The following is a 72,089-nucleotide window of genomic DNA, read 5'->3' on the forward strand; positions in this document are numbered from 1 at the left end:
GGTCTCTTCATGCTACCTCCAGACTCTGTCATTGGGCCACTCTGTGGTCTCCTTGTGCTGCCGACAACCTCCACACTCTGTCATTGGGCCACTCTGTGGCCTCCTGATACTGTTGCTGCCACCTCCACACTGTCATTGGGCCACTCTGTGGTCTCCTCCTGATGCTTCTGCTGCCACCAACTCCACACTTTGTCATTGTGACTCCATGTGGCTTTCTGATGCTGCTGTCACCTCCACACTCTGTCATTGGGCCACTCTGTCATCTCCTCATGCTGCCGCCACCTCCAGACTAGGTCCTTGTGCCACTCTGTGGCCTCCTGATGCTGCTGCCACCTTCAGACTCTGTCAAAGGGACACTCTGTGGTCTCCTGATGCTGCTTCCACCTCACCACTATGTCATAGGGCCACTCTGTGGACTTCTCATGCTGTTCCCACCCTCCACACTTCATGACTGGGACACTATTTAGTCTTTTTGGCTTGGCTAACATCATTATTTATTTACCCTGTCTTCTGATCTGTCATAAGGAAGGAAAAATGAGACGCACAACAAATCCTGTCTGTGTAGCAGCTGTAAGGCCTGTATGGTCCCATCAGAATTGGCTTATGATTTGGTAGCAAAAAGCAGGAGTGGTTACAAAACACAGAAGATATGCAAATATTCTGTTCACGTGTTATCTTTGTTTTGGATCCACTCCTGTTTTATTTGGCATTAGCAATACTGATGGATTACTGACCAAATACTGACAGAGTGAAGGCGTATGCTCAACAGACAGGATCTGTTTTTTGTGGGTTATTGTGGAATCAGCTGATGACGGTGTAAAAGGAGTGTTCTTCTTTTACTTGGCGCTAACATTGACCTGTAAGGCTGAGTTTATACTTGAGTTATTTGGTCAGTTTTGGTCCCATGACTGCCCAAATAAGTGAAGTGTGCAGTGATTCTAAGTGCGACGCCTGTCATCTGCATGTCATACGGACTCACAGTATTATTTCACTACCAAAGCAGACTCCCTATGTGTGTTACTGCAAGGCACAGTGTTCTACACCACTATAAAGGCTCTCTGCAGGCAGGAAATAGCCCTTTTTTAACGTAATTCACTGCAAATTTATTTGGATCGAAACAAATTTTTCCCCAAAAGTTTGGCGAACCAGCAAATCGAATTTTTAAAAAATTCACTCATCTCTAACTACAAGCATAGATTTAAAAAAATAAAAAATAAAACTGTGAAGGGAATTGATAGAAAGTATAAATGAAAACTGCATCAAACTGTATTATACAAAGAAAACATTTGTTGTCTAAAATCTCAATCTCCTTTAAAGGGAATCTGTCACATGGTTTGAGCATATTAAAGTGTTACTACTGCCATGTATAATAAAATACATTTTTTCTTGCTGTAGTCTTCATTGTTTGTTTCATTGTTTCATTAGCATTAAAATCCACTTTTTATGTTATGCAAATGAGTGTCCAAGGTGCCCAGAGGGGCGTTATTATCTATATTAGGAGCTTCTACATCGCGCAACTGCGTGAGATTTCACCGAGCAGACGCAAGGAATCTGTGGGCATAGTTCCATTTTATTTAATGCACCTATATAGCGCTACTATATTCTGCAGTGCTTTACAGACATTAGCACCCAACTGTCCCCAATGGGGCTCACAATCTAAGGTCCTTATCAGTATGTTTTTGGAGTGTGGGAGGAAACCCACGCAAACACGGGGAGAACATACAAACTAAATGCAGATGTTGCCCTTCGTCGGATTCGAACCTAGGACCCCTGTGCTGCTAGGCACCAGTGCTAACCACTGAGCCATCGTGCTGCCCATCCAAATAATCACATAGTGGAGGGGGGGTGGCAGTGGCAAAGAGTTCAGGTGTGGGCAGTTACTTATGCTGGAAGAGGCGTGTTTGGCTCTTGGCACCAGTACTAACCACTGAGCCACCGTGCTGCCCATCCAAATAATCACATAGTGGAGGGGGGGTAGCAGTGGCAAAGAGTTCAGGTGTGGGCAGTTACTTATGCTGGAAGAGGCGTGCTTGGCTCTAAAGAAAGGTGGGCTGGGCACTGTAGGGGGGAGTTACTGGGCTCCAGAGAAGGATAATAATGCCCCTCTGGGCACCTTGAACACTCATTTGCATAACATAAAAAGTGGATTTTATCGCTAATGAAACCATAAAATGAAAAATGAAGACTACAGCAAGAAATAAGGTATTTTATTGTACATGGCAGTAGTAACACTTTAATATGATCAAACCAGGTGACAGATTCCCTTTATTTTTTTTAATTTTTTTTTTAATAAGTCTTTTATTATTTTCTGAACCAAATATATAAATTTCCATATCAAACAATTCAGGTCTACAAAAATAATTTTGCACAGATTAATACATTTGATCCTTTTAACCCCCCCCCCCCCTTTTAATTCACTGCTGCGGGGTCCGCCCGTATTTTAATTTCTACCTTAGTTTCTGTTTCCAAAATTTCCACTAGGGATTTTGGAGCGAAAAAACCTGCCCTCTCTAACTAACGTAACTCCGGTTTCAATGCTATTCTTCTATAGGCATCAATAGTGTCTACCATGGCCCTCCATTCGTAAAAGCTAGGGCTATTCTTTGTACCCCAATATTTAACAATCAAGGCCTTTGCGACCATGAAGCCTTCCATACAGACTCGTAGCTGGTGGGGCGTCAACTCAGAAGGGGAAAGGAGACCCAGTATTGCCTGCGTAAGGCAGCGGTTCAGTTTAATCTTATATCTTTTATATAATTCCTCATAAATACTGGTCCAAAATCCACTCACTTCTGGACAGTTCCATAGTAAGTGACTTAAATCCGCATTTTCTGATGAACATTTCCAACAAAGGTCCTTCCTTTCCTTATATATTTTGGCGAGGAAGGCGGGTGAGTAGTATAGGCGATGTACAATCTTGAACTGAATCAATCTATATTTCTGAGAGATCGATACTTTTTTTATATTTTGATATACTGTATCCCATTCCAAGATGCTCCCATCGCCCAATTCAGCTTCCCAGCCTCCCTCACTTTTAAATGTAGTTATTTCCCTTAGACAGTCCCGAAATCTATGATATATTTGAGAGAGTGTAAGTTGTGTGTCCTTAAATCTAAAGCAATAATCCAAAAAAGGCTTTTATCCTGAGTGCTCATATATGCGTGACTGATTTGTGCATATCTATATCTATCTAAAGAAGTTAACGGTGTACCTTTTATTAATTTGTCTAAAGAGATTATATTACCGTGTGATATTATATGAGTTAAGCGGTTAATAGAGATGTCGCGAACATAAAATTTTCCGTTCGCGAACGCAAATTTTTGCAAATGTTCGCGAACGGGTGAACCGGGCGAACCGCCATTGACTTCAATGGGCAGGCAAATTTTAAAACCCACAGGGACTCTTTCTGGCCACAATAGTGATGGAAAAGTTGTTTCAAGGGGACTAACACCTGGACTGTGGAGGGGGATCCATGGCAAAACTCCCATGGAAAATTACGCAGTTGACGCAGAGTCGGGTTTTAATCCTTAAAGGGCATAAATCACCTAACATTCCTAAATTGTTTGGAATAACGTGCTTTAAAACATCAGGTATGATGTTGTATCGATCAGGTAGTGTAACTGTTACGCCCGCTTCACAGTGACAGACCAAACTCCCTGTTTAACGCACCGCAAACAACCGCAAACAGTCCATTTGCACAACCTCAAACTCCCCATTTGCACAAGGTTGGATACCAAGCTAGCCATGTCCCGTTCCTTGTCCTCACTGATGTCATTGAAGGTCTCTTCCTCCACCCAGCCACGTACAACACCAAGGGTCCCCGAAAGGTGACAACAAGCCCCCTGCTGTGGTTGGTCTTCCACCTCCTCAAAGCCACCTTCCTCCTCTGACTCCTCTTCTTCAGACTCCTCTCTCTGCGTTGCCTCTCTCTGCGTTATTATAAGGTGTGTTAAGTAGTACTATTCTTATCAGTTTAATCCCTGTTACGTCCCCTATCAGGGGACGTGTATATGGCATCGATTTTAGGAACGGGGAGATGGAAAAAGATGCTTGGTTGGTCCTCCTACTTCAAATTTGGGGCACTGCGTGTGCAATCTAATGTGCCGCCAGATAGTTGTGGTGTGTTATGTTGTTCTATTCTTATCAGTTTAATCCCTGTTACGTCCCCTATCAGGGGACGTGTATATGGCATAGATTTTAGGAACGTGGAGATGGAAAAAGATGCTTGGTCGGTCCTCCTACTTCAAATTTGGGGCACTGCGTGTGCAATCTAATTTGCCGCCAGATAGTTGTGGTGTGTTATGTTGTTCTATTCTTATCAGTTTAATCCCTGTTACGTCCCCTATCAGGGGACGTGTATATGGCATTGATTTTAGGAACGGGGAGATGGAAAAAGATGCTTGGTCGGTCCTCCTACTTTAAATTTGGGGCACTGCGCGTGCAATCTAATGTGCCGCCAGATAGTTGTGGTGTGTTATGTTGTTCTATTCTTATTAGTTTAATCCCTGTTACGTCCCCTATAGGGGACGTGTATATGGCATCGATTTTAGGAATGGGGAGATGGAAAAAGATGCTTGGTTGGTCCTCCTACTTCAAATTTGGGGCACTGCGCGTGCAATCTAATGTTCCGCCAGATAGTTGTGGTGTGTTATGTTGTTCTATTCTTATCAGTTTAATCCCTGTTACGTCCCCTATCAGGGGACGTGTATATGGCATTGATTTTAGGAACGGGGAGATGGAAAAAGATGCTTGGTCGGTCCTCCTACTTCAAATTTGGAGCACTGCGCGTGCAATCTAATGTGCCACCAGATAGTTGTGGTGTGTTATGTTGTTCTATTCTTATCAGTTTAATCCCTGTTACGTCCCCTATCAGGAGACGTGTATGGAATAGATGTTAGACAACCGCAAAGAGTTGTCAATAGTTGACACACTCATGACATAAATTTTATACCTCTATGCATCAATCTTGGTGTAGTGATGACTGTGCTCATGCGCACGTTTGGGAGATTGCAGGTGATGGGGGGTTTTCAAAGCCTATGGTCGTGCTGAGGTAGTTCAGTGACAGTTAAGTGACCCAGAAAACAATGATTCTGCAGTGTGGGCCCATTGTTGGTCTAGTAGGCTTTAATGATCACCTTAGATGATCACAAAGAAAATTTATGTTTTTTCTATGCAAAATTATCCAGCCGATCGCTTTTGGTCTGTTCACAATGAAGCAACGACCTTATCATCTGGGGTGTGCCAACATTGCCATTGCCAACACACTCATAGAGGTGGTCGCTTCATTGTGATACGCAAGCCCCTTCACCACGACAAGGTAACGATCACGAAGGGGAATTGACACATGTATGTGCCTTTTTATTGGGGGGGGGGTTTGAAGCCACAGTGCAGCACCAGAGGCCAGAAAAATTAGGCATGTACAAATGCCTGAAAAATTAGGTATTGTTGCAGCCGCTGCTGTAGTAGCGGCCAGAAAAATTGATGTTTGTTTCCCAGGCAGAAAGTGCCCTAAAACATTGCGGCTTGAACCCTAGTTGGTGGCGGATAAGTCACGCAAGTCATCCGGCATTCAGAGATAAAATACAGCAGCGTGTGGACCATTTTTAGCCCAAGGCAGCTCATCTCATCAGGCCTTTTTTAGTCGAATGTATCGCCCACTGTCAGTCCCTTCGGGATCCATCCCTCATTCATCTTAATAAAGGTGAGGTAATCTAGACTTTTTTGACCTAGGCGACTTCTCTTCTCAGTGACAATACCTCCTGCTGCACTGAAGGTCCTTTCTGACAGGACACTTGAAGCGGGGCAGGCCAGAAGTTCTATCGCAAATTGGGATAGCTCAGGCCACAGGTCAAGCCTGCACATCCAGTAGTCAAGGGGTTCATCGCTCCTCAGAGTGTCGATATCTGCAGTTATGGCGAGGTAGTCTGCTACCTGTTGGTCGAGTCGTTCTCTGAGGGTGGACCCCGAAGTGCTGTGGCGATGCGTAGGACTTAAAAAGCTCTGCATGTCCTCCATCAACAACACGTCTGTAAAGTGTCCCGTCCTTGCCGGCGTGGTCGTGGGAGGAGGAGGATTACTTTCACCTCTTCCCCTGTTATATTCCCGTTGTGCTGTGACATTACCCTTATACGCTGTGTAAAGCATACTTTTTAATTTATTTTGGAACTGCTGCATCTTTTCCGACTTGCGGTAATTCGGTAACATTTCAGGCACTTTCTGCTTGTACCGGGGGTCTAGTAGCGTGGACACCCAGCACAGGTCGTTCTCCTTCAGCCTTTTTATACGAGGGTCCCTCAACAGGCACGACAGCATGAAAGACCCAATTTGCACAAGGTTGGATGCCGAGCTACTCATGTCTTGTTCCTCGTCCTCAGTGATCTCACTGAAGGTATGTTCTTCCCCCCAGCCACGTACAACACCACGGGTACCAGATAGGTGACAACGAGCACCCTGGGATGCCTGTTGTGGTTGGTCTTCCTCCTCCTCCTCAAAGCCACATTCCTCCTCTGACTCCTCTTCCTCACAATCCTCTTCCAGCGTTGCCGCAGGTCCAGCAAGCGATGCTGATAAGGCTGTTTCTGGTGGTGATGGTGACCACAACTTTTCCTCTTCCTCTTCACGCTCATCTACGGCCTGATCCAGCACTCTTCGCAGGGCACGCTCCAGGAAGAAAACAAATGGTATGATGTCGCTGATGGTGCCTTCGGTGCGACTGACTAGATTTGTCACCTCCTCAAAAGGACGCATGAGCCTACAGGCATTGCGCATGAGTGTCCAGTAACGTGTCAAAAAAATTTCCAGCTCCGCAGAGTCTGTCCTAGCACCCCGGTCATGCAAATACTCGTTGATGGCTTTTTCTTGTTGGAGCAGGCGGTCGAACATTAGGAGTGTTGAATTCCAACGTGTCTGTCGCAAATCAAGCACCTCACTGGCATGTTGTTTCGCCGCTGGATATCTGAAAAGTGCACCATGGCCATGTAGGAACGCCTGAAATGGCCACACACCTTCCTGGCCTGCTTCAGGACGTCCTGTAAGCCTGGGCACTTATGCACAAAGCGTTGTACGATCAGATTACACACATGTGCCATGCACGGCACATGTGTCAACTTGCCCAAATTCAATGCCGCCAACAAATTGCTTCCGTTGTCACACACCACTTTGCCGATCTCCAGTTGGTGCGGAGTCAGCCACTGATCCACCTGTGCGTTCAGGGCGGACAGGAGTGCTGGTCCGGTGTGACTCTCTGCTTTCAGGCAAGTCAACCCCAAGACGGCGTGACACTGCCGTATCCGGGAGGTGGAATAGCCCCTGGGGAGCTGGGGGGGTGCCGTTGATGTGGAGCAAGACACAGCAGCGGAAGAGGACTCAGTTGAGGAGGTTATGGTAGAGGATGGAGTAGGAGGAGTAGAGGAGGTGGCAGCAGGCCTGTCTGCAAGTCGTGGCGGTGTCACCAACTCCTCTGCAGAGCCACGCATTCCATGCTTGGCAGCCGTCAGCAGGTTTACCCAATGCGCAGTGAAGGTGATATACCTGCCCTGACCGTGCTTTGCAGACCAGGTATCAGTGGTCAGATGGACCCTTGCCCCAACACTGTGTGCCAGACATGCCATTACTTCCTATTGCACAATCGAGTACAGGTTGGGGATTGCCTTTTGTGCAAAGAAATTTCGGCCGGGTACCTTCCACTGCGGTGTCCCAATAGCTACAAATTTTTGGAACACCTCAGACTCCACCAGCTTGTATGGTATAAGCTGGCGGGCTAAGAGTTCAGACAAGGAACTGGCTCAGGGCGAGAGACGGAGTGGCGGATGGTTGAGAGGGGGCAAGGAGGACAGCAGTGGTTAACGTGGCTGAAGATGCTGGACCAGGAGGAGGATGGCGGCTTTGAGTTTGTGTGCTGCTTGTACTCATGTGTTGATCCCATAGGCGTTTGTGATGTGCGATCATGTGCCTTCGCAAAGCAGTTGTACCTAGGAGGGTGTTGGACTTCCCACGACTCAGTTTCTTTTGGCACAGGTTGCAAATGGCATCTCTGTTGTCAGAGGCAGACACACAAAAAAAATGCCACACTGCTGAGCTCTGCAATGACGGCATTCTGGTGGTGGCAACAGCATGCGTTGATTGGCGTGCTGTCTGGCTGACCCCGGGTGCCGATGCATGCTGTCTGACTGTGCCACTAGCTCCTTGCGACGACCTCCCCCTGCTTCCAACTCATCTCCTCCTCCTCTCTGTCTCCCCATCAGAACTTTCCCCCTGTTCTTCTTCTCTTCGAGCGGGCACCCACGTGACACCCACGGACACATCATCATCATCAACCGCTTCACTTGTATCTGGCAACTCAGCAAAGGAAGCAGCAGTGGGTACAACATCATCATCATCACACCTTACGTCCATGTGTGTAATGCTGCCTGACTGAGACATATCCCTGTTATCTACATCCTCTGGCAATAATGGTTGCGCATCACTCATTTCTTCCAACTGATGTGTAAATAACTCCATTGAAAGATCAAGTGAAGCAGCTGTGGTGCTAGTGTTGGTGGTGGCAGCAGGCGAGCGAGTGGTAACTTGAGAGGTGCCTAAAGCTGAGCTGGAGGAGGATGGTGCATCAAGGTTCTGAGCGGAAGCTGTAGAAGATTGGGTGTCCTGTGTTAGCCAGTCAACTATGTCCTCAGAACTTTTCAAATTCAGGGTACGTGGCCTCTGAACACTGGGCATTAGTCTAGGGCCAAAGGGAATCACAGCACCACGACCACGACGGCCCCTGCGGGGTGGCCTGCCTCTGCCTGTCGTTTTTTTTAGATTATTTAAGTTGTACTATGCGTGCAAGCTACTGTGACACAAGATATGAGTTGCGCTGAAGTGACACTATGCACTGCACTGGGCCTTAAACACACAAACACGTGTGTGCAACTGACTGCTATTTATTCAGCCAAAATTTTAGTTTTTCTTTAAATATAATCGAATGTGACACCAGATATGAGTTGCGCTGGTGACACTATGCACTTGCAGGGCTGTGAGCCTGACACACACTCTGGCAGGCAGGCAACTGCAATTTGATTACACAGGGAAAAAAAAGCAGACTGATGTTCTAGCCCTAAAAAGGGCTTTTTGGGGTGCTGTTCTTACAGCAGAGATCAGATGAGTCCTTCAGGACTGCAGTGGACACTGAATACACTGGCCTAGCTATCGATTTCCCTAATAAATCAGCAGCAGCTGCACTGTCCCTCCTCTCACTAAGAATGCAGCTTCCGAATGAATCTAAAATGGATGCTGTCCATGAGGTGGGAGGGTCTGGGAGGGAGGGTCTGCTGCTGATTGGCTGGAATGTGTCTGCTGACTGTGAGGTACAGGGTCAAAGTTTACTCAATGATGATGTATAGGGGGCGGACCGAACATCGCATATGTTCGCCCGCCGCGGCGAACGCGAACAAGCTATGTTCGCCGGGAACTATTCGGGAGATCTCTAGCGGTTAATTCCGCGTAAGTTCCAGTATTTATAATCTACAATTGACTTAAATTCTTTTAAGTTATAATTGTGCCAAAGCAGAGTAAAGTGAGTAGAGCATGTTACACCCAGTATTTTTTTTATCTTGTTCCAAACCCTATTTAATGTATCGCTAATTAAACAGTGTTTTTTTCTCTTGCCCGGGTGACCAGTCTCCAAAATAGAAAAAATGTCCCCATATGGCCCCTGAAAGTCCCTTGAGAGGATACCTAATAGCAAGGCGGCTGGTGATCGCCCCCCCCCCCCTCCCACACATCACTTTATCTGTGCTGCAATATTGTATCCCTGGAGGAATGGAAGGGAGAGGCCACCCCTTCCCTCCGAAAGGCAGAGATATTTTTGCTTGATCCTAACCCTTCCCCTCCCCCAGATTAACTCATTCAGCAGTTTATCCAACAGCCCAAAAAAGGAATCATCAATCCATATCGGACATGCTGTCAGAGGGTATAGTTCAATAGGGAGGACCACCATCCTGACCAGTGCAATCCTTTCCTCCTGTGACAGAGGCAGCTTCTGCCAAGTCCGGATCTTCTCCCTGATCTTATTAATCATAGGAATTATATTTAGGGGATTATATCTAGACAGATCCGCACTTATTCTAATACCCAGATATCGAATGGAGTCAGTTGGTCCAAGTAACTTAATACCTAAGGGGCTGTCAGGGGGTGCTCGGACAAGGGGGAGAAGTTCAGACTTGTCCCAGTTGACTTTATACCCTGATAGTGATCCATATTCTTTCAAGATATTCATGACAGGTGTAACAGCTTTCCACCCCTGCCTCAGAAATACAAGAATGTCATCCGCATATAGACTGATCTTATCTTCCTCTCCTCTCCCTCCAAAGCCAACGATCTCATTAGATTGACGGATTTTACAAGCGAGAGGTTCCAAAGCCAGGGCAAATATCAAAGGTGAGAGGGGATATCCCTGCAGTGTACCTCGCTGTAAGGGAAGCTGTTCCGAGTCAATCCCATTTATCTTAACCCTGGCCCAGGTGACAAATTCCCTTTAAACTAAAATATAAAAGAAATTAATCACCAGTCCGCAACAATGCTGTTCTGCAGGTCCGAAAAGTGTTGTGGGGTCAGTCACGCTTTAAACAGGTATAAATATAGAGTTCGGACAGCGCATATCATCAAGGCCAGTATGCAAACAATTTTTCTTTCTTCCTTCTCCCTTTTGAAAGAGAACCGAGGGCTGCAAATATATAGGATATTTGCAGCCCTCGGTTCTCTTTCAAAAGGGAGAAGGAAGAAAGAAAAATTGTTTGCATACTGGCCTTGATGATATGCGCGGTCCGAACTCTATATTTATCCCTTTAAACTAAAGGCAGACAATTATATTACTAAGGGGTGTATGGCCGCGTTTATTTTGCTTCCTAACTTTGCCTCCCCAAAAATGTCTTTCTGACTTTCAAACCAAAACTTAGAACAGGGGCTTCTGGCCCCAAAAGCACAAGAACACTTTATCAACAAATCTTTACACCTTACGATTCCATGAAAATCCACCTATACCTTTAAATTGTGTTGAGTAAATCAAAGCATCTGAAGTTTAAGAAATATTGGATTCACAGCAAAGCCGAATTTTCTCACACTTCCTGGTAATAAATGAATTGTTCCTAAAATGTTGGCTGAAAATAAAAATTGATACTCACATCATTGACTTCATCACTTCATCGTGGAGAGGCCATCCGCACCATCCTGATTAAAAAAAAAAAACACCAAGGGACCTGTCATGTGCCATCACGCTCGCTGCAGGTCCTTTGGCGGTTTTTCCTGATCAAGATAGGAGCAGACAGCATCTCTGCAAGCAAGTGGATGAGGTGAACATTATTATTTTTTTTACCCCAGATTAACCCCCTGAGCACCTGAATGTGAGTCTGAAATGCTGTGATCAGCATTGTATGCATCATCTGAGGGGTTAGATGACGGGGGAGGAGGGGGGCGCAATTACCTTTCCCCATAATTATGCCCATTCCATAAAATGAAAAGCGATTTTTGACAAAGTAATTTGTAATGAATTGAATTTTTTGACAAATTTTTCAAAACTTCGCCAATCACTATTCTTAAAGTTCATAGCTGCAGTCACTCTCTAATTGCCTGTAGGAGGTTGATTGCTGTTTTTAAGGTAGCAATAGCCCGAACAATGCCATGCCCCAACTACACAGGTTGCGCATATGGTGTGTCAGCTCCTGTATGACCCCCACTACTACTTTCTTCATGCCTTGATTGTAATTGCTATGGAATATATGAAGCACAAGCAGGTCTCCATGGCATTGGGGGGCTATTACTTTTCATTAAATTTGTGGCTCATGTTTCACCTTTATTATCTTTAAATCATGAACGTTATAGAGATGAGGCTCTTGTTGGAATTTGCTTATTTTATGAAGGCAAACTCATTGAAATGCCCCTTGTCTGCTTCCAGAATATTAAGTATTTTAATTGGATTCTGAGTTAATTACAAAAGGAAAGTGCACATTTCATTGAGATTTAATGAAGCACAGGTAAAGAATAATTAGTAAGAGAATTCTGCATCCGGCTTTTGTTATTTTTTTTTTTTTTGCATGTGTTTTTGAAGGTCAGTTAGGTTAAAACTAGGTTATAAAAGACATCTGATATTTAATATACCTACATTTACAGAATACATGTACAGTGTAGATAAAATTTACTTTTGTGTTAATAAAAAATATTCTATCTATCTATATCAGTTCTATCTTTTTATCTCATATCTATATTTTCATCTATTAATCTATCTACAGATGTAGCCGAGCTAAACTTGACTCTGATAAGTTAACACATGGCACAGTGTTATCTTGGTTTTCGCATTACAAAAGCCATTGAAATTCATTGAAAAGTCAGTTATCTTTTTCTTGCCATTCTTTACTTAACGCGTTAACCATCAGGTTTAGCTTGGCTGCATCTGTATCTATCTGTCTATCTATCTATCTATCTATCTATCTATCTATTTATCTATCTAGCTATCTACTGTGCCAACTAACCAGTTTAACTTTGGACTAAACCTAAGGGTGTTGTGCTGGCGGTTCCCTGTTTTTTACCGTTTAAACCCTGTACAGGAATCCTCAATTCAATGCAGGGAACCAACCAAGCTGCTGGCTCCTGGAGCAGTCCTGGTGTAGTTGGCTGCTGACCCATGGGGGTCAGAACCACTGGTGTGAAGCACCAAGGATTTTCCTGATTGCAGAAATCAGCAATTCAAAAATTTGCGATAAAAATTTGCATAACGAAAATTTGCATAACGAAAATTTGCAATCAACACTACTCCTAAAGTCAAAGATATTGCAGCCTTCTCATTGGCCCACAAGCTAGAAGCAGGGAGGGATCATGTGTACTGATTAAAAAAAAATCTTGAATATTCGAAATTACAAATATATATCAATATATTCTAAATATTCGCAAATTCTCGAAGTGCCGATATTCTCGATAAAAATTCGAATATTCGTGATCAAAACTAGAATTGAGCTATAATGAGTGTTAAGGAGGTCAGAGATCAAAGATAAGGATCCGTCAGCAGAGCGGTCTGACGGAACACAGTAAAACACAGAACATACTACTAGAAAATATCAAGGCTGTACAGAAAAAGGGGCTGAACAATTTTAATAACATGTACAATGAAATAATAAAAAAAAAATCCCCCAAAAATGTGCAGTATCTTGCTCCTAGAAATTGTATATACTGCTGAGTATAGAAGTATATTGTCATCATGTCATGTATACATTCACTCTATTTCTGTAAGCACATGATAATTATAGGCCATATCTCACAGTCACCTTTAGATGGGGCTGGTGTCACCCTCTGTATAAGGAGAGGAGTGAGTCAGCACAGATAGTTCAATGTGTTAATCCAGTGCAAACCAGTTCAGTCATAGACAGAGCAGTGTTAACGGAAGCACAGAGATGTGAAGCTGACACCCTAGCCACCCCTGGACCCAGGTACCAGCCAAGGGAATGCCTGAAGGAGAAAGGAACAACTAACAAAAGCAGGCCAGATGTAACAGAGAGGTATAGTGCAAGTCCAGTGGATGTAACTTGTCTAAAAGGACTTATGGACTCTGCGATCTCCATGTTCAGGAGTTGCCTCCGGTGCCTGAGCATACTCAAATACAATTTGGTCCACTGTGAGAATCTCCACATCCGAAGGGGGATTCTGTGGAAGTGTACTGTTAAGTATAGCAACCTGTTCAAAAAATGGAGCAGAGGAGTTTGCTTGCCGTTAGGGAGAACTGGACTAATTATTTCCATCCTACATTTGCACCATGGGAACCTCGACAGCTATCAGGCAGAAGAACCCCAGAACCAGAGTGTGCCCCGAAGGGTAAACTGGTGTGCCCTTCCCATCACTGGACCCCGGTCCAGGGAGCTCCAGAAAACTGTGTGCACAACTAATGCACCCATTCATCTACCCCCACTCACACACACTGCTGCAGCCCTGCTGATGCATCTCTGTAGATGTCCATAGCCTTTAAAGTTGCATTGTTTTAGAATTGGATATCTAATAAGTAGAGTTGAGCGAACCCGAACTGTAAAGTTCGGGTTCGTACCGAACTTTAGGTTTTTCGGCACCCGGACCCGAACCCGAACATTTCCGTAAAAGTTCGGGTTCGGTGTTCGGCGCTTTCTTGGCGCTTTTTGAAAGGCTGCACAGTAGCCAATCAACAAGCGTCATACTACTTGCCCCAAAAGGCCATCACAGCCATGCCTACTATTGGCATGGCTGTGATTGGCCAACTGCAGCATGTGACCCAGCCTCTATTTAAGCTGGAGTCACATAGCGCCGGCCGTCACTCTGCTCGGATTAGTGTAGGGAGAGGCTGCAGCTGCTGTCAGGGAGAGATCAGGGAGAAATATTATCAAGAACTGCATTTTTACTCAGCGATCTACATCAAATGTGTTTTGTGGGTGCAGTGCACAATTTTTTTAAGCCTGCCCTGTACCAACTACTGCTGAAAACGAACTTTTTTTTACTTCAGTTTGTCAATATCAATACATAATCGGCAGCCATTTTATGTAACGATAGTGCACCAGCACAGGCTATCTGCATGTCTGCAAGTCCAGAAATACAGAGTTTTGCTTACTGTGCTTAAAAAAAACTTATTTTCATATATTGCACATCTGTGATTACACTTGCATAGGTGACTGTCACATTTAGGCCACAGATAAGGCTTTTAGGATACTGTGGTGAAAAATCCCTCTGATATACTGCACATCTGGGATTACAAGTGCATAAGGGACTGTCACATTTAGGCCACAAATACTGCTATTAGGTTACTGTTAAAAAAAAAAATGTTTTTCATCTACTGCACTTCTAGGATTACACGTGCATAAGTGACTGTCACATTTAGGCCACAAATACTGCTATTAGGTTACTGTTGTTAAAAAAAAGCTTTTTTTCATATACTACACATCTGTGATTACACGTGCATAGGTGACTGTCACATTTAGGCCACAAATAAGGCTATTAGGTTACTGTGGTGAAAAATCCCTCTGATATACTGCACATCTGGGATTACAAGTGCATAAGGGACTGTCACATTTAGGTCACAAATACTGCTATTAGGTTACTGTTGTTAAAAAAAAAACTGTTTTTCATCTACTGCACTTCTAGGATTACACGTGCATAAGTGATTGTCACATTTAGGCCACAAATACGGCTATTAGGTTACTGTTGTTAAAAAAAAAGTTTTTTTCATATACTACACATCTGTGATTACACGTGCATAGGTGACTGTCACATTTAGGCCACAAATCAGGCTTTTAGGATACTGTGGTGAAAAAAACGTCTGATATAATGCACATCTGTGATTACACGCGCATAGGTGACTGTCACATTTAGGCCACAAATACCGCTGTCATATAGAGTTTTAAAAAAAAAAATTGAGTGCAATACCCTACATCAGGGTTTATATTGCCGGTTAATTATTTTTAACATACTTAACCACTTTTTACCTTGCTTTGTGAACGCTAACTATGAGGCAAACATCTAATAATCAATATGCTATGTGGTCTGTTAGACCAAAATCCCTTTAGGGGTCTCTAACTAGTGATGAAAATATATCTTTATTTAGTCCATTTAAAATCTACACTCAATATGGAAACTCAATATTAAAATTATCAGGGTACAGTGAGATGTCAAATTTATAAAACTATTGTCTGCTGAAAGTTGCTGATAGCAACTCAGGGAACTTATCCAATACAGCCCTTATTTTATATAAGAGGGGCTCTAAAGGGACTTTAGATTTGAAACATCTAATAAGGGACGCGGTCATGGTCGTGGTGTTGGTGGAGCCTCTGGTGCAGGGAGAGGACGTGGTCGTTCTGCCACAGCTACACGTCCTACTGAACCTACTACCTCAGGTCCCAGTAGCCGCCAGAATCTACAGCGTTATTTGGTCGGGCCTAATTCCGTTCTAAGGATGGTAAGGCCTGAGCAAGTACAGGCGCTAGTCAATTGGGTGGCTGACAGTGGATCCAGCACGTTCACACTATCTCCCACCCAGTCTTCTGCAGAAAGCGCACAGATGGCGCCTGAAACCCATGCCCATCAGTCTGTCACATCACCCCCGTGCATATCGGGGAACCTGTCTGAGCCTCAAGTCATGCAGCAGTCTCTTATGCTGTTTGAAGACTCTGCTGGCAGGGTTTCCCAAGGGCATCCACCTAGCCCTTCCCCAGGGGTGGAAGACATAGAATACACTGACGCACAACCACTTATGTTTCTTGATGAGGACATGGGAATACCACCTCAGCACGTCTCTGATGATGACGAAACACAGGTGCCAACTGCTGCATCCTTCTGCAGTGTGCAGACCGAAAATGAGGTCAGGGAGGAAGACTGGGTGGAAGACGATGCAGGGGACGATGAGGTCCTAGACCCCACATGGAATGAAAGTCGTGCCACTGACTTTCAGAGTTCGGAGGAAGAGGCAGTGGTGAGACCGAGCCAACAGTGTAGCAAAAGCGGGAGCAGGATGTAAAAGCAGAACAGCCGTCGTCAAAACAGTTCGCCTGCTACTGGCCACCGTCAACAGGGACCGAGCACCCCAAAGGCAGCTTCAAGGAGTTCCCTGGCATGGCACTTCTTCACACAATGTGCTGACGACAAGACTCGAGTGGTTTGCACGCTGTGCCATCAGAGCCTGAGGCGAGGCATTAATGTTCTGAACCTTAGCACAACCTGCATGACCAGGCAGCTACATGCAAGACACGGGCTGCAGTGGAGTAAGCACCTTCAAAACCAAGAAAGGGCTCAGGTCCCTCCTGCTCCCTCTTCTGCTGCTGCCTCGGCCTGTTCTTCCGCCTCTGGAGGAACGTTGGCACCTGCCACCCAGCAAACAGAGGATGTGCCACCAACAACATCACCTCCGTCAACAAGCATCTCCACCATGTCACACGGAAGCGTTCAGCTCTCCATCTCACAAACCTTTGAGAGAAAGCGTCAATTCCCACCTAGCCATCCCTGGCCCTGAATGCCAGCATTTCTAAACTACTGGCCTTTGAAATGCTGACATTCAGGCTGGTGGAGATGGACAGCTTCAAGCAGCTCATGTTGCTTGCTGTCCCACAGTACGTTGTTCCCAGCCGCGACTACTTCTCCAGGAGAGCTGTGCCCTCCCTGCACAACCAAGTATCGGATAAAATCAAGTGTGCACTGCGCAACGCCATCTGTGGCAAGGTCCACATAACCACAGATACGTGGACCAGTAAGCACGGCCAGGGACGCTATATCTCCCTAACTGCACACTGGGTAAATGTAGTGGCTGGTGGGCCCCAAGCGGAGAGCTGTTTGGGCACACGTCCTTCCGCCGCCAAGGATCGCAGGGCATCATTCTTTGCCTCCTGTTGCCTCCTCTTCCTACTCGGCTTCCTCCTCCTCTTCTATCACCTTCTCATCCGGTCAGCGACAGACCTTCACCACCAACTTCAGCACAGCACGGGGTAAACGTCAGCAGGCCGTTCTGAAACTGATGTGTTTGGGGGACAGGCCCCACACCGCGCAGGAGTTGTGGCGGGGTATAGAACAACAGTCCGACGAGTGGTTGCTGCCAGTGAGACTCAAGCCCGGGCTGGTGGTGTGCGATAATGGGCAAAATCTCGTTGCGGCTCTGGGACTAGCCGGTTTGACGCACATCCCTTGCCTGGCGCATGTGCTGAATTTGGTGGTGCAGAAATTCATTCACAACTACCCCGACATGTCAGAGCTGCTGTCTAAAGTGCGGTCCGTCTGTGCGCGCTTCCGGCGTTCTCATCCTGCCGCCTCTTGGCTGTCTGCTCTGCAGCGTAACTTCGGCCTTCCCGCTCACCGCCTCATATGCGACCTGCCCGCCAGGTGGAACTCCACCTTGCACATGCTGGAGAGACTGTGCGAGCAGCAGCAGGCCATCGTGGAGTTTCAGCTGCAGCACGCACGGGCGAGTCGCACTGCGGAACAGCACCACTTTACCACCAATGACTGGGCCTCCATGCGAGACCTGTGTGCCCTGTTGCGCTGTTTCGAGTACTCCACCAACATGGCCAGTGGCGATGACGCCATTATCAGCGTTACAATACCACTTCTATGTCTCCTTGAGAAAACACTTAGGGCGATGATGGAAGAGGATGTAGCCCAGGAGGAAGAGGAGGAAGAGGGGTCATCTCTAACACTGTCAGGCCAGTCTTTTAGAAGTGGCTCAGAAAGGATTTTTGCAACAGCAGAGGCCAGGTACAAATTTGGCCAGTCAGGGCCCACTACTGGAGAACGAGGTGGAGGAGGATGAGGAGGAGGATGGGAATGAAGCATGTTCACAGCGCGGTGGCACCCAACTCAGCTCGGGCCCATCACTGGTGCTTAGCTGGGGGGATACGGAGGACGCAGACAATACGCCTCCCACAGAAGACAGCTTGTCCTTACCTCTAGGCAGCCTGGCACACATGACCGACTACATGCTGCAGTGCCTGCAAAACGAAAGCAGAGTTTCCCACATTTTAACGTGTGCTGACTACTGGGTTGCCACCCTGCTGGATCCTCGTTACAAAGACAATGTGCCGTCCTTAATTCCCTCACTGGAGCGTCATCAGAAGATGAGCGACTACAGGCGCACGCTGGTGAGAGCATTCCCGACTGATGCCGGGGGACAAGTGGAAGCACAAGGCGAAGGCAGGGGAGGAGGAAGAGGTCGCCAACGCAGCTGTGTCAGCGCCAGCACCTCAGAAGGCAGTGTTAGCATGGCCGACATGTGGAAAAGCTTTGTCATCTCGCCGCAACAACCGGCCCCAACTGCTGATATGGAGCGTGTTAGCAGGAGGCAACATTTGAACAACATGGTGGAACAGTACCTGTGCACACGCCTACAAGTACTGACTGATGGTTCTGCCCCATTCAACTTCTGGGTCTCCAAATTGTCCACATGGCCAGAGCTTGCCCTGTATGCCTTGGAGGTGCTGGCCAGCCTTGCAGCCAGTGTACTCTCTGAACGTGTAATTAGCACGGCAGGAGGCGTCATTACAGACAGACGCAGCCGCCTGATCACAGCCAACGTGGACAAGCTCACGTTCATTAAAATGAACCAGGCTTGGATGCCACAAGACTTGTCTGTACCTTGTGCAGAATAGACATTTATACCACCATCAAACATACATTCTTGTACTCAAGTCAAGTGCAATGATTCTTTGTTTTCTTTTTTTTTTATTTGTCCCAATATTTTGGGGGCTACCTACCCCAATAAAAAATAAACATTGTTGGCTACCTCCTCCTCCTCCATTGCTGCCTCCACCTACAACACCACATTCACTGCCTCCTCAACCTCCGACTCCATATCCACCTCCTTCTCTGAGTTGCAGGTTAATAATTTATAATTTTTAGTTATTTTATTTTATTTTAAGTTATTTCCCTATCCACATTTGTTTGCAGAGCAGTTGCCATGCTCTTAAGCACATTTTACTGCCTTTTACATCCCTCTAGCCTTTTCAAGGACTATTTTAGAGCCATTTTAATGCAAAAAAGTGCCAATTTTAGTGCCCTAAATTGAAAAAAATCTTATTTTCAATTGTCGGGTGACATTTTACCATTTTTGGCGTATACAAACCCCTGCTGTGCCTGGGTGACAGGGGCCTAAATCTCTCAAAATCGTCTGTTCTATTGCTGATTGACATGAACCCCCTTTTATCGTGAATGAACACCTGCTGTGCCTGGGTGAAAAGGGCCTAAATCTCTAAAAATCGTCTGTTCTATTGCTGGGTGACATGAACCCCCTTTTGCCGTGAATGAACCCCTGCTGTGCCTGGGTAAAAGGGGCCTAAATCTCTCAAAATCCTCTGTTCTATTGCTGGGTGACATGAACCCCCTTTTGCCTTGAATGAACCCCTGCTGTGTCTGGGTGACAGGGGCCTAATTATCCTAAAATCCTCTGTTCCATTGCTGGGTGACATGAACCCCCTTTTGCCGTGAATGAACCCCTGCTCTGCATTGCTGACAGGGGCCTAAATCTCTCAAAATCCTCTGTTCTATTGCTGGGTGACATGAACCCCCTTTTGCCGTGAATGAACCCCTCCTCTGCATTGCTGACAGGGAACTAAATTTAGTGAAAACATCTGTTACTGATCGGAAGATGCGCGACTACAAGCGCACGCTGCTGATGGCATTCCCACCTGACAGCGGGGGCACAGTGGAAGCACAAGGCGAAGGCAGAGGAGGAGGAAGAGGTCGCCAACGCAGCTGGGGCACCGCCAGCACCTGAGAAGGCAGGGTTAGCATGGCCAAAAGCTTTGTCAGCCTTGGAGGTGCTGACCTGCCCTGCAGCCAGTGTATAGTGTGAACGTGTGTTTAGCACGGCAGAGAGCATTATCACAGGCCGCAGCCAATGTGGACAAGCTTACATTTATTAAAATGAACCAGGCATTGTTCACACAGGACTTGTTTGTACCTTGTGCAGAATAGACATTTATACCAGCCTCAACCATCCATTCTCGTACTCAAGTGCACTTATTATTAGTTTTATTTTGTTAGATGTCCCAATATTTTGGGGGATATCCCAATTTAAAAATAAAAAATAACACAAATCAGTGTTGGCTACCTAATCCTCATTCACCACCGCTTCCACCTACACCGCCACGTCAACCTACACTGCCAGATCCACCCATCCACCTCCTCCTCAACCTCCTACTCCTAGATCCAGATTTTTATTTTTATTTTTTCTGTATTTTATGTTATTTTAAGTCATTTCCCTATCCACAGTTGTTTGCAGAACAGTTGCCATGCTCTTAAGCACATTTTGATGCCTTTTGCAGCCCTCTAGCCCTTTCCAGGACTATTTTAGAGCCATTTTAGTGCCCAAAAGTTCGGGTCCCCATTCACTTCAATGGGGTTCGGGTTCGGTTCAAGTTCGGGTACCGAACCAAAACTTTTTTTTTAAGTTCGGTCGAACATGCCGAACCCGAACATCCAGGTGTCCGCTCAACTCTACTAATAAGCTCATACAGTGAAGTGTTTTTTTTTACATATAACATACTACACATGCTATGTACATACCTGTATATATGTTATGTAAGGTTTTTTTCTCAAATATTTTCCTCTACTGCTCTTGTCTGTCTTCCATACTGTTGGGAAATGCCGGAGATTTACTAAACAAAATATTGTCAACATATGGAATGCTTAGCATGTGGCAATTTTTTTATGTGTTTTTTTATTTAATATTTTTATATATCTAATCACTTTTAAGAAAGGGAGAAGGGGGCATGGCTAATAAAAATTGTTATTTTTCTAATTTATTAAGCAGGTGAGAGATTTTTGCTAAATGAGTGTATTGCTGTATGTGTATGTCAGCCTTAAGGTGTCATAAGGAAGTCAAATGTTTGAGAAAAAGTAGTAGGAATAGCTCACTCTTATGTGACAGGGAACAGGTGCTCTAGTCCAAATTGCTGTATCACCCGTACAGAGAAAAATATTGAAATTACTTGTAAATTGTGGACTAGCACTCTGAATGTGTGGCTTCAAATGAATACACAATAATTATGGTGATCACACTCAAATTTAATAAATGAAAAACAATCGTAATGACACTATAAAACTATTAAAAATTTATAAAAACATCAAACAAACATATGCATGCTCACACATATTAAATATTGTAGGAAAAATACGTCATAAATCGTATATGCAAGTAGTTCATAAAATAAATGAAGGTGGTTTTCTGATGAGACTGAACTAAATCTTTATATTTGATTTAAAAGTTTGCATAAAGTGCATTTAGCTGTTATTGTGGCTTGCGGCTTTCAGGCCAAGATGTTCTTAAAGGGGATGAAAAACAGGAAGTCAAATGTGTCTGAATTGTGCCAGCTATATTATGCTATATATTGCAACTAAAACGACAACCAAGAAGCCCCAAAAATTAATGTACCTGCCAAATTGGCACCCTTATGGTTTAGACTTATCATAAAAAGCCTATGGTATAATAACTTAAATAAATACCTGTAAAGCAATTCCAGACCACTTGCCAATCAAATACAAAACTTTATTACAGAATTAAATACATAATTAAAAGACATCAGTACAGGGAAAGTCGACATCAACTGGAGGAAGACACAGCAGATACAAAGTAAAAAAAAAAGTCCATATTGATATACAAAACCAAATCAAATAAAGTGCAAATAAAGGGACAAAGGACAGTTACCGATGCTGTGTCTCCACCAGGATGGCGCCAGCCCGACACGCGTTTCGGCGAACCTTCGTCTGGGGGTGGCGTCATCACTGAGGGACACAGTTTAAATACCCAAAGAAACCAATCACAAAAGGCCCTATATATTAAGCACCTGTGAGGAGATGTGGACGCGCTGTTTCGACGCTCGATATCATTAAAAATAGTGCAAATGAGGGCCTTCATGCTCCAGTGTTTGAAGAGGGACCCCCGTATAAAAATCATAAAGGTCAAGGACCTGTACTGGGTGGCAATGTACTTAGACCCCCGGTACAAACACAAAATGGCAGACATGTTGCCAGCATCACAGAGGGCTGTTAGAATGCAGCATTTCCAGGCCTTGCTGTGAGACAAGCTACATTCTGCTGTTGCGGGCACTTGCAGAGGAATTTCCACCCACACCGAAACAGGTGCAGGTACCAATCCTACCGAGCCTGCAAAAAGAGGGCGGTTTGAAGATGTGTTAGTCACTTCAGATATGAGATCATTTTTGCAGCCAACCCATAGACAGCTGCCCTCCGGATCAGCCTCAGGGAATGCCTAGACCGACAGGTGTCCGACTACATGGGGATAACGGCTGATGTGGACTCTGAGAAGCGAGGAACCCCTTGACTACTGGGTGTGCAGGCTTTACCTGTGACCAGAGCTGGCACAATTTGCCATTGAACTCTTGGCTTACCCCTCATTGAGTGTCCTGTCTGAAAGGACGTTCAACGCAGCAGGGGGGATCGTGACCGATAAGCGCACTCGCCTAGCTTACAACAGTGTGGACTACCTCACATTTTTTTAAATGACTGAGGCATGGATCTCGGGGGAATTCAACACCTGTGATGACCACATGTAATTGAATTTCCTCATGCCAGCCCACACATATCCACCACCACTCAGAACAAAGAATGGTCCTTGTCTTATGTTTATACAGCAGCATAAAAGGCCTTTTATGTCAGCTGAATGCCTAATTTTTTGGGCCTGTACTGGCCGACAGATTTTATCCTGTGACCGCCTAATGTACAGATGTAGCAGGGGTAACACACACACTCTAAACTCAAATTTCTTAACTCATCGCGTTATCTTGAAGCAAAAGTCATTGAAAAGCAATTGCTTAACGCATTTAGTTTCATTTAGTTTAGATAACATGTCTCATAAAGCATGTGTGTTAACCCTGCTATATCCGTACCTCCATCCACAGAATCCAAAGTTCTTTGCTGTCAGGTGAGTGCCTATTGCCTAATTTTTGGGGCCTGTACTTGCCGACATTTACATTTTTATCCTGTGACCGCCTAATGTACCTCCAGCCACAGAATCCAAAGTTCTTTGCTGTCATGTGAATGCCTATTGCTTAATTTTTGGGGCCTGTACTGGCCGACAGTTACATATTTATCCTGTGACCGCCTAATGCACCTCCAGCCACAGAATCCAAAGTTCTTTGCTGTCAGGTGAATGCCTATTGCTAGGGAGCTATCATCTGGCCCCAGGAACCTCCTCTCTGGTCACACAACTGGCAGACTGTGAGTTTGCTTCAGCACTCCTCTCACAGATTGGTATGTAAAACTTTACTAATTGTCTAATGGAGGTAACACTGGTCGCCGTGATACAGTTATAAGTGGTGCTTATATTAAGTGATCACATGTTCTCAGATTTAAGCGGTCTATTGAGATTGAGGATTTGGACCCACTGTGTCACTTAAACAGATTTGGTCAGCGTGCCTCAACTCCAGTCCTCAGGGCCCACTTGCTGGTAACATTTTCAGGATTTCCTTAGTATTGGGCAGGTGATCTTGGTTCAAGTGACTGCTGACCCTCCGGAGTCAAAAGACACCAATGCAGGGCACCGGGGATTCAGGCAACAACTGTAGTCAGGGACAGGCCAAAGTCAGTGCAAGCAGAGTATAACCAACCAATAAGTGGGAAGCTGAGGATCAGATGAAGGTCAGGTACACGGAACAGACAGACTAACATGACACACCTTAGCAGGAAGCTAGTGGACTTTATCCTGTTGCTTAGGCACCTTCCCACAGTGAAGATCCAGAGGATGTGTGTGTGTGTGTGTGCCGTATAGGTAAAAAGCAGCATTTTTGACAGGGAGGGATTGTCAAAAAGGAAGAAAAAGACTTCAATGGGACTGAGCTGCCGGAGCTCTGCAGCCATGGACTGGGTGAGAAAGGCAGCGACAGTGCCTACTAGCAGAAGAATGGTGGCAGTGGGCGCTGACACAATTACACTAATAATAAATAAAATCAGAAAACGCAATACTTTTTTAAACAAACAGTATAGTACAGTTCTCACAGAAAACCATTGTAACAGCTTAGGGATGGAGCTCCTACTCGTCTAGAAAGCAATAGAAGAAAGTTTCTGTTATAGAAAGCTACTTCCTAGACAGTGACTGGCGTGACTGAAGGTTTTGGTAAGGGATTATTAGTGAAAAACGGCACTAATAATACAATTAATACAAAATTATTAAAATACATTATGCATTTAACATTAGCAAACACATCATATAAAGTTGAATAGCTTTCAGGAAAACTGCAAAGAAAATGATCAACTTTAGACTTCAGTTACCTTTAGTTAACTATACACTGCATGCAAGGAGCCACTCCTGAAGAGGTTTGCATTAATATATTCTATTCTCTGCATGATTAATACCCTCATGTTTGCATAAAATTAGAACAAATCAAAGACAAAGAACATGAGCCCCAAATGGCTAATTTAAATATAATTTCTACTAGAAAAATTACCATAAATCATTATAATGATACCAATTTGAAGTCAATGACAAAGCTATTAAGGTTTTAAGGTTATTATCATCTTTTTATAACCTTCTACCCGCCTAGTATTGGACAGGTGATTGATTTTTTTTTTCCCGCTTTCTACTACAAAAAGGGATGATAAAGAGGACATTTTTGCTAATCCAATGCAGCATCAATTAAAACACCGTGTTAGATTTAGAAACATAGTCTGAAAATGAAACACCCATTCATTTAGCAAAAGAAAAAAAAATGCTAACAGTGGAGCTATAAGACTGAAACCATGCCAATAAACATATAGTCATACAAAGTGAATTATACAATGTCCAAATACATGTGCTTGAAAATAATTCACTAAAATTCTAACTCTTACTCTTTATAGTACAATTGAAAAAAGACACATGTCTATCGAGTTCCACCAAGTCATGCCTAGATAAAGGAAAGAACAGGGGAGTTATAACCTTAAAAGTTTGTTTCTTATGATGATTCATTAGAAAGTAATAATCTCATAAGACATGAGCAAATTTACCCTAATAGGGGAAAAACATCCAACTCCAAATGGTGCTTAGATTGGATCAACATGCAAAAATTGATTTTATATATTCCCAAAAGTGTTGAAAGAAATCATCTAAGCCATTTTTTGCCCACAATTGAAAAGGAAATTCCAGACAAGACTATTAGTGATTTACCGTAACGCTTCAACTTAAACTCTGAAACTCTATGAGAGCTGCAGCTCCCTCCTCTCACCTCCTTTCTGTCTTCTATTTACTGTTTTACACTAGACTGATTTTTTTTAGGAGGAAGTACAGTAGGCAGGAGCTACAGGCTGCTGGAAGGTGAGGATGATGTCACTTTCCCTAATAACATATAATTCGATCTGTCATATAATAACATGCTCTACTGAGTTATGAAGACCGTATACAATGGTAGGTTAACTTTGAAATTTGATTTAGAGATCATTTAAATGACAGCAAAATATAAACATTTTGGTGAAGTTTTACCTGTCTCAGTGATTGTCAACTAAAATGCAATAATGACTAATAAGAGAGCTGTGGGGACTTATTTTGCTTGGGCATTTATGCATATAAATATTTAAATGAGCGCAGAACAATCAAAACATAATACCGATAAAAATGAATCTCATTCATATTCATTTGATTCTGAATATTCCATTAAGCAAAACAGCCACTTTTACCAATTTGTCTAATGCTTCATTTCATGTCAGCAATGCTCTATTGCCCCACTGGCATAGCAGGGATTAATAATTATGCTAAATTTAATTTTCTTATCATCTTCCTTTCCACATTGCAGATTTAAAAATTAAGTCAACTAAAGTAAATCAATTGTGGCAAAAAGACAAAAAGGACCAAAAAAAAAATAAGAGTTTGAATTCATTTCACATTCATTAGTTAATTGACATGCCATGTACAAAAGTAAAGTTAAAGTAGATGCAAAATGTCACAATCGGTCTCAGGTGGGGTTTATGTAGATCTCAAACTGCCAAATCTTATAAAGTTCTAAGTGTATATACTGTAAGTAGTGTTGAGCGAACCCGAACTTTACAATTTTGGATACCTGGACCCGAACCCGAACTTTGGGTTCGAGTTCAGTGTTTGGGCATTTAATAAAGCTTGTTGAAAGGCTGCAGGGCAGCCAATCAACAAGCTTTTAAGCTGTGGGCACTTAGAAGCCACCACAGCCATGCCTAGTAATGGCATGGCTGTGATTGGCCGGTGCATCATGTGACCCATCAGCTCTGAGTAGTGCAGGTACAGAAAGCTGGCAGTTGAAGTGAGGAATAGTGTTAGGAATCTCATCTGGCTATTTGTCCTGCTGGTGACCTATAGTGAATTTTTGGTGGGTGCTATACACCAGCTTTGCACTCCTGACACAGAAATATAAAAATTTATCTGGCTGTTAATTCTGAGGGTGACCTACAGCGATTTTTTTTGTGGGTTCAATCCACCATCTTTCTACCCCTGACACAAAAATATAATAGTTAATCTGTTAGTTCGGTGGGTGACATATTCCCATTCTTGTTGTGAGGTACACCTGCACTGCATACTTGACAGGGAAATAAATATAGTTTATCCGCCTGTTAGTTCGGTGGGGGAAATATACCCATTTTTTGCGTGATGTACACCTGCACTGCATATGTGACAGGGAAATTAATATATTTAATCTGTTAGTTCAGTGGGTGACATATTCCAATTGTTTGTGTGAGGTACACCTGCACTGCATACCTGACAGGGAAATTGATATAGTTAATCCATCTGTTAGTTCAGTGGGTCAAATATACCCATTTTTTGTGTGAAGTACGGTACACCTGCATTGAATACGTGACAGGGAAATTAAAATAGTTAATCCGTCTGTTAGATTGGTTGGTGACATATTGCCATTCTTGTTGTGAGGTGCACTGCAGACCTGACAGGGAAATAAATATAGCTAATCAGTCTGTTAGTTCGGTGGGTGACCTCAAAGAATGAGGAGAGCATCAAATAAGGGATGTGGTCGTGGTGCTGCTGGTGTTGGTGGAGCTCCTTTTGCAGGGAGAGGATGTGGTCAATCTGTATCAGCTACACGCCGATATTAAACACCTTCCTCAAGTGAATGTAGGCGACAGAACATTCAGCGTTATTTTGGAGGCCCAAATAACGGTGAACGAATGGTGAGCCAGAACAAGTACAGACGATAGTAGATTGGGTGGCTGACAGTGCCTCCAGTTCCTTCCCATTGTCTCCCACCGGGTCCCCTGCTGAAAGCGCAGAGTTGGCACCTGCAGCCCATGGGTATCTGTCTTTCACCTCACCTCCTTGCAATTCAGCCAAGTTGTCTGAGCAACAAGTCATGCAGCAGTCTCTTATGCTTTTTGATGACTCTGCTGGCAGGGTTTCCGAGGGCTGTCCACATAGCCCTGCCACAGAAGTGGAAGAGATTGAGTGCATTGATGCCCAAAAACTTATGTTTCAGGATGTGGACATTGGAGAACCACTGCAGCACGTCTCTGATGATGATGAAACACAGGTACCAACTGCTGAGGCTTTCTGCAGTGTGCAGACGAGCAAGGAGGTCAGGGGTGAAGACTGAGTGGAAGATGATGTGGAGGATGATGAGGTCCTAGACCCTACATGGAATCAAGGTCATGCAAGTGACGTGTGCAGTTAGGAGGAAGAGGTGGTGGTCACACAGCACCAGCCACACAGCAAAAGAGAGAGCAGGGTGCAAAATCAGAGTGGCCGTCCCCTAGTCAGTACGCCTGAAACTGCCCACCGCACCCAGGCACTGAACACAACAAAGCCAGCTCCAAGGAGTTCCCTGGGATGGCAGTTCTTCAAACAATGTGCTGACGAGAAGACGCGAGTGGTTTGCACGCTGTACAATTAGAGCCTGCAGCGAGGCATAAATGTTCTAAACCGGAGCACCACCTGCATGACCAGGTATCTAAGTGCAAAGCACGAGCTGTATTGGAGTAAACACCTCAAAAACCACAAAATATCTCAGGCTCCTCCTGATCCTTCTTCTGCTGCTCTTGGCCTCTTCCTCCCCATCTGAAGTGACAGTGACACCTGCCACCCTTCAAACAGAGGATGTGGCAGCAATGCCACCACTTCCATCACCAAGCATCTGCACACTGTCCCATGGAAGCGTTCAGCTGTCCATCTCCCAAACACTGGTGAGAAGGACAAAGTAACCCCCTACCCACTCGGGATCCCTGGCCATGAATCCCAGCATTTCAACATTCCTGGCTTTTGAAATGCAGTCATTCCGTCTGGTGGAGACGGAGACTTTTAAAAACCTTATGGTGGTGGCTGTCCTACAGTAAGTGGTTTTCAGCCGCGACTACTTTTCCAGGCGAGCCATTCCTGCCCTGCACAACCAAGTGGGGGACAAAATTAGGTGTGCACTGCGCAACGCCATCTGTGGCAAGTTCCACGTAACCAACAATATCTCCCTAACTGCACACTGGGTAAATGCAGTGGTTGCTGGGCCTGAGGCGGATAGCAGTTTGGCGCATGTCCTTCTGCCACCGAGGATTGCAGGACGTTTATCTTTGCCTCCTGTTGCCTCCTCCTCCTACTCCACTTTCTCCTCTACCACCTCCTCATCTTGTCAGCGTAACACCTTCACCACCAACTTCAGCACAGCCAGGGGGAAATGACAGCAGACTGTTTTGAAACTCATCTGTTTGGGGGAAAAAACCCACACCACGCAGGAGCTGTGGGCGGGCATGGGACAACAGACCGATAAGTGGTTGGTGCCACTTAGCCTCCAGCCCGGCCTGGTGGTGTGCGATAATGGGCGAAATCTCGTAGGAGCTCTGGGCCTAGCCGGTTTGACGCACATCACTTGCCTGGCGCATGTGCTGAATTTGGTGGTGCAGAGGTTTCTGAAAATTACCCTGATATGTCAGAGCTGCTGCAGAAAGTGCGGGCCATCTGTGCGCGCTTTTGGTGTTCTCACCCTGCTGCTGCTCGCCCGTCAGTGCTGCAGTGTAACTTCCGCCTTCCCGCTCACCGTCTCATATGCAACGCACCCACAAGGTGGAACTCAACCATGCTGGAGAGACTGTGCAAGCAGCAGCAGGTGATAGTGGAGTTTCAGCTGCAGCATGCACGGGTGAGTCGCTCTGCGGAACAGAACCACTTCACCACCAATGACTGGGCCTGCATTCGAGACCTGTGTGCCTTGTTGCGCTGTTTTGAGTACTCCACCAACATGGCCAGTGCTGATAACACCGTCCTCAGCGTTATTATCCCACTTCTATGTCTCCTTGAAAAAACACTTCGGGCAATCATGGAATAGGATGTGGCACAGGAGGAAGAGGAGGAGGAAGAGGGATAATTTCCACGGTTATCAGGCCAGTTATTCACAAGTGGCTCGGTGGGTGGGTTCCTGCACCAACAGAGGCCAGGTACACAACTGTTAAGCCAGGGCACAGTTCTGGAGGAACCGTGTTCACAGCAGAGTGACACCCAAAGCAGCTCATGGGCATCACTGGAGCATGGCTGGGGGGAAACAGAGGACATAGACGATACACCTCCCACAGAGGACAGTTTGTTGTTGCCTCTGGACAGCCTGGCACACATGAGCGACTACATGCTGCAGTGGCTGCGCAATGACAGCCGAGTTGCCCACATTGTAACCAGTGCTGATTACTGGGTGGCCACCCTGCCTGATCCCCGCTACAAGGATAACGTGCCATCCTTAATTCCTGGAGCATGATCGGAAGATGCGAATACAAGCGAACGCGGTAGACGAGCTGCTGATGGCATTCCAACCTGACAGCGGGAGCTCAGTGGAAGCACAAGGCAAAGGCAGAGGGGGAGGAAGAAGTCGCCAACGCAGCTGGGGCACTGCCAGCACCTCAGAAGGGAGGGTTAGCATGGCCAAAATGTGGAAAAGCACGCCACAACCAGCACCATCAGCTGATACGGAACGTCTTAGTAGGAGACAGCATTTCGGCAACATGGTGAAACAGTACGTGTGCACACGCCTACGCATACTGAATGATGGGTCTGCCCTATTCAACTTCTGGGTCTCCAAATTGGGCACATGGCCTGAGCTTGCCCTTTACTCCTTGGAGGTGCTGGCCTGCCCTGTGGCCATTGTATTGTCTGAACGTGTTTTCAGCACGGCACGTGGGGTGATCACTGTCAAGCGCAGCCGCTTGTCCACATTTAACGTGGACAAGCTCACGATCATTAAAATGAACCAGGCAGAATAGACAAGTATACCGGCTGCACCTAGCCATTGTTATACTCCAGCGCACTTTCTCTTTGGGTTCTCTTTTATATTTCCCAATGTTTTGGGGTCTTCCCAAATTTATAAAAAATAAAAAAATAAAAAATAAAAGGAAAAATAAAAAAAAGTCAACAAAAACAGCGTTAGCTACCTCCTCCTTCACCACCACTTCTACTGTACCTACACTGCCACGTCCACTGCCTCCTTAACCTACTCCACTTTGACCTCTGCCTCCTAGTTCAAGATCTTATTTTTTCATGTTTTTCTATTCTATGTTATTTTATGTCATTTCCCTATCCACATTTGTTTGCAGGGAAATTGTCCTGCTCTTGCCCCCATTTTGCTACCTTTTGCAGCCCTCTAGCCCATACTATGACTATTTTAAAGGCATTTTAGTGCCCCAAAGATCGGGTCACCATTGACTTCAATGGGGACGGGTTCAGGGTCAAGTTCAGGTCAACTTCAGGTCCCGAACCCGAACTTTGAGCCGAAGTTTGGCCGAACCCAGTGAACCCAAACTTCAAGGTGTTCGCTCATCCCTATATATAAGCCTACAATATTCTGTAAGAAATTCTACTGTATATGTCTTTACAGTATATTACATATTTTACCATCACTCAAGGAGAAAATTTGATCTTGCTGTCTTAGACTCCATGTCTGTTGGCCATTGTTGGTGAAAACATTGGGAAATTCTCCCGACCTATAGGCTGATTTGTCCACTGCCTTAAAAGTGGTTGTCTCATGAAGACAACCATTATCTATGGGTCATATAGAAATAATAAATGGAAATCCCATCCTGTGCCACCCTCTATTAGTAAAAATGGAGAGCCGCCCTGTAAAAGTAGCTCTCACATTGTTGATTGTGGTCCATCTTGACATTATATTAAATGGACAGCCATTCTTTTGAATAGGTGATATCAGTTGATTGGGGTTAAAAGGGTTAATGTCATCAGACCAAAAGCATGACAAAAGAACATTCTTTTGGAATGTGTTTGGCCCATATCTCAGGATACTGTAGCCTTCAGTGAACCAAAAAATACAATTGTATACACATACCATCCCATATGCAGTGCTATACAAAAGTTTTAGGTAGGGGTGTAAAAAATGCTGCAAAGCAATAATTATTTTAAAAATAGATGTGTTAATAGTTTATTTTTATCAATTAATTGCAACAAATTTTAAGTGAATGGACAAAAGAGAAATCTAAATCCAATCATTATTTGGTGTGACCACCCTTTACCTTCAATGCATCACTTGCATATATTTTTTGAAGGAATTCTTGGAGAACTACAGATCTTCTGTGGATGTAGGCTAGCTCCAATCCTTCTGTCTCATCATGTAATCCCAGACAGACGGTATGATGATTATCACTTCCAAGACTCCTTGTTCTATTTTACACTTTATGACATTGAATGTATGTTTGGGGTTGTAATCCCGAAGAAGAAGAAATTTGGAACCAAAGCATTTTTTCCACACCTGCCTAAAACAAATGTATAGGCTCATCCAAACATAATTGCCGAAAGCAGCATGAACCTGGCCTAAGATATGTTATCTTAAGCTATGGCAGGGAGCCATTAGATCACCAAAACTCACATGTAACATCAATGTTTCCCTATAGAAATGTTTCAAATTAACTTGCAAAAATAGATGTTTCCGTACAACTATTTTCCAAGGGGAAGCATTAAAATTGCACTTCAGTTGTCAGACTGTTGATGTGCTTTTGGTAAAACATCCCTTTCCTACTTTCTAGTTTGTGAAAAAATGTATTTATTCATTGTAATAAAGTACAAATATGATATAAAGAATTACAGGTAGTCAGACATATAAGGTACCTACCAAAAAGTTTATTTAAATTTCAAATTTATCAAATGTGTATTATGAAATTGAGTCATTGTGGAAAAAGAAGGGTCACCTTTTTCTGGGCAATAACTTTTTTTTTTTTGAAGAGTAAACTACAGTAGGGTGAGCATTTTTTCTATCTGGCTAAACATCCCTGACATACAGTTGAAAGAAAAAGTATTTAAACCCTTTTGAATGATATGGATTTATGCACAAATTAGTCATAAAATGTGATCTAATCTTCATCTAAGTCACAACAATAGACAATCACAGTCTGCTTAAACTAATAACACACAAAGAATTAAATGTTACCGTGTTTTTATTGAACACACCATGCAAACATTCACAGTGCAGGTGGAAAAAGTATGTGAACCCCTAGACTAATGACATCTCCAAGAGCTAATTGGAGTGAGGTGTCAGCCAACTGGAGTCCAATGAATGAGATGAGATTTCAGGTGTTAGTTACAGCTGCCCTATAAAAAACACACACCAGATCTGGGTTTGCTTTTCACAAGAAGTATTGCCTGATGTGAATGATGCCTCGCACAGCAGAACTTTCAGAAGACCTACGATTAAGAATTGTTGACTTGCATAAAGCTGGAAAGGGTTATAAAAGTATCTCCAAAAGCCTTGCTGTTCATCAGTCCACGGTAAGACAAATTGTCTATAAATGGAGAAAGTTCAGCACTGCTGCTACTCTCCCTAGGAGAGGCCGTCCTGTAAAGATGACTGCAAGAGCACAGCGCAGACTGCTCAATGATGGGAAGAAGAATTCTAGAGTGTCAGCTAAAGACTTACAAAAGTCTCTGGCATATGCTAACATCCCTGTTAGCAAATCTACGATACGTAAAACACTAAACAAGAATGGATTTCATGGGAGGATACCACAGAGGAAGCCACTGCTGTCCAACAAAAACATTGCTGCACGTTTACAGTTTGCACAAGAGCAACTGATGTTTCACAGCAGTACTGGCAAAATATTCTGTGGACAGATGAAACCAAAGTTGAGTTGTTTGGAAGAAACACACAACACTATGTGTGGAGAAAAAGAGGCACAGCACACCAACATCAAAACCTCATCCCAACTGTGAAGTATGGTGGTGGGGGGCATCATGGTTTGGGGCTGCTTTGCTGCGTCAGGGCCTGGACGAATTGCTATTATTGAAGGAAAAATGAATTACCAAGTTTATCAAGACATTTTGCAGGAGAGTTTAAGGCCACCTGTCCACCAGCTGAAGCTCAACAGAAGATGGGTGTTGCAACAGGACAATGACCCAAAGCATAGAAGTAAATCAACAACAGAATGGCTTAAACAAAAGAAAATACGCCTTCTGGAGTGGCCCAGTCAGAGTCCTGACCTCAACCCGATTGAGATGCTGTGGCATGACCTCAAGAAAGCGATTCACACCAGACATCCCAAGAATAATGCTGAACTGAAACAGTTCTGTAAACAGTAATGGTCAATAATTACTCCTCACCGTTGTGCACGTCTGATGTGAAACTACAGGAAACGTTTGGTTGAAGTTATTTCTGCAAAAGGAGGTTCAGCAAGTTATTAAATCCAAGGGTTCACATACTTTTTCCACCTGCTCTGTGAATGTTTACATGGTGTGTTCAATAAAAACATGGTAACATTTAATTCTTTGTGTGTTATTAGTTTAAGCAGACTGTGATTGTCTATTGTTGTGACTTAGATAAAGATCAGATCACATTTTATGATGAATTTTTGCAGAAATCCATATCATTCCAAAGGGTTCACATACTTTTTCTTGCAACTGTATATGCTGTTTGTAGTCCTTTTTACCATATATCTGTGTGTGTAGACTTTGAAGTCTGTTGACATTTCATGTTATAGTATTTTTTTTGCCCCCCAGCAGTGCTATCACATTGATATATAATTCCTACCTAACTCTTCGCTATATTTTTGTGTGTTTTTGTATTGATATTTTAAAAAAAATAAAAATTTAATCAGTGATAGGCACATCCACACTTACCTCAGCTTAGCAATTTAATGCAATATCAAAAGTGGAAATGCGCTTCTATTTTACCTTGAGAGTCGCATTTTTTCTGTGCACTTTTGCCCCACCTATCCCATAGGCAACCTTGATTAAATGGTACATATAGGTGTGCATGCTCCTTCTCTCATCAGTCGCTGGATGCACACAGAGGTGATTAGGAGCAGCACACTACAGTCATAGCCGTAAATGTTGGCACCCCAGAAATTTTTCTGGAAAATGAAGTATTTCTCACAGAAAAGTATTGCAGTAACACATGTTTTGCTATACACATGTTTATTCCCTTTGTGTGTATTGGAACAAAACCAGAAAAGGGAGGAAAAAAAGCAAATTGGACATAATGTCACACCAAACTCCAAAAATTTACGGTAAATGGTATACCGTAATTATTTTTGACACTTCTGTCTTCTCCTTGACTGTATGGGTTTTTTCTTGATAGAAAGTTTTTCTGTCTATATGCCTAACTTTCTCTAAGGATTCCTCAAGATGTTCTATAGGATACTTCGTCTCTAAGAACTAAAGCTTAATTTGCTCTGCTTTTATCTCAAATTGTGTGCTATGTGAACAGTTTCTTTTTAAGCATCTAAATTGACTTCCTGGTACTCTCAGTAGCCATCTGGGTAGGTGGCAGCTATTATATCTTAGGCTACTTTCACACTGACGTTTTGGCTTTCCGTTTGAGAGATCCGTTTCAGGGCTCTCACAAGCGATCCAAAACGGATCAGTTTTGCCCCATGCATTCTGAATGGATAAGGATCCGCTCAGAATGCATCAGTTTGCCTCCGTTCCGCTCTGGAGGTGGACACCAAAATGCTGCTTGCAGCGTTTTGGTGTCCGCCTAACGATGCGGAGGCAAACGGATCCATCCTGACACACAATGTAAGTCAATGGGGACAGATCCGTTTTCAATGACACAATTTGGCACAATAGCAAACTGATCCGTCCCCCATTGACTTTCAATGGTGTTCAAGACGGATCCGTTTTGGCTATGTTACAGATAATACAAATAAATCCGTTCTGAACGGATGCATGCCGTTGTATTATCTGAATGGAAGCGTTTGTGCAGATCCATGATGGATCCGCACCAAATGCGAGTGTGAAAGTAGCCTTATAAAACTATTTTTTGAGATTTCTTTCTGATAAGAAAGATTTCTTTCTGATCTAATCTTTAGATCCAGGAATTCAACCTTTTCCATACTAATTTGCAGTCATCATTTGTTCATTTGTTTTATGAACTCCAACAATTCAAAATGGGGTCTATCCCATATCAGCAGCACGTCGTCTATATAATGACGCCAGAGCACCAGGCCCATCCCCAGCCTAGGATTGATGGTGTCTTGTTCTCAGGCTGCCATAAATAAATTGGCATAACTGGGGGCGAAGATAACAAAAAAAGGGGGACTAGATGCACAGTCACAAATAAGCAGCGGAACCCTTATCCAGGAGTAGGTTCAGTCTGGGGGCGAACCTGGTGCCCATGGCAGTACCAACTAACTGTAAATAATATTTGGCATCAAAATAAAAATAATTATGAGATAACACAAAATCAATACTTTCTACTATAAATTGTATCTGTTCTTTCTCCAATTTGCTGTCCTGTGTCAAAAATGTTTTAACCGCTTTTAAACTTGATCATGTTTTATACTGGTGTATATCTAAAATCCAATGGGGCTGGAACACCAAACTTTCTAAAATTTTAATAATTGAAGTGGTATATTTTAAATGTTATGGAGTTGTTCTCACATATGGTTGTAAGATTCTGTCCAAATATTGGGAGATATTTGAAGTCAGGGACCCTATACCTGACACAATCGGTCTTCCTGGTGGGTTAATGGGATCTTTGTGGATCTTGGGGATGCAATAAAATACTGGAAGTCTTTTGGGAGTTCCCAGAATAAAATCATGTTCCCTTTTGTTTCAAATCCCCGTTTCAAATGCTACTTTACACAATCCAGATAATTCCTTATCAAACATTTCCACTGGGTCGTTTTGTAAAATCTTCTTATATGTTTCTGTGATTGCTAATTGCTTATTGCAATCCTCCACATACTTCTCTGTATCTAAAATAACTATCGCTCCACCTTTGTCTGTGGGGCGTATAGTTACTTGTTAATTTTTCTGTAGTAGTTTAATGACTTTTTTTTCATCATTACTCACATTCTTCTCTCTATGCTGTTTCGGACGTAACCTTTCCACTGCCCCTTTAAAAGCTGCCATTTCCTTTCCGATTTCATGTCTCGGATACATCTTTGATTTAAGTTTGACATCAGTACACACATAATTTGAGACAGACAGATTTCCAGATTGAATTGGATTTTTCATATGATATTTCTTATAGCATAACTTTCTGATATATTTTTCGATACCTATATAGGTGCTAAATTTGTCCAGTATTTGGGACCTTCGTTTAGCTCTACTTCTTCGTGTTCTCTTTTTCGAGTGCATGTGACTATTTGTGTTGGTGGTTGCTGTGCTAATAACTGTGTTATGTTGTGTGCCTCTGTGATTGGTGGATGTATTTGAGCTGTGGTTGTGATCACTCCATTGTGCATATAATTGACTGCCTGTGATTGTGATGTTTTTATCAGATTGGATAAAGTTGAATATTACATTTGTGTCAATGGTGGTATTAAACATTTATGAATTGTTTGAGTGATTGGTGAGTGGTGTTGCTTCGTCTGAAATTGGGATGTCACTTGAGATTGAGATGTCACTTGTGCATTTGTTCTTGGTTGTGCTGGTTGTGTTAAATTTGTTTTCATTTGTACCTGTGGTGTCTTGTTCATATTCAACTGTTGATTTGATTTTTTGTAAAATTTATTTTTTGTGCATGATTGTGTTCTGTGCTCTAAAAAAGGACTCACTAATGGTTGATAACGATTATACATTAGTACACTATGTGTGTTGTACTAAATTGATTTATTTACTGTTGTTTCCTGTTTTATCATATTTTTAAAAAAATTTGATTGCCGTTACATTATATTTCTTATGTGAAAATCAGGGGTTTGAGCAGCTCTCACCTGCCGAGGATTCCACTGGTATAGCGCGGACCGACTCCTTCACCCGAAGTAGGAGAAATGTAGGTATGAAGAAAAAAGAAATTGGTTGGTCCAGCTTGTATTCGTGGTAATCCAAAAGTGTATTTGAAATTGTCATGAGTAAGGGCTGAGATTGTATTGTGCCCGAAACATGTAGACCTGCATTCTTGTACCTGAATTTTATCGAATATTGAATAAAGCCTTTTGGATTACCACGAATACAAGCTGGACCAACCAATCTCTTTTTTCTTCATTATATTTCTTAGTTTTCTTCCCCATAATTTCCTTTTCCAGCCCATTTAATTTTACAAAGAAATTGGACTGTAAAGCCATAAATGTCTCATTCTTTTTGAATGAATCAATTAGGGCCCTCAATTTTATAATTTCTCCCTCCAATTCATGTATAAGTTCTCTTCTTTGAATCACTAGATTTTCTAATGCTATAGATTGTAGTTTGAAAAAACAATCCCATTGGGAATTAAACTCCTCATTACATAGGTCAGTAGCTGGGGTTTTATATAGGGTTAAACCCTATATAGGGATCTATAAAGATCAATCCATATAATTTATCTGTATTGTTTTTATCATGGTTGTTTATAGTAGGATTATCTGGATATGATAAATAGAGATGGCCCGAACTATCCGACGGCGAACAGTTCCCGGCGAACATAGCTTGTTCGCGTTCGCCTCTGCCGGGCGAACACATGCGATGTTCGGTCCGCCCCCTATACATCATCATTGAGCAAACTTTGACCCTGTACCTCACAGTCAGCAGACACATTCCAGCCAATCAGCAGCATACCCTCCCTCCCAGACCCTCCCACCTCCTGCACAGCATCCATTTTAGATTCATTCTGAAGCTGCAGTCTTAGTGAGAGGAGGGAGACTGTAACTGCTGCTGATTTAATTGGGAAATCGATAGCTAGGCTAGTGAATTCAGTGTCCACTCCAGTCCTGAAAGACTCATCTGATCTCTGCTGTAAGGACAGCGTCCTGACAGCACCCCAAAAAGCCCTTTTTAGGGCTGCAACATTAGTCTGCTTTTTTTTTTTCCTTTATATACATATTGCAGTTTCCTGGCCTGCCTGTGTGTGAGGAGCTGCAGGCCCACAGACTGTAGTGTGCCCACTGCCAGTGCTCACCCCTGTCATTCCGTGTGGCACAGGACTTTGCTTAAAAAAAGGCACTTAATTTTTACACTTTAATCTAAGGTTAGTTGCCTGCCAGTGTGTGTCAGGCTGACTTCCACTGACTGTAGTGTGCCCACTGCCAGTGCCCACCACTCATACCGGCTGGCACAGGACTTTGCATAAAAAAGGCATTTAATTTTTACACTTTAGTGTAATTTCAGCTGCTTGCCTGCTGCTAGTGTGTGTCAGGCCGACTTCAACTGACTGTAGTGTGCCCACTGCCAGTGCCCACCCCTGTCATCCCGAGTGGCACAGGACTTTGCTTAAAAAATAGGCACTTAATTTTTACACTTTAATCTAAGGTTAGTTGCCTGCCAGTGTGTGTCAGGCTGACTTCCACTGACTGTAGTGTGCCCACTGCCAGTGCCCACCACTCATACCGGCTGGCACAGGACTTTGCTTAAAAAAGGCATTTAATTTTTACACTTTAATGTAATTTCAGCTGCTTGCCTGCTGCTAGTGTGTGTCAGGCCGACTTCAACTGACTGTAGTGTGCCCACTGCCAGTGCCCACCCCTGTCATACCGAGTGGCACAGGACTTTGCTTAAAAAATAGGCACTTAATTTTTACACTTTAATCTAAGGTTAGTTGCCTGCCAGTGTGTGTCAGGCTGACTTCCACTGACTGTAGTGTGCCCACTGCCAGTGCCCACCACTCATACCGGCTGGCACAGGACTTTGCTTAAAAAAGGCATTTAATTTTTACACTTTAATGTAATTTCAGCTGCTTGCCTGCTGCTAGTGTGTGTCAGGCCGACTTCAACTGACTGTAGTGTGCCCACTGCCAGTGCCCACCCCTGTCATACCGAGTGGCACAGGACTTTGCTTAAAAAATAGGCACTTAATTTTTACACTTTAATCTAAGGTTAGTTGCCTGCCAGTGTGTGTCAGGCTGACTTCCACTGACTGTAGTGTGCCCACTGCCAGTGCCCACCACTCATACCGGCTGGCACAGGACTTTGCTTAAAAAAGGCATTTAATTTTTACACTTTAATGTAATTTCAGCTGCTTGCCTGCTGCTAGTGTGTGTCAGGCCGACTTCAACTGACTGTAGTGTGCCCACTGCCAGTGCCCACCCCTGTCATACCGAGTGGCACAGGACTTTGCTTAAAAAATAGGCACTTAATTTTTACACTTTAATCTAAGGTTAGTTGCCTGCCAGTGTGTGTCAGGCTGACTTCCACTGACTGTAGTGTGCCCACTGCCAGTGCCCACCACTCATACCGGCTGGCACAGGACTTTGCATAAAAAAGGCATTTAATTTTTACACTTTAGTGTAATTTCAGCTGCTTGCCTGCTGCTAGTGTGTGTCAGGCCGACTTCAACTGACTGTAGTGTGCCCACTGCCAGTGCCCACCCCTGTCATCCCGTGTGGCACAGGACTTTGCTTAAAAAAAAGGCACTTCATTTTTACACTTTAATCTAAGGTTAGTTGCCTGCCAGTGTGTGTCAGGCCGACTTCAACTGACTGTAGTGTGCCCACTGCCAGTGCCCACCCCTGTCATCCCGAGTGGCACAGGACTTTGCTTAAAAAATAGGCACTTAATTTTTACACTTTAATCTAAGGTTAGTTGCCTGCCAGTGTGTGTCAGGCTGACTTCCACTGACTGTAGTGTGCCCACTGCCAGTGCCCACCACTCATACCGGCTGGCACAGGACTTTGCTTAAAAAAGGCATTTAATTTTTACACTTTAATGTAATTTCAGCTGCTTGCCTGCTGCTAGTGTGTGTCAGGCCGACTTCAACTGACTGTAGTGTGCCCACTGCCAGTGCCCACCCCTGTCATACCGAGTGGCACAGGACTTTGCTTAAAAAATAGGCACTTAATTTTTACACTTTAATCTAAGGTTAGTTGCCTGCCAGTGTGTGTCAGGCTGACTTCCACTGACTGTAGTGTGCCCACTGCCAGTGCCCACCACTCATACCGGCTGGCACAGGACTTTGCATAAAAAAGGCATTTAATTTTTACACTTTAGTGTAATTTCAGCTGCTTGCCTGCTGCTAGTGTGTGTCAGGCCGACTTCAACTGACTGTAGTGTGCCCACTGCCAGTGCCAACCACTGATACCGGGTGGCACAGTAGCTTGCCGATAAATAAGGCATTTAATTTTTAGACAGTAGTCTAAATTCAGTTGCTTGCCTGCTGCCAGTGTGTGTCAGGCCCGCTTCCACTGACTGTAGTGTGCCCACTGCCAGTGCCAACCACTGATACCGGGTGGCACAGTAGCTTGCCGATAAATAAGGCATTTAATTTTTAGACAGTAGTCTAAATTCAGTTGCTTGCCTGCTGCCAGTGTGTGTCAGGCCCTCTTCCACTGACTGTAGTGTGCCCACTGCCAGTGCCAACCACTGATACCGGGTGGCACAGTAGCTTGCCGATAAATAAGGCATTTAATTTTTACACTTTAGTGTAATTTCAGTTGCTTGCCTGCTGCCAGTGTGTGTCAGGCCCGCTTCCACTGACTGTAGTGTGCCCACTGCCAGTGCCAACCACTGATACCGGGTGGCACAGTAGCTTGCCGATAAATAAGGCATTTAATTTTTAGACAGTAGTCTAAATTCAGTTGCTTGCCTGCTGCCAGTCAGTGTGTCAGGCCCTCTTCCACTGACTGTAGTGTGCCCACTGCCAGTGCCAACCACTCATACCGGGTGGCACAGTAGCTTGCCGATAAATAAGGCATTTAATTTTTACACTTTAGTGTAATTTCAGTTGCTTGCCTGCTGCCAGTGTGTGTCAGGCCCGCTTCTACTGACTGTAGTGTGCCCACTGCCAGTGCCAACCACTGATACCGGGTGGCACAGTAGCTTGCCGATAAATAAGGCATTTAATTTTTACACTTTAGTGTAATTTCAGTTGCTTGCCTGCTGCCAGTGTGTGTCAGGCCCGCTTCCACTGACTGTAGTGTGCCCACTGCCAGTGCCAACCACTGATACCGGGTGGCACAGTAGCTTGCCGATAAATAAGGCATTTAATTTTTAGACAGTAGTCTAAATTCAGTTGCTTGCCTGCTGCCAGTCAGTGTGTCAGGCCCTCTTCCACTGACTGTAGTGTGCCCACTGCCAGTGCCAACCACTCATACCGGGTGGCACAGTAGCTTGCCGATAAATAAGGCATTTAATTTTTACACTTTAGTGTAATTTCAGTTGCTTGCCTGCTGCCAGTGTGTGTCAGGCCCGCTTCTACTGACTGTAGTGTGCCCACTGCCAGTGCCAACCACTCATACCGGGTGGCACAGTAGCTTGCCGATAAATAAGGCATTTAATTTTTACACTTTAGTGTAATTTCAGTTGCTTGCCTGCTGCCAGTGTGTGTCAGGCCCGCTTCCACTGACTGTTTTTCATAAAAGGCAATTCCTGATATGGGACGTAACAGGGATTAAACTGATGAGAATAATACTACAGAAAATACCACTCATATCGGTGGAGGGAGCCAGCGTTTTTTTAACCATCTCCCCGTTCAAAAAATCTATTTAATAAATGGCCCCCAGATTGGGGATGTTAGAGGGATTAAACTGATGAGAATAGTACTACAGAAAATACCACTCATATTGGGTGTGACAGTAAATTGCACGGCGCAGATGCAGTCACCGTGGTTTAAAACAGAGTGGAGGGAGCCAGCGTTTTTTTAACCATCTCCCCGTTCGAAAAATCTATTCAATAAATGGCACCCAGATTGGGGACGTTAGAGGGATTAAACTGATGAGAATAGTACTACAGAAAATACCACTCATATCGGGTGTGACAGTAAATTGCACGGCGCAGACGCAGTCACCGTGGTTTAAAACAGAGTGGAGGGAGCCAGGTTTTTTTTAACCATCTCCCCGTTCGAAAAATCTATTCAATAAATGGCACCCAGATTGGGGACGTTAGAGGGATTAAACTGATGAGAATAGTACTACAGAAAATACCACTCATATCGGGTGTGACAGTAAATTGCACGGCGCAGACGCAGTCACCGTGGATTAAAACAGAGTGGAGGGAGCCAGCGTTTTTTTAACCATCTCCCCGTCCGAAAAATCTGTTTAATAAATGGCCCCCAGATTGGGGAGTCGGGGACGTTAGAGGGATTAAACTGATGAGAATAGTACTACAGAAAATACCACTCATATCGGGTGTGACAGTAAATTGCACGGCGCAGACGCAGTCACCGTGGATAAAAACAAAGGGGAGGGAGCCAGCGTTTTTTTAACCATCTCCCCGTTCGAAAAATCAATTCAATTGACCTTTCGGGGACCCTTGGTGTTGTACGTGGCTGGGTGGAGGAAGAAACCTTCAATGACATCACCGGGACGTGGCTAGCTTGGTATCCAACCTTGTGCAAATGGGGAGTTTGCGGTTGTGCAAATGAACTGTTTGCGGTGCATTAAAAGGGGAGTTTGGTCTGTCAATGTCTGTGATGCGGGCGTAACCCTTACACTACCTGATCGATACAACATCATACCTGATCGTATACACACACTGGATGTTTTAAAGCACGTTATTCCAAACAATTTAGGAATGTTAGTTGATTTATGCCCTTTATGGATTAAAACCCGACTCTGCGTCCACTACGTAATTTTCCATGGGAGTTTTGCCATAGATCCCCCTCCGGCATGCCACAGTCCAGGTGTTAGACCCCTTGAAACAACTTTCTCATCACTATTGTGGCCAGAAAGAGTCCCTGTGGGTTTTAAAATTCGCCTGTCTATTGAAGTCTATGGCGGTTCGCCCGGTTCGCCAGTTCGCGAACATTTGCGGAAGTTCGCGTTCGCTGTTCGCGAACTGAAAATTTTATGTTCGCGACATCACTAATGATAAACACTATATGCACATATAGATATTGAGATATTATTATGATCTAATAAGTAAATGAAGGTTTGAAAACGCAGCCTATAAAAAACGCTAAATAGGAACTAGGTAGAAGGTCTTGAGTCTCATCCAGATCTATCTTGAGTCCCATTCATGTTTTATTATAGGCCTAGAACACACATAAAGATAACAATGGTTCCATTAAATTTTTATTAATACCACTGGGGAAGGAACTTTTTCCGAAACGCGTCTGGTTAATGAGAACAACAGATAAAAGAATTTTAAGCTGCAATACATTATCTGGTGTACTCTTAGCACCTAACAATACCAATTGTATATCTGACCTTCGGAGGTTCAGCATGGAGAGAATCACACTGCGCATGCGCACAATCGAACCACTGACACTATCTATGAGAGCACAAGTTAAACAGTATATACACCACGTGGAGCCTTTCTATTTGGCGTTACCACAATCTCACCGCAGTGGTTTCAAAGAGCCAGTGTTTGCAATATAGTGCCAGTGTCGGCAATACAGTGTAAGCTGCATTTGGACAGACTTACTTGCATAAGTCTATTTGTTATAAAAGGGGAAGTTTGTGGGCATTTATGCTTATATATAAAGAAATCACACATTTGTAATATATACCCCTTCGGATGCAAAACAAAACATTTTTGTAACATTCACAGCGGCAAGTATTTGTCATAAGTTCCTTTAATACAACGCAAAAGACTTTGACACAGTATAAGATACGTGGAAAAACATAACATATGTATCTAAAGTAACTAATATATATTATTTTGTACCGTCGTGGAATATATGAAACTAACAGAAGAACGAAAAACAAACTAACAATTCTAGTGTTGCAGCAACATATGTCCTCAAAAATATAAGTGTATTATACATGCGAGAGTTCCGCAATGCTATAAAAGTGGATGGCACCAAGACCCCATAGTATTTATTACATGTAGTGTATTTTAGATTATTGTAATATCAATTTTTATGATTTTTGTATTAATCATGTGGCAATTTATGTTTAATTAATGTGTTTGATAAATATAATATAATTTATTTTTCGTGAGCCAGTCAATTAGTATATATTGTCTAAAATTAACCATTGCTCTGGTGGAAGGGAGCAGACTGTGCTCCATATTAGTGGATCTGGTGCGCCCAACCGTTTTCTCATTTTTTATATACGGTATATAGGTTTAGAGTAGGACCTGCCTGACTGAGACCACCTTGGCGCGGGTAGGCGAGCACATATGTGTTTTGCTCAAAATACACTGCTCAAAAAAATAAAGGGAACACAAAAAGAACACATCCTAGATCTGAGTTAATTAAATATTCTTCTGAAATACTTTGTTCTTTACATAGTTGAATGTGCTGACAACAAAATCACACAAAATTAAAAAATGGAAATCAAATTTTTCAACCCATGGAGGTCTGGATTTGGAGTCACACTCAAAATTAAAGTGGAAAAACACACTACAGGCTGATCCAACTTTGATGTAATGTCCTTAAAACAAGTCAAAAGGAGGCTCAGTAGTGTGTGTGGCCTCCACGTGCCTGTATGACCTCCCTACAACGCCTGTGCATGCTCCTGATAAGGTGGCGGACGGTCTCCTGAGGGATCTCCTCCCAGACCTGGACTAAAGCATCTGCCAACTCCTGGACAGTCTGTGGTGCAACGTGACGTTGGTGGATAGAGCGAGACATGATGTCCAAGATGTGCTCAATTGGATTCAGGTCTGGGGAACGGGCGGGCCAGTCCATAGCATCAATGCCTTTATCTTGCAGGAACTGCTGACACACTCCAGCCACATGAGGTCTAGCATTGTCTTGCATTAAGAGGAACCCAGGGCCAACCGCACCAGCATATGGTCTCACAAGGGGTCTAAGGATCTCATCTCGGTACCTAATGGCAGTCAGGCTACCTCTGGCGAGCACATGGTGGGCTGTGCGGCCCTCCAAAGAAATGCCACCCCACACCATTCCTGACCCAATGCCAAACCGGTCATGCTGGAGGATGTTGCAGGCAGCAGAACGTTCTCCACGGCGTCTCCAGACTCTGTCACGTCTGTCACATGTGCTCAGTGTGAACCTGCTTTCACCTGTGAAGAGCACAGGGCGCCAGTAGCGAATTGGCCAATCTTGGTGTTCTCTGGCAAATGCCAAACGTCCTGCACGGTGTTGGGCTGTAAGCACAACCCCCACCTGTGGACTTCGGGCCCTCATATCACCCTCATGGAGTCTGTTTCTGACCGTTTGAGCAGACACATGTACATTTGTGGCCTGCTGGAGGTCATTTTGCAGGGCTCTGGCAGTGCTCCTCCTGTTCCTCCTTGCACAAAGGCGGAGGTAGCGGTCCTGCTGCTGGGTTGTTGCCCTCCTATGGCCTCCTCCACGTCTCCTGATGTACTGGCCTGTCTCCTGGTAGCGCCTCCATGCTCTGGACACTACGCTGACAGACACAGCAAACCTTCTTGCCACAGCTCACATTGATGTGCCATCCTGGATAAGCTGCACTACCTGAGCCACTTGTGTGGGTTGTAGACTCCGTCTCATGCTACCACTAGAGTGAAAGCACCGCCAGCATTCAAAAGTGACTAAAACATCAGCCAGGAAGCATAGGAACTGAGAAGTGGTCTGTGATCAACACCTGCAGAACCACTCCTTTATTGGGGGTGTCTTGCTAATTGCCTATAATTTCCACCTGTTGTCTATCCCATTTGCACAACAGCATGTGAAATTGATTGTCACTCAGTGTTGCTTCCTAAGTGGACAGTTTGATTTCACAGAAGTGTGATAGACTTGGAGTTACATTGTGTTGTTTAAGTGTTCCCTTTATTTTTTTGAGCAGTGTATATTGGCTCAGATTTGATCATATCAGAGTGAGGGCTTAGTCCATATATAATGTTTGCATCAGGGGCGTACATAGAAATCACTGGGCCCCATAGCAAGAATATAAATTGGTGCCCCCATTCCCCTTTTATAGCCCCTCCCACTACCCATTCCAGGCCTCTCTCTTTGTTCCATGAACTATGTTTGCTGCTGCGTTTTATAATTTATGCATCAGGGCCGGATTGGGATTACAAAACAGGCCTGGCAGACAAAAGAGGTATAATAGATGCAGTGTGTACAGATGTATAGTGTATACAGCAGTGTACTGATATGTGAGGTACATGGTATAATATATGCAGTGTGTACAGGTATATAGTATATACAGCAGTGTATTGATATGTGCAGTACAGGGTATATTATATGCAGTCTGTACAGATATATAGTATATACAGTAGTGTAATGTGAGGTACGTGGTATAATAGATGCAGTGTGTACAGATATATTGTATATATAGCAGTGTACTGATATGTGAGGTACAAGGTATAATAGATGCAGTGTGTACAGGTATATAGTAAATATAGCAGTGTACTGATATGTGAGGTATAAATTACAGCTCGTACCTCACATATCAATCCAATACTGTATATACAATATACCTGTAACACACTTCATCTATTATACCTCGTACCTAACATATCAGTACACTGCTGTATATACAATATATCTATACACACTGCATATATTATACCTCGTACCTCACATATCAGTACACTGCAATATATATTATATATCTGTATATATTGGATCTATAATACTGTTTAATATATGCAGTGTGTGTGTATATATATATATATATATATATATATATATAGATGTGAGGCATACAAGTTATAATACTGTAGATGCATTGTTTATAGAAATATGTGGTCAGTTATGCATTATGGTCACTGTGTGGGAGGTACATGAGGTAGTGGTCACTGTACCTGTCTGAAGTATTATACATGAGTGTGCAATCAGTAAAAACAGGGCATGGGGGGGGGGGTAAATGACAAGAAGTGGAGGACCTCCTCTTACCACTCCATTCCAGTCTGTATGGATCAATGCAGAGCTGATTGTGAACTTCTAATACTTTCTGTTAGGGGTTGAAGGACCTGTGATGATTTCATCACAGGTCCTGGCAGATGTACCTTTCAAACCTAGGAACTACACCATTTTTGGTGCAGTTCCTTTGCTAGATCCTGCAGGACCTGTGATGCTGAAGATGATGTCATCACAGGTCCTGGCAGATGTACTGTTCTAACCTGGGAACTACACTTTACACTGTGCAGTTCCCTTACAGGACCTGTGATGACATCATCAAAGGTCCTTTAGCTTTAGAAAGATAGACCGGAGCAATTAGGGGGCGGGGCCTCTCCTCCACTGCGGGCCCCTCTACCTCACGGGCCCCATAGCAGCTGCGTGGTCTGCCTATATGGTAAGTACGCCACTGGTTTGCATCTATTGTGCATTGTTTTCTGTGATTTTTCTTTGGTAAATGAAGCCATGCACATTCGTATATTCATTTATTACATTGTGAAGGATGTTTTTTATTTTTTTCTGTGATTTTTTTTGTACAATATTACAAGTTTTTCAAATATTGAAAGGTCAATTGTGACCTAAAATTGGCCACTGCCTCTAACAAACAAATGTAGCGCTGCCACTGCACTGAGCGCTGCAAAGCACTAAGAATTTCTTTCCCTGATGAGCCATTAAATCTGGCGAAACGCGTTGGTGCCTCCTTAGATGCTTGTTTCGTTTGGTAGGAGAAGCAGGGTATTTTAGATCAGACCCGAGGTTCCAGAGGCTGGGGGTCGCCCTTGCAAGGGCGAGTGCTCCGACTACAGTCTGTCAGCAATTCCACTATCTAGATTAGTATAGTAGGGACAGACAGGACTTGCAAGATAGTGAGCCTAGCACTCCATGTGACATCCCCCCCCCTTCCCGCAAACAATAAGACAAGGCAACTAGGTCTGATAAGTATCAGTATTTATTCTCCTTCAAAATACGGAACTGTTATTTAGATTTTAGAATGCCTCAATTCATTTTAATGATAAGATAAAGTAAAAGTTACGTTTTATTTTTTCTACCAAGGTACACTCAGTCATATTTAGCTTTTAATATTACAAGATTCTTGCAGGTCCCTTAGACTGATATTCAAATCTCAAACACTGGGTGGCTACACATAGACACACCTAGAATAGACATTTCATGACTCAAATCACAAAGTCATATTTTTTTTGAAAAGCTGGTCATCTGGAAAGATAGCTGGTCGTCTGGAAAGATGTGAAAAGACACATTTCTATGGCTGTCCTGGACATTTCCCTCTTGTGGGAGCAACAAGGTTTTTTAGATCTTGTGTAATTTGTGAAGTTTTTTTTAGCTTTTTGGACTATTCCTGACTATTGATTGATGCCTTGATGATTCAGTCATTTCTTATACCCATACTGCATGAATTTGGTTTCCCTTAAATTGTAAGGGCCATTTTAATGTTAAGAACAACCTATTTATTTGGCTCCTTTTAGACAGGCAGATTTTCTGTCACTAACAACATTTAATGATACAGCACATTGTTAAGCGCTAGTTTAGCTCCATTTAAATAATGCAATATTGTGATTGAAAATTGTTATTTGATTAGCAGATGTGCACATGGGGCAATGATGGAGAGTGAAGATTTGTATGACTATTCATCTCACTAATGTAAAAGGGCCTTAAAGAGTAAGACAAACCTCCCAGAGTAGCCGACCTGTGGTGGAGGTCATACTTACCAGGTCCCCTCTGCTTGGTTCAGTATCTAATGGTTCCAGGCTCTCGCTTCTTCCAACTACCTTGTGGAGATCAAAATCCATAGAAGGAGGGGGAGAGTCACATGACCGGTGCAGTCAATCACAGGACTCAGTGGTGACCTGCTCCCCTTGCATCATGTGACCAACTGTCTGGAGGAAAATCTGGCCCGGGAGAGTTAGAAACCGAACCCAGCATTGGGAACCAGGCAAGTATACTCTCCACCACTCTGAGAGGTCTGTCTTACACTTGGATAACCTCCTTAAGATTCCATCTCAGTTTAGCCTTAAGCCAAACTTGAGAGAAACAAGATAGGTCCACTATCTGTTCACGGGCCTGTCCAACAATCCAGTAAAAACATGATCAATGAGTAATGGTGCGTCGGTTTTCCATCAATCAAGTTGCATATGTAACAATTATTGAGGTTCTGTTGGAGCACAATTGCATTAACTAAGCTGGATTTAAAACATCCATGTTAAAGTATGGTATATTATTGGCAAAGCACTTGTTCCTTGCAAAAAGGCTGAAGTCCTGCAGCCTGTGCTGTCTCACTAAGTCTGTCAAAACATGAAGTTCTATTTTCGCCCTGAAGTACATGGTTCATCTCTATTCCCAATGTGCCTGTGTGAATGAATTCAAATGAGGTGACTGTTCTTGTCAGTCAAGATGAGTGCACAATCTCTCGGCAATTAGAGAGCCCCTTGTTATGCTGGCAGATGAAATATGTAAATGCCCTAAAACAATTCTTGGTACTTGGCAAAATTCTTCAGCGCTTCACAGTAATTATTCAAATTCATCAATTCTTTGAGGAGATGCACACAACACAATCCCTTTGAACTTCTACATAACCATGGCCATTAATGAAATTGGGTGATTCACTAATATTCCTGAGCACTCTAGATCCATCTCTTCTGCTTGTATGTAGAGAAATAGACATCAGCACTAATTGTTGCGGTTCTCTATGTTGCCTAATTTTAGGGAAATTGGCTATCCGACTGCTAATGCGTTTAAATAACCTTTCCCTAGTCTGAGTGGCTATCATTAAAATTGAAATATCAAGGCGGCTTTCCTAGTTTTTCAGCAAAACAATGAGAGATAAGTATCTGAAAAAGTAGTTTCATCATCTGTGGCACATTAATTTAGTGATAAATATATATATATATATATATATTTATTTTTTTTACTTGACCATTACACACTTGTTATTAAACCTACGGCATGGTCAACCATCAGATATTTCTCCTAATTCTCCCATGTTTTCATTGCGGAGAGAAAAGTAAGCACTGCTTGAAGCATCTTGTGACATGAGCAAAAGTTGGGCAAAGAGCGTTGTAAAGATTCCATACACATCCGATCATCAGCCAGTTGCCCAAATTAGTGGCTTTTGTCAACTGGTTTTTGGCCACTTTCAACTGGTATTTCGTAGCACTTTTCATCACACAGAAAAGTGACAAATCTTTCCATTATACTTTTTCTCTGTAGGGTCCACTCTTGGCTTTGACTTATAAATACTGAGGCCAAATACTGACCAGGTGAGAGTGGCCATATGTGTGTGGACACCTCTACTAAAATCTTTTAATTGGTTTTCTAATAAACCATACTAGAGCATTTAGATATTGATGTACCCTATAAGATCTCAACAAGCCTATCAATGCATATTATGTGATTGTAAATAGATGTGATAGGACTTCTGATAGAAACAGAAAAACAAATCTTATCTTTGACTTACTGTATGTTTAAACAGCATAAAGGAAGTTTAGTGTCAGAGATAGTTTAGTATGAAAATAGCTAGCTAGTTAGTTAGATTTATTTAGTTGGCACAGAGGTTTTGACTAGAGACAGAGCCGGGTCAGTGTAGTGACTCTTTGAACTCAGCCAGGCTGAAAGCCATTTGTAGTGAACACTACACTGCTACAGTGATATTTAGTGATATACCTGTAGTACTCAAGTGTATCAACTCAATCCACATCACAAACAGAAATATTCTACAATATTTTACCAATTTGTCAAAATTGTTCCATACTGCACTGATGCTGCTGGAAACCCTAACCAGTATAGCAAGCCTGAAACTGCTCTAAAAAAAGGGATAATTTTTCTAAAGGCTTTTATAAAAAGTCATTGCTTCACTTTCTATGATAAAATGTACTTTAATAATAATAATTAAAATGGTTCTAATTAGAGATTAGCAAATCGAATCAGACGAAGTGGAATTCGATCAGAATTTCAGGAAAAATTTGATTCGCAACTAATGCAAATTTCCTCACGCTTCGTGGTAACGAATTGCAATTTTTCCTAAAATGGTGACTACAATGGCGGCTACACGTGTGAGGAGATGGGGCAAGGAACTCTAGGAAGGCGGGCTGACGCATAATGCCATGCATGCAGCCAATCAGCAGCCAGCTAGCCCTGTAATGTCACAGCCCTATAAATACAGCGACCATCTTAGAGTCAGACATTTACCAGCGTTCAGAGTGCAGGGACAGACGTGAGAAGGCGCTAGGGACAGCAATTGGAAAAACCTTATTGTGAAAAAATGAACGGAAAAAAACGATTTATAAGTGCAGAGAAAGGATATGGAGGAATCATTTCACAGCATCTTAGTGCAGGGAGAGACATCAGAAAGCGCTAGGGACAGTGCCAGAAAAGCGATTTACAAGTTCAGGGAAAGGATAGGAAGGAATCATTTCACATCTTAGTGCAGGGACAGACGTGAGAAGGCGCTAGGGACAGCAATTGGAAAAACCTTATTGTGAAAAAATAAACGGAAAAAAACGATTTATAAGTGCAGAGAAAGGATATGGAGGAATCATTTCACAGCATCTTAGTGCAGGGAGAGACATCAGAAAGCGCTAGGGACAGTGCCAGAAAAGCGATTTACAAGTTCAGGGAAAGGATAGGAAGGAATCATTTCACATCTTAGTGCAGGGACAGACGTGAGAAGGCGCTAGGGACAGTGCTAGAAAAACCTCATTGTGAAAAAAAAAGTGATTTACAAGTGCAGGGAAACATTATTTGGGGATCCAAATAGCCATTATACAGTTCTGGCATTCTAGCAATTTGTTCTTGTTATTGGGGTGCAAGTGCTATGTTGAAAAGCCTTTAGTGGCTTATGTCTGTGGGAAAAGAAAAATATATATGCATTTCAATTCTGCTGTAATTTGTGTAGACAGAGTTTAGTGGCCTATTTCAGTACAAAAAAAAGAAAAAAATATGTACGCATTTCACTTCTGCAGTTTTATGTGGTGATCTCTTTTTCTTAAAAAATTATTGGGTAGTTGAAGTGACAAAAAATGACAAATTGGCTGTTTTTTTATTTTTTTCCCACTTCACCATTTGCCGCATGCCATTAATAGTGTTATATTTGAATAGTATGGGCATTTTCGCATGCGGCAATGCCCATTATGTTTTTTTTTTTATTGGTTAAGTATTTTTATTTTAAGGAAAGGGGGTGATTTGAAGTTTTAGGTTTTTAATTTATTTTTATATTTGTAAAACCTTTTTTTTCCTTTTTTTAAGTCACCTTGGGTGACAATAACTGGCAATCATTCGGTTGCCCTTAGTATTCAGTGATGGCTAAATAGCCATAATTGAAGACTTCATTTGCACTATATCAATAGAAGGCTGCCACCTAGTGGCCTGTATTGATATATACATCTAATTGTCTCTGAAGCCTGCTTGAGGCTTCGGTCAATTAGCGCAAGGTAACAGATTCCCCCATCTCAGACGGGGAAAGCTGCTACTGGACCTGAAGTGCACGACTTCCGGTCTGCGCAGATGCCATGGTCAGATTTGACCACGGCATCTGAAGGGTAAGATGTATGCGATCAGCAGAAACCCTGCAGCTAAGGCGCCCACAGTATGTGCGAGCGGGCGCCATGTTTAGGGATCGGACCCATGACGTACAGCTACGTCATGGGTCCTTAAGGGGATAAAATAGCTGCCTTGTGTGTCTAATTTAATTGCTATGTCTGTGATAGATATGTTCTATCACACCTGGCTGGGCTTAGAATGGCATCTCTGCTTGTAAGCTAACACAATTTGTTCATGTCTATTCCTTACTATTAGTGTTGAGAGAAGCAAAGCATCCAAAGCAGAATTTAGTCTAGTTTAGGAAAACTTGAAAAATTTCAACAAATCCAAATTTCCTTGCTCTTCGTGAAAACAATTAGTTTTCCTAAAGCTGCACGTGTTAGAAAGTGAAAGCAAGTGTAGAGGAGACAAGCCCAGGAACACAAGATCACCCATAATGCCGTACAGCCAGCCAATCTGCACGCAGCCAGCCCCTGAGATGCCTCAGCTAAGCAGAGCATTTTCCTGTGAGCTGAGCATAGGGAAAGACGTGACAAGATGCTCATGCACTGGGGACAGTGTTGCTACAAACTGTTAACAGAAAGTGTAAGACAATATTGGAGAGGGAGACTGCAGGAATAGTGGAGGGAAAGCGTAGGAGACTGATGAACTACAGTCTCTCTACAATTTACTGTGTACATAACTGTGCAGTGCATCAAGAGTCTTAGTTAATCCATTCTGTTAGCTTGAGAGTTACTGTGCTGTCAGTATTACAGGAAGGTCTATTTTATTGCCGTGTACATAAGTGTGCAGTGTACCAATATTTATAGTTAATCCATTCTGTTAGCTGTAGAGTTAATGTGCATCAGTGTTACATGTGACTGTTACTTTTAAGCAGATTGGCCTGGGTATACCTGATTTATAGTGATTTATAACAAATGAATTTGTAACAAATCAAATTTCTCGTCAAACTGCGACAAAGCAGTTAAATCAAATTTTTAAAAACTTAGCTCATCTCTACTTACTATATTCATCTAAAGGTGAAAACCTTCAATTCACTGCACTTGACAACTTTGCTGCGCTGTGTGATGAACTATCTTGTATGTATATACATGTTCTTTAGTAGAGAGCATTGTGACACCCCGAGGTGTTAATCTGCATCATTTATATAAAGCAAGCAAGCAAGAGACTCCACACCATCATTAAGGTCATGGACTGTGCCCAAGTTGATGGCAGAGTTATCCAAAAGAGGCATTCCATTTCCAGCTTCTGCAAGGAAGGCGGAACTCTTCCGTCTTCTGTCTTCAGTTCCGGAGGTCCAAAATCTGCAGGTGGTGTCCATGGACACTATTCAGACCTCGCTTACGCAACTGCACGCGGTCATCAACTCCATGGCATCATCAATGTTGAACTTTCAGGCCAGGCTAGTCGGTCGAGGCAGGCGATACAGCTGCCCGTTTGGTGTGCCAAAGTCCGTCAGGTTCTTCTAGCCTCCAGGCTAGTGTTGCTGGTGGGTCAGGTTCTGTACCCCCTATTGCACCGTTCCACTTCGTTCCAGCCAACATTTGACCGGAAATAATTGACGGCAAGGACGTGAACTTAGCGTCCTTACTCATAACAGCTCATGAGGCGCCAGACAACAAGACCATAGTCTGTGGGGAGGTCTCAGTGGTCCTTAAATCCAAGGACGTGAGGTTGAATAGAAACTCAGCATACCAGAGTTTATCTTAGCCTTTAGTCTGTACAGGGATGTTGTCTTATCCTGTTAGGGTCCCATCCACATGCAGACTGGGTACAGTATGTTATCAATGGTCTATCCGCAGGTTTCGATATAGGGCTATTGGCTCTTCTCTTTTTGCAGGTCTCTCTACAAGCAGACCACGTACCATCACCAGTGCCCAGGCTCGACCAGCTAGTGATGGACTAACGGTTCATCTCACCACTGCCAGGACTAAAGCCCTGTCCTGTAACACCCTGAGGATATATAAGAAGGCACCGACCTTGTTCTGTAATTTTAAGAGAACCCATTCTTCGGCAAGAGTGGGCAACATCTCTTACCTACTGGCCTTTGCCGCATTTTTTGCCACTCTCACCACAAGCTGTCATTTAGCACTATTAAGTTATACCCGGCTGGGATTCAACATCATTTGTATCTACGGCATCCTAATCTACCCTCCTTGTTTTCAGCCCATCCAATTAGAATGCTACTGAAGGGTATACAGAAGGGGTCCGCTGTGGCCCGCCCTACACGACAGCCATTTACAGGGTCAATGTTCAGATTGCTTTCAGATAGACTATGCAAAACCCCTTCAGTAAGCACACTAGTTTATTGATCAAGACAACCATGTACCTAGCCTTCTACGGCTTCCTCAGACCAGGCGAGTTCACCTGCGCCACAACATGCAAGAGCTATCTGAGGAACGATCAGCTGTCATGGGATGGGTCATGCTAAGTTCTTACTTTAACGTCCACAAAGACGGCCCGAGCGGGTCAGCTGACAGAGGTTAGATACTTCCCCACTGGTAATAAGTGCTGCCCAGTTATGACAGTGCAGGATTGGACACGCTTTACCGAAGCAACCCCAGGGGATGCTCTTCTGCTAAGGCTGGGTTCTGCGCCTTTGAGTTGTCAGAACTTTCTCAAATTCCTCCAAATATTGTTGAGGAATGTTGGGGTCAGTCCCAGTTCCATCACAGGGCATTCCTTTCACACTGGTGCAGCTTCACCGCCTCCAAGCACAACGTCTCAGTGCATGTTATTAAGAAGTTGGGCAGGTGGCAGTCGGCTTTTTACGCACGGTATATACCAAATCCGCAGTGTGAAATGTTTAATGCTTTCAGGAATCTGGTATTGTAATTTTGTTAATAACACTATTGCCCTGAGCTATGTTTGCTAATTTTGGCCCCTTTAGCCTACCCTCCGTACAGCAGTCTTGGCATACCCCTACTGCTTAGCATAGTAGGTAGGTAGGTAGGAAGGCGTACTTATCTTGAGCCGACCCGAATACAAGTTATAGGCAAATGGCTATTTGCCGCATTTGTGTGAGGGAAGGCGGGGCTATACTGCTTATAAGCCGCAGCCTCCTCCTCACCTTACCGGCGGCTCATTCCTGCCCCACCCTCCTAAGTCCCCTTTTATTCTAACTACTCAATGGGGTGGGCCCCTTTAGCCTACCCTCCGTACAGCAGTCTCGGCATACCCCTACTGCTTAGTGTAGGTAGGTAGGTTGGTAGGTAGGCGTACTTATCTTGAGCCGACCCGAATACAAATATTTGTATTTTTTTACTGAAAAATGCCCGAATACGCTTTCACCAGAATTAACTTCAGAAATGCATTGAGAATATATTTTTCTTTTTTTACTGTAATACGCCCCTATAGGCTTTCACCAGAAATTACTGCAACAGTGCAGTGCATATATATTTTTCTTGTTGTACTGTAAAACGCCCCTATACACTTTCAACAGAAATAACTGCAGAAGTGAAATGCGTATATATGTTTCTTGTAGTACTAAATAAGATACTAAGACATAAGCCACTAAAGGCTTTTCAACATAAGACTTGCAGCCCAATAATGTCTAATGGCTATTTGGATCCCCAAATAATCGTTTCCTGCACTTGTAAATCACTTTCCTATCAATGTCCCTAGCGCCTTCTGATGTCTCTCCCTGCACTAAGATGCTATGAAAGGATTCCTCCCTATCCTTTCCCTGCACTTTTAAATCTTTTTGTCAGTTTTTTTTTAAACATAGAGGTTTTTCCTTTTGCTGTCCCTAGCGCCTTCACACGTCTGCCCCTGCACTCTGAACGCTGGAGAATGGCAGAATCTAAAATGGCTGCCGTATTTATAGGGCTGTAACATCACAGGGCTTGCTGGCTCCCGATTGGCTGCATGCAGCATGTCAATCTTGGTGATCCCGCCTTTCCAGAGTTCCTTGCCCCATGTCCTTTGTCCTCACTTGTGTAGTCAGCATTTTAGGAAAATTGCAATTCGTTATCACGAAGCGTGAGGAAATTCGCATTTGTTGCGAATCAAAGTTTACCTGAAATTCAGATCGAATTCCACTTCGTCAGCTTCGATTTGCTCATCTCTAGTGGTGGTGTTACAGTGTGGGCTGATGTGTCTAGTCAATACAGAACTGCCACTTTGTGAATGGTACAGTGACAAGTCCATACTACTTGAACATCATTAATCCAGTCATTGTGCCTCTGTATGAACAACACAAGCCTAATTCATTCTTAAGGATGATAATGCGCCAGCTCATCGAGGTCAAATCATTAGGGAAAGGCTGCTGGAGACTGGGGTACCTCAATTGGAGTGGCCTCCATTTTCTCAAGACCTGAATCCCATTGAAAACCTATGGGATTAGCTGACTCACCGTGTAGAGTCTCGTAACACTGTACCCTAGAACCTCAATGACCTGAAGGCCACCCTTCAAGAAGAGTGGGATGCCATGCCTCAGGAGACAATAAGTCGACTGGTGAACAGCATGAGACGTCGTTGTCAAGCTGTAATTGATGCTCAAGACCACATGACAAGTTATTGAGACATTGACATTTTTTGTGGCTTTTGTTGCAATAAATTGAGATGAGGAACTCACTATTGCATGGTTCTACTTAAATGCCCTACTTTTATAAAATCACTGCAGCATGAACTTTTTACGTTTTCCATAAATTTCACCCAAAAACCAAATATCCAAAACCTTTTGTGAGTTATATATATTTGGACATATCGTACCATCCGCTCTAGCATCGGCTGTTGTTAGGAGCAATTTAGGGCCATCTCTTGGTATGGATATTTGCTAATGTCATTATACCGTGTATGTAGGGATGAGCGAACCCGAACTGCGCCGCACGTCACTCTGCTATGATCAGTATAGGGAGAGGTTGCAGCTGCGACGTTAGGGCGAGATTAGGCAGATTAACTCCTCCAAAAGACTTCATTCTGTGATCGATCTGCAGCTGTGGATCATTGAAGTGCTATTATTGACTTGCTCACTTTTTTGAGGCTGCCCAGAGCGTTTTTAGATCACTTTTTTTCTGGGGTGATCGGCGGCCATTTTGTGACTTGTGGTGCGCCAGCACGAGCTATCACCAAGTGTATTTAACCATCGATAGTGTGGTAATTTTGTGCTATATCCTACATCAGCTGCAGGCTGAGCCTGTGTCACCGAAGTGCATTTAACCATCAACAGTCTGGTTATTTTTTGGCCATATACTACATCAGCTGCAGGCTGAGCCTGTGTCACCCAAGTGCATTTAACCATCAACAGTCTGATTATTTTTTGGCCATATACTACCTCAGCTGCAGGCTGAGCCTGTGTCACCCAAGTGTATTTAACCATCGATAGTGTGGTTATTTTGTGCTATATCCTACATCAGCTGCAGGCTGAGCCTGTGTCACCCAAGTGCATTTAACCATCAACAGTCTGATTATTTTTTGGCCATATACTACATCTGGTGCAGGCTGAGCCTGTGTCACCCAAGTGCATTTAACCATCAACAGTCTGATTATTTTTTGGCCATATACTACATCTGGTGCAGGCTGAGCCTGTGTCACCCAAGTGCATTTAACCATCAACAGTGTGGTTATTTTTTGGCCATATATTACATCAGGGGCAAGTTGAGCCTGTCACCCAGCGCCTAAAAAATAGACCTGACATTTCTATTCAACCAAATCTGCACATTTTTAGCTGGTCAAGTTATTTGTAGTGACCGTAAAAGCAGACTTTTTGTTCTGGGTTGAAAAAGCATTCCCAAATTTGCCATTCTGAAAATAACTAGTTTGTGGTATTTGAGGCCTACTTGAAATCTATCCCAAAAAGAAAATCTTACATTGAAGGTATTGATAGTGTCATTCAGAAAAACCTAAGACACACGCTAGCGTGCTGATAGAAGTGTCATTCTGTGATTAAACCTATAACTGTCACACAGCGCAAAAAAAAACAGGTCTCACATCTCTATTCAACCAAATCTGCACAGTTTTAGCTGGTCAAGTTATTTGTAGTGACCGTAAAAGCAGACTTTTTGTTCTGGGTTGAAAAGCATTCCCAAATTTGCCATTCTGAAAATAACTAGTTTGTGGTATTTGAGGCCTACTTGAAATCTATCCCAAAAAGAAAAACTTACATTGAAGGTATTGATAGTGTCATTCAGAAAAACCTAAGACACACGCTAGCGTGCTGATAGAAGTGTCATTCTGTGATTAAACCTATAACTGTCACACAGCGCAAAAAAAAAACAGGTCTCACATCTCTATTCAACCAAATCTGCACAGTTTTAGCTGGTCAAGTTATTTGTAGTGACCGTAAAAGCAGACTTTTTGTTCTGGGTTGAAAAAGCATTCCCAAATTTGCCATTCTCAAAATTGTGGTGAACGGGAACAATGAGGAAAACATCTAATAAGGGACGCGGACGCGGACGTGGACATGGTCGTGGTGGTGTTAGTGGACCCTCTGGTGCTGGGAGAGGACGTGGCCGTTCTGCCACAGCCACACGTCCTAGTGAACCAACTACCTCAGGTCCCAGTAGCCAGCAGAATTTACAGCGATATTTGGTGGGGCCCAATGCCGTTCTAAGGATGGTAAGGCCTGAGCAGGTACAGGCATTAGTCAATTGGGTGGCCGACAGTGGATCCAGCACGTTCACATTATCTCCCACCCAGTCTTCTGCAGAAAGCGCACAGATGGCGCATGAAAACCAAGTCCATCGGTCTGTCACATCACCCCCATGCATATCAGGGAAACTGTCTGAGCCTCAAGTTATGCAGAAGTCTCTTATGCTGTTTGAAGACTCTGCTGCCAGGGTTTCCCAATGGCATCCACCTAGCCCTTCCCCAGGGGGGGAAGAGATAGAATGCACTAACGCACAACCACTTATTTTTCCTGATGATGAGGACATGGGAATACCACCTCAGCACGTCTCTGATGATGACGAAACACAGGTGCCAACTGCTGCGTCTTTCTGCAGTGTGCAGACTGAACAGGAGGTCAGGGATCAAGACTGGGTGGAAGACGATGCAGGGGACGATGAGATCCTAGACCCCATATGGAATGAAGGTCGTGCCACTGACTTTCACAGTTCGGAGGAAGAGGCAGTGGTGAGACCGAGCCAACAGCGTAGCAAAAGAGGGAGCAGTGGGCAAAATCAGAACACCCGCCGCCAAGAGACTCCGCCTGCTACTGACCGCCGCCATCTGGGACCGAGCACCCCAATGGCAGCTTCAAGGAGTTCCCTGGCATGGCACTTCTTCAAACAATGTGCTGACGACAAGACCCGAGTGGTTTGCACGCTGTGCCATCAGAGCCTGAAGCGAGGCATTAACGTTCTGAACCTTAGCACAACCTGCATGACCAGGCACCTGCATGCAAAGCATGAACTGCAGTGGAGTAAACACCTTAAAAACAAGGAAGTCACTCAGGCTCCACTTGCTACATCTTCTGCTGCTGCCGCCTCGGCCTCTTCTGCTGCTGCTGCCGCCGCCTCGGCCTCTTCCTCCGCCTCTGGAGGAACGTTGGCACCTGCCGCCCAGCAAACATGGGATGTACCACCAACACCACCACCTGCGTCACCAAGCATCTCAACCATGTCACATGGCAGCGTTCAGCTCTCCATCTCACAAACATTTGAGAGAAAGCGTAAATTCTCACCTAGCCACCCTCGATCCCTGGCCCTGAATGCCAGCATTTCTAAACTACTGGCCTATGAAATGCTGTCATTTAGGCTGGTGGACACACACAGCTTCAAACAGCTCATGTCACTTGCTGTCCCACAGTATGTTGTTCCCAGCCGGCACTACTTCTCCAAGAGAGCCGTGCCTTCCCTGCATAAACAAGTGTCCGATAAAATCAAGTGTGCACTGCGCAACGCCATCTGTGGCAAGGTCCACCTAACCACAGATATGTGGACCAGTAAGCACGGCCAGGGACGCTATATCTCCCTAACTGCACACTGGGTAAATGTAGTGGCGGCTGGGCCCCAGGCGGAGAGCTTTTTGGCGCACGTCCTTCCGCCGCCAAGGATCGCAGGGCAACATTCTTTGCCTCCTGTCTCCTCCTCCTCCTACTCAGCTTCCTCCTCCTCTTCTTCCACCTGCTCATCCAGTCAGCCACACACCTTCACCACCAACTTCAGCACAGCACGGAGTAAACGTTAGCAGGCCATTCTGAAACTCATATGTTTGGGAGACAGGCCCCACACCGCACAGGAGTTGTGGCGGGGTATAGAACAACAGACCGACGAGTGGTTGCTGCCGGTGAGCCTCAAGCCCGGCCTGGTGGTGTGCGATAATGGGCGAAATCTCGTTGCAGCTCTGGGACTAGCCGGTTTGACGCACATCCCTTGCCTGGCGCATGTGCTGAATTTGGTGGTGCAGAAGTTCATTCGCAACTACCCCGACATGTCAGAGCTGCTGCATAAAGTGCGGGCCGTCTGTTCGCGCTTCCGGCGTTCACACCCTGCCGCTGCTCGCCTGTCTGCGCTACAGCGTAACTTCGGCCTTCCCGCTCACCGCTTCATATGCGACGTGCCCACCAGGTGGAACTCCACCTTGCATATGCTGGACAGACTGTGCGAGCAGCAGCAGGCCATAGTGGAGTTTCAGCTGCAGCACGCACGGGTCAGTCGCACTGCGGATCAGACCCACTTCACCACCAATGACTGGGCCTCCATGCGAGACCTGTGTGCCCTGTTGCGCTGTTTCGATTACTCCACCAACATGGCCAGTGGCGATGACGCCGTTATCAGCGTTACAATACCACTTCTATGTCTCCTTGAGAAAACACTTAGGGCGATGATGGAAGAGGAGGTGGCCCAGGAGGAAGAGGAGGAAGAGGGGTCATTTTTAGCACTTTCAGGCCAGTCTCTTCGCTGTGACTCAGAGGGAGGTTTTTCGCAACACCAGAGGCCAGGTACAAATGTGGCCAGACAGGGCCCACTACTGGAGGACGAGGATGAGGAGGAGGTGGAGGAGGATGAGGATGAAGCATGTTCACAGCGGGGTGGCACCCAAAGCAGCTCGGGCCCATCACTGGTGCGTGGCTGGGGGGAAACACAGGACGATGACGATACGCCTCCCACAGAGGACAGCTTGTCCTTACCTCTGGGCAGCCTGGCACACATGAGGGACTACATGCTGCAGTGCCTGCGCAACGACAGCAGAGTTGCCCACATTTTAACGTGTGCGGACTACTGGGTTGCCACCCTGCTGGATCCCCAGTACAAAGACAATGTGCCCACCTTACTTCCTACACTGGAGCGTGATAGGAAGATGCTCGAGTACAAGCGCACGTTGGTAGACGCGCTACTGAGAGCATTCCCAAATGTCACAGGGGAACCAGTGGAAGCCCAAGGCGATGGAAGAGGAGGAGCAAGAGGTCGCCAACGCAGCTGTGTCACGCCCAGCTCCTCTGAGGGCAGGGTTAGCATGGCAGAGATGTGGAAAAGTTTTGTCAACACGCCACAGCTAAGTGCACCACCACCTGATACGGAACGTGTTAGCAGGAGGCAACATTTCACTAACATGGTGGAACAGTACCTGTGCACACCCCTCCACGTACTGACTGATGGTTCGGCCCCATTCAACTTCTGGGTCTGCAAATTGTCCACGTGGCCAGAGCTAGCCTTTTATGCCTTGGAGGTGCTGGCCTGCCCGGCGGCCAGCGTTTTGTCTGAACATGTATTCAGCACGGCAGGGGGCGTCATTACAGACAAACGCAGCCGCCTGTCTACAGCCAATGTGGACAAGCTGACGTTCATAAAAATGAACCAGGCATGGATCCCACAGGACCTGTCCATCCCTTGTGCAGATTAGATATTAACTACCTCCCCTTAACAATATATTATTCTACTCCAGGGCACTTCCTCATTCAATACTATTTTTAATTTCATTTTACCATTATATTGCGGGCAACCCAAAGTTGAATGAACCTCTCCTCTGTCTGGGTGCCGGGGCCTAAATGTGTGACAGTGGCCTGTTCCAGTGGTGGGTGACGTGAAGCCTGATTCTCTGCTATGACATGAAGACAGATTCTGCGCTGACATAAGGCCAGATTCTCTGTTACGGGACCTCTCTCCTCTGCCTGGGTGCCTGGGCCTAAATGTGTGACAGTGGCCTGTTCCAGTGGTGGCTGACGTGAAGCCTGATTCTCTGCTATGACATGAAGACAGATTCTGCGCTGACATAAGGCCAGATTCTCTGTTACGGGACCGCTCTCCTCTGTCTGGGTGCCGGGGCCTAAATGTGTGACAGTGGCCTGTTCCAGAGGTGGCTGACGTGAAGCCTGATTCTCTGCTATGACATGAAGACAGATTCTGCGCTGACATAAGGCCAGATTCTCTGTTACGGGACCGCTCTCCTCTGTCTGGGTGCCGGGGCCTAAATGTGTGACAGTGGCCTGTTCCAGTGGTGGGTGACGTGAAGCCTGATTCTCTGCTATGACATGAAGACTGATTCTGCGCTGACATGAAGCCAGATTCTCTGCTATGGCATGAAGAGACTGATTCTCTGAGGACATGAAGCCAGATTCTTTGCTATGGCATGAAGAGACTGATTCTCTGCTGACGTGAAGCCAGATTCTCTGCTATGGGACCTCTGTCCAATTGATATTGGTTCATTTTTATTTTTTTAATTTTAATTTTAATTCATTTCCCTATCCTATTTGTTTGCAGGGGATTTACCTACATGTTGCTGCCTTTTGCAGCCCTCTAGCTCTTTCCTGGGCTGTTTTACAGCCTTTTTAGTGCCCAAAAGTTCGGGTCCCCATTGACTTCAATGGGGTTCGGGTTCGGGACGAAGTTCGGTTCGTTTTCGGATTCCGAACCCGAACATTTAAGGGAAGTTCGGCCGAACTTCTCGAACCCGAACATCCAGGTGTTCGCTCAACTCTACGTGTATGCTGTTTTTGTGGTGCGAATTAAGCCTACTGCTGCTGTGTGTGTCAGTCACAGCTGGGCCCCTGAATTTAACTGGGAGCACACAGCTCTGGTGTCCGCCTGATCATCATGATGTACGTCAATTTTACGGGAAGTCACTTCTTGCTGTGACGTACTATTAGGGATGAGCGAATCGACTTTGGATGAAACATTCAAAGTTGATTTGCATAAAACTTTGTTTGAATACTGTACGGAGCGAGCGCTCAGTACAGTATTAGAATGTATTGGCTCAGATGAGCCGAAGTTATTACTTTGCGAAGTCTCGTGAGACTTTGGGTAATTACTTCAAAAATTTATTTCTACTGTTAAAAACCTTTTCCCGAACTCGGGTTCGGTTCCAAGTGGTACCTTGGAGCCGAACCCGAGTTTGGGAAAAGGTTTTTAACACTAGAAATAAATTTTTGAAATTATTACCCAAAGTCTCACGAGACTTCGCTAAGTAATAACTTTGGCTCATCTGAGTCAATACATTCTAATACTGTACTGAGCCCTCGCTCTGTACAGTATTCAAACAAAGTTTTATGAGAATCGACTTTGGATGTTTCATCCGAAGTCAATTCGCTCAGCCTTATTACTAGTATGTCATATGTCGCCAACGGGTTAATATTGTTGCAAATATTAGTGCAATGTCTATTATTATTATTATTATTATTATTAATATTATTATTATTTATTATGTTTGTTACTAGTATTACCTTTTGTACCATTTTTGGCATGCATGCGTGAGCCCAGTAGATTTAATATTTTTTTTTGTGCGTATGGATATTTGCTGGATTCTCAAGGAATTGTCATTTGTTTTGTTTGTTTTCACTCCTTATGTGTTATCAGTGTTGATTGCTGCTATTTTCTCTAGAGCAACAGCAAACTGCTTTGGGGCATATGTTTATTGGCTATCTCATTTGCATGTCGTTCTTGAGAGAATGGAAGATGTCAGCAAGTCCAATGCTTTTATCAAGGGCTTTGTTAATCTGTTTTGCCTTGCTCAGATGTACTCCTTCAATGTACACATTTCAGAAATGATGTGAATTTTTTATGAAGTCGAATATTTAAACTCCTGATTTATTTCAAAGACTACAGATGCGTACTGGGATCTATGCTATCTACCCCAGTAGAAAAGGGTGACGAACCTTAAATAGTCCAGGAGAGAAAATGTTTGTTACATTTTTTTCCCTAACCGAATACAATTTTACAATGATTTATAGATTATACAGCATCAAGGGGCATGAACAAGAAATTCTAATAACTCTCATGGACATAGGTTTTCAGTAGAGGTGAGCGAATCAAAACTGACGAAGTGGAATTTGATCCGAATTACAGGAAAAATTCGATTTGCACCGAATGCAAATTTCCTTGCGCTTCGTGGTAACGAATCGCATTTTTCCTAAAATGGCTGCTGCACGTGTGAGGACATGGAGCAAGGAACTCTGGGAAGGCGGGATCATCCAGACTGACATGCATGCAGCCAATCAGCAGCCAGCCAGCCCTGTGATATCACAGCCCTATAAATACGACAGCCATCTTAGATTCTGCCATTCACCATCGTACTTAATGCAGGGAAAGACGTCAGAAGGCGCTAGGGACAGCGCTAGAAAAAATGTCATTGTGCTAAAAAAAAAATGATTTACAAGTGCAGGGAAAGACTATTCAAGGTGTAAGGAATGGATAGGGAGGAATCATTCCACAGAATTTATGTAGAACAGGGTTCAGTAGGGGAGGTTACAGCCTGGGTAATAGAAATTATCCTATTACACCTTGCTGCACTGACCGGGGACCCAAATTGCCATTATACAGCTCTGTAATTCCAGCAAACCGTTCTTATTAGGGTGCAAGTTCTGTTTGATACAGCCATTAATAGAGTTTATTACAAGGAAATATTTCTACATTTTATTTGCCCTTGTGCGGTGCAGTTATATGTTCTAAAGCATATTTTGGCTTGTATTAGTAGGAAAAAAGGGCTTATTAGCCGTTGTGTGGTGAAGTGCGAAAATTACAGCCCTTTTTGTAGTGTATTAGTGGCAAAAGTAAAATATATTTGCCGCTCAGCGGTGCAGTTATCTGTTTTAAAGCCCTTTTTTGCGTGTATTACTGGAAAAAGGAAAAATATGTTTGCCGCTCGGCGGTGCAGTGTGATATTTTACAGCCCAGTTTGCCGTGTATTACTGGCAAAATACAAATATATTCGCTTTTCATCGTTGCACTTATTTGTTGAAAAGCCTTTTGTGAAACAATAGAAAATAATTAGGGCCTATTTGCCGTTTAGCGGTGCAGTTATATGTGGTGAAACACTTTTCGCGGTATGGACCTAATTACGTATTGGTGAAATTTTTTTGTGAAACAGGCTGTTTTTGGGAGAATTGATTGCTGATAGTAGACTTTCTTCTGTATGAACCGAATTCCATTATCCTGTGATTGGTGACATTTTTTATTTCAACCATATTTTCTTTGGGAAAATTGATAGGTGATTGTACACACGGTATGGACTGAAGTACTAAAGTGGTGAAATTCTTTATGTGACACTGGCTTTTTTTCTGAAAATGTATGAGTGAATGTACTGTACACCTCCTTTTGCGGTATGGAACGACTTACTTAGTGGTGAAATTCTTTATGTGACCCAGGCTTTTTTTCTAAAATGTATGGGTTAATGTACACCTCCTTTTACGGTATCAACTGAAGTACTTAATGGTGAAATTCTTTATGTGATACTTGCTCTTTTTCAGAAAATGTATGGGTGAATGTACACCTCCTTTTGCGGTATGGAACGACTTACTTAGTGGTGAAATTCTTTATGTGACACACGCTGTTCTGCACCTCGTTTGCCTGGGCGAACAGAGTCACACAGGGGAGAAACTGCTCCGTGTCCTTCAGCAAGAAATTGAATCCTGTCTTTCTTTGCGACAACTCAAAATCGGAACCATGGTGACCGACAATGGGAAGAACATGGTGTTGGTGCTGCGTCAAAGAGGGCTTAGCCATGTGCCCTGCATGGCACATGTGTTCAATTTGGTTGTCAAGCGGTTCCTGAAGTCTTCCACCCATCTGCAATCCTGCAAATGGCCAGGAAACTTTGCATGCACTTCAGCCACTCGTACACCGAAAAGAACACCCTCCTTAAGCTGCAGTGGCAGAACGGGGTCTCCCAACATAGGCTGATTTGCAACGTTTCCACCCTTTGGAATTCCACCCGACATATGTTTGACCGACTATACGAACAGAGAAAGGCTATCAACGATTTCTTGATGATCCAAGCGGACAGGAGTACTCCCCTGTGTAACTTCAATGTCATCCAATGGCAGCTCATATAGTATAGCACAAAGTAATACATTTTATTGAACATATATTTTTTAAAAACATTTGTTGAAATCACATATATATTAGCAGCATTAAATCACACAGGAATAATATCAACAGATCTGTCACTAGTAATACATATAAATTGCAAAAACTCCCCAAGCTGTGGGTGTCAATGAGCCCCAGCCATAAATAGATGAGTAAAGTGCATAGTGCCTCAAAAAATGGCAGCTCATGTGTGACAGCTGCCGTTTGCTCAGGCCCTTTGAGGAGGTCACATTATTTGTCAGTCGCCAGGACTACGGGATGAACAACGTCATTCCACTGGTTCATGTCCTGGAACAGATGGTGGTAAATTTGGCTGGTCAGGGTACTGGAGACGTAGCGCCTAGAAAGATGGCGGCAGAGTTTGATATGTTTGTCTGTCAATATCTCTGTTTACAGTCAGTGAACGGGAACATCATTTATCACAAGGATATGGAAACACCAACCGATGGGGTGTTAACCGTCAGAAGAAGGTCATCGGCACGAAGGAGCAGTCATTTTCACAGCTCAAGGTATCCTCCTGGAAGCTTGACCTCTCCATGTTGATGGTGTGCATTGCGAAGCTTGTCTAAAAGAAAAATCCGGCAGTGCACCCCCTTGGAGAAAACTCTTGATCCGGCACAGGCTACTTTGCTCCTTCAAAAACAATGGACTCTGTACACCGTGACACTGATGTATAATTTCTCATACACCAGACTGAAAGAGTATTCCAAGCACCTCTCTGCCCACATAGCTGCCCAGAAGCAGAAGGGTCTTGCCATTAAAGTGGGCTCAGAGCAGAACCTAAAAGCTAAATTTTCCTGTTTTCCTGAATCGGAAAAACGGAAAACTAAACATTGATGTGCAGAACGGCCACACGGATCCGCAAAAAATAGAGCTGTGTTCAAAAAACATGCGGATAGCACACAGATGAAAAATATGGTCATGTGCATGAAGCCTAAGGCCTCTTGCACACGACCGTGTGTCCCCTGTGGCTGTATTACGGCCCGCATACGGCGGGTCCGCAATACACGGGACATCGGCCGTGTGCATTCTGCATTACGGATGTGGACCCATTCACTTGAATGGGTCTGCAAATCCGGAGATGTGGTGCGGAAGCAAGGATCGGAACCCCACAGAAGCACTATGGAGTGCTTTCGTGGGGTTCTATTCCATGCTTCCGTTCCACAAAAAGATAGAACTTGTCCTATCTTTTTGGGGAACGGTTGGATCGCGGATCCCATTCAAGTGAATGGGGTCGCGATCCGCATGCGGCTGGCCCACGGTCGTAGCCCATGCATTGCGGACAGCACGGGCACAGCCAGCACATGTTCGTGTGCAAGAGGCCTAAGGGTAGAGCCACACAGTCAGGTTTTTGCATACAGTTTTCAAAGTCAAAATCAGGAGTGGATCATAAAAGTAAATATACAGGGCATATACGACCCATCTTTTTTTTGGTTTCCAGAACTGTATCAGGAAACCTGACCTTGTTGCTGTACCCTAAGGCTACATGCACACGACAGTGGAAAAAAAGGAAATTAAAAACAGAAAAACTGTCCATTTTAACGGATGTTTTTTTCACTAATGCCTTTCTGAGAAACGGATGTTAAAAACTGACCCATTCAATTGTATGGGAGCAGTCGGTCAGTGAAAAACGGACAAGATATAACATGTTCTATTTTTTGATGTCCATTATAGAGATGTCGCGAACATAAAATTTTCTGTTCGCGAACGCGAATTTTACGCAAATGTTCGTGAACGGGCGAACCGTGGGAACCGCCATAGACTTCAATAGGCAGGCGAATTTTAAAATCCACAGGGACTCTTTCTGGCCACAATAGTGATGGAAAAGTTGTTTCAAGGGGACTAACACCTGGACTGTGGCATGCCGGAGGGGGATCCATGGCAAAACTCCCATGGAAAATTACGTAGTTGACGCAGAGTGTGGTAAATTGAATTCACAATGCGATTAATATAACCTGCATTAATCGCATTGCGATTACAACTTAGAGCTGGGTTCCTAATGGTTGTATTGCTAGAATATAATGAAGATTGAGAATATAGTGCTATATTCGTTATATTCGTCAATTCTAGCAATACAACCATTAGGAACTCAGATCTACGTTGTAATCGCAATGCGATTAATATAACCTGCATTAATCGCAATGCGATTACAACTTAGATCTGAGTTCCTAATGGTTGTATTGCTAGAATTGACGAATATAACGAATATAGCACTATATTCTCAATCTTCGTTATATTCTAGCAATACAACCATTAGGAACCCAGCTCTAAGTTGAATTCACATTGCGATTACAACTTAGTCAAATTTGTGACACTGCAGCCTCAGAATGAATCTAAGATGGATACTGTCCTTGCTTTTTGATAGGAGGTGGGAGGGTCTGGGAGGGAGGGTCTGCTGCTGATTGGCTGGAATGTGTCTGCTGACTGTGAGGTACAGGGTCAAAGTTTGCTCAATGATGATGTATAGGGGGCGGACCGAACATCGCATATGTTCACCCGCCGCGGCGAACGCGAACAAGCTATGTTCGCCGGCGAATAGTTCGAGACATCTCTAGTCCATTATTCACTGGCCGTCATCTGAATAAGCCCATAGACTACCATTGGACTCAAAGCAGAAGTGTAATGGCCGTTCAAAAATTCTCCATCACATTTCTGTTTTTCACATGTCGTGTGCATATAGTGAATGTAGGCTGGTTTTATTTCTGGCATTTTTGAGGAGTTTCATGGTGCTTGGTGGGTGTTTTTTTATTTTAGCTGGCATTTTTTTGCAGAGTTTTTAGGCAAAAACACCAACTCCAGATGTTGCATGGAGGCTTATGAGAAATATTAAAAACAGCAGTATAAACAGGCATTTTTTTGCAGTGTCAATTTTCACCCTGGCAGTGCAGTTTTTAGAAATCTCAGGATGCTCTTGGTGTAGCAGTTTTCTCTCACTGCCTGGCATTTTTGTCCCAACCTTTTTTTTTCCTGCTTAAAAAATCTCCTCTAAAACCGCATCAAAACTGCACAAAAAAATCCATAATATATAGTGCAGATTTTTGTGCTTTTTTAGTGTGTGTGGTTTTGGTGCAGATTTCATGCAGACTTTCTGCACATAAATCTGCACCTTGTGCAATCACCCTTAGACATTTTTTCTGTGATATCTTAAGGCCCCTTTCACACGGGCGAGTTTACCACGCGGGTGCAATGCGTGAGGTGAACGCATTGCACCCGCACTGAATCCGGACCCATTCACTTCAAAGGGGCTGTGCAGATGAGCGGTGATTTTCAAGCATCACTTGTGCGTTGCGTGAAAATCGCAGCATGTTCTATATTCAGCGTTTTTCACGCAACGCAGGCCCCATAGAAATGAATAGGGCTTCGTGAAAATCACAAGCATCCGCAAGCAAGTGCAGATGCGGTGCGATTTTCACGCATGGTTGCTAGGAGACGACAGGGATGATCAACCCCGGACCCCATTAAAGTAAATTCACTGTATTATTTTCCCTTATAACATGGTTATAAGGGAAAATAATAGCATTCTTAATACAGAATGCTGACTAAAATGTCAATTGAGGGGTTAAAAAAAATAAAAAATAAACTCACCTTATTCACTTGATCGCGCAGCCTGGTGAGCGTGGTGACATCAGCGCAGGTCCTGCTGATCTTCTATCTTCATTCAGCAGGACCTGGCTGACATCACTGCGCTCACCACGTGGTGAGCGCAACTACGTCATCAAATGTCCTTTTGCAGGTCCTGAAAGAAGAAGAAAGAAGACGATGCCGGCTGAGCGATCAAGTGGATGAGGTGAGTCAATATTTTTTATTTTTTAACCCCTCAATCAACATTTTAGTCAGCATTCTGTATTAAGAATGCTCTTATTTTCCCTTATAACCATGTTATAAGGGAAAATAATAAAATCTACAGAACACGTAACCCAAACCCGAACTTCAGTGAAGAAGTCCCGGTTCGGGTCTGGGTACCACATTCAGTTTTTTATCACGCGCGTGCAAAACGCCTTGCACCCGCTTGATGAAAACTGAACAACGCAACGCAGTCGCAGTCAAAACTGACTGAAATTGCGTACGCACTCGCCTGGGTTTCTCCTCAATGCACACGCAACGCATCCAGAGAAAATCTGGGACGCCCGTGTGAAAGAGGCCTAACAGTTGCACTCTTGGCATGTTTGCAGTAGACTTCACTCTGCGGAAAAAAATTGTAAAAAAAATTTTGTGAATAAAAATTGTCAACCATAAAAACACGTAAAAGCCTAGCAATTTTTTTTTTTTTACAAGCCACAATAACGTCAAGAAAAAGACGTTTAGCAGCAGCCTATGGCCAAGTTCACACTTCAGCTATTTGGTCAATTATTTCCATTAGTTATTGTGAGCCAAAACCAGTAATGAAACCTACTCAGAGATAAGGTACAGCTGAAAGATTTTCTCCTATTCTCTGTTTTTGATCTGCACCTGGTTTTGGCTCACAATAACTGATGGAAATAACTGACTAAATAACTGAAGTGTGAACTTGGCCTAACAGAGATAATTTATGCCAGAAGGGATCTATTGAATCTGGCAATGCTGTATCCAATGAACACCGGCAGCCTGTCCTCTGCTGGAACAGCCTGCTGAAAATGTTCACTGGCAATGTGAATGCAGCTTAAGAAGGGCTTAGGCCAATTATATGGAGTTAGAGTTGAACGAAGTTTTGACAACTTCGAATCAGCTACTTTGCCAAATTACACAAAGAAATTTGCTTTGTGACGAGTCTCTTTGTCACTAAGCGCATTTCTTTGTAAGTAGCAAGTGCAATGATGGGGAACAGTGATTATGCCGCTCCACGTCATTGAACCCCT

The sequence above is a fragment of the Bufo bufo genome, chromosome 2 (assembly GCF_905171765.1).
Source record: "Bufo bufo chromosome 2, aBufBuf1.1, whole genome shotgun sequence".
Classification (NCBI taxonomy): domain Eukaryota; kingdom Metazoa; phylum Chordata; class Amphibia; order Anura; family Bufonidae; genus Bufo; species Bufo bufo.